Below are 72,089 nucleotides of genomic sequence, written 5' to 3' on the forward strand. Positions count from 1 at the left end.
TCCGACACTGTCATATTACCCTGGACCAATTGAGCAAATTCCATTTTCTTTAAATGTTGGATGTGTTTAGGGAGATACTCCGCATGGAAGGCCGCTAGGAACTGCTCCCAAGTAACTGGTACAGGCAGGGTGGCCCGCTTGAGCTCCCACCAGCGTACTGCTTCCCCTACCAGCATGTAGGAGGCAATGGCAGCCCTCTGCTCAGGAACTACTCCCAAGGTCTCAAAAGCTCTCTCAGTCTTTGCCAGTCAGTATTGGGCCTCTTCGAACGAGGATCCCCCTGAAAAAGTAGAAGGTTTCAGTCTCCTGTACCTCTCTATGAAGCCGGGGTCGATCAAGGAGGGAGCGGGGTCCCGAGGTGGAGGGACTAGGGCCGGCTGAGGGTGGACTGGGGGACCCTGTGGTAGCGCCTGCTGATGTGGTGGGGGCACTGGAATGTGCTGTGGCGGCACCTGTTGGTACTGTGGCTGTGGTACCGGATCGTACCGCGGCTGTGGTGCCGGGTGGTATCGTGGAGGAACAGGCTCCTACCGGGGTGGCTCGAGATCAGCCTGCTGTAGCGGGGGCTCGACCTGTGCTAGCGGAGGAGGTCCCGGTAACTCCCTTCTCTCCTCTTGCCTTCGCTGGGCAGCTGCGAGAGCCTCCACCATCTCGAATAGTCTATCTAAATCCTCCCGAATTGAATTATCTAGGGCCGCTCGGTTTAGTGGGGGCCTTCCTCTCCTCATTCCTGTGTACCTGCATTCACAAGGAATGATTGAGTAACAATATATCGGTGAGTATTTCTCTAAGGCACATTAGTGTAAGGGATGGGTCCGAGGAAATACGGCTCTGATACCAACTGTAACAGCCCCGAAAATTTAAAATGGAATTTATATTCAAAAATATCAAATGCGGAAGCGAGGTCAAAATTTGAATAACATCCCTTACACTAAAACCGAAACGTGCTCACAAAATATAAAAGATTAAACTACCAAAAGGAGAAACTTGAAAGTAAAAACTACGAATGTGACTATGGAGTCTTTAGGCGCCCCCTTCGTCCTCCTCCTGCGGAATCAGCTCGGGAACGATGTCCTCTTGATCTGAAATGCTTAAATAAGGAATGAGCTACACTAGCCCAGTAAAGACATCACGATATCTCACCGTCACGGAGGTAAAGGTGGGTAGAAAACACAAAAAGACCAATGGAGCATAATTTACAACAAATCCTTTTATCGATAAATAAACCTTTACCATTTACTTACCTCGGTGAAATTCATAAAACAATATACGAAAGCAATAACATCATCATCATCATGGAAACATATATATGAATTGTATAACATAATACCTATCACACTTTTCGTAATTCAATCGTTACACAACATATTTTCCTAATTCGCCAGCCCACTAGTATCCATGGGGATCCATAGGGGTCCCGCTACCCATTAATCCTTAACACTTGAAATCAAATTCCAGGGCCGTCCCCATACCCCGTCCGGTATGGGCGCCAAACCATAGACCTCATTACCCTGTCCGGTATGAGGGTGAAACGGGCCGTCCCCATACCCCGTCCAGTATGGGCGCCAAAACACATAAGATCTCCATACCCCGTCCGGTATGGGAGACCACAATCCCGGTAGGGTTCCCTACGGACCCGGTCCGTCCACCATCTCCCAGGATATCTAGTCAGGCTAACCACATTATACCATTATCCATTTACATAATTGTTCATTCTCTTTTTCCTCAGTCAACATCATTAATCCACATACAAGCAAGCAAACAGTAATTTATGCTAAACAGACAACATACAGCATCAATATCCCGGTCATTTAATCCATAATCAATAAAACAGTAAAACATGCACACGAAACTATAAAATGAAAACATCGAACCTCATGCTACATTTAAAACTGTAAAACAGGCCAAATAACAGTTAACCGACAAATACACTAGACTTGGGCTCCATTAGCGACCTTAAGCAATTTCACACATTCGTTGATTCCTGAAATACCGTTTTATCATTTATTGAACTTTAAAACCGTGATAGGAAATAAGGTGAGGGGTCCTTACTCGTTTCGGGGTCCGAACACGGCTTCACAGTGCGCTTGCAAGCTGTCCCAAATTTTTCCTGAATTTTCCTCGGAGAACTAAAACGCACTACTGGTACCTGCACGTGTTCCAAAAAAATCCCAAATTCGGCCCAAGGCCCCTTTCGGCCCTAATCGCAACTCCGGCACGGCGGCTCCACCGTGCTTCGGCGACAGCGCCGCCGCTGGTGGCGCCGATTCGCCTCGGGTTGGCTTTTTTCGGCCGAATTCGGCCACACTCGCATCGGTCCCTGCGAGAAAACAACCCTAGGGCCCTCGGAGGGCCAAAAAATCACGGAAAAATGGAGCTTACCGGCGGCGGCGCTCTCGGGTGCAGCAGTGCTCTCGGGTGCGGCAGCTCTCCGGCGAGGTTCGTGTTTTGGTGATTCGGCTCCGGTCAACCTGTAGAGAAAAGAGTGGTGATCACGGTGATATAAAAATTGCATCAAACGGAGGCCGGGAAGGGCCTTATCGGAGGCAAAAACTGAGAAGGGCGCGGCGGCGCCGCTGGGCTTCGGCCGTGCATTCCAGCCGTTTGGCCAGGATTTTGGCTCCGATTTGGCCACAGGAGGAATCAGCGTGGAAAAACGAGTCGGGGGTACGAAATTTACCTCGATCGGCGGTCGAAAGTTCCTCCGGTGCGGCGGCGGGTGGCGGCGGCCGGCTTCTGGTTCGTCTTCTCCGGCGAGCGGCAGGCGGCTAGGGTTTGTGGTCTGGTGTGGGGGTTCTATTTATAACCCCTTGCCTTTTGATCTCAGCCGTCCATTTTGTTTTAATTTGGGCCGTCCTTTTTTGATTGAATCTGGACTGTCCGTGCGTTTAAATCTGGACCGTCCGATCGCACGCTTGATCTGGGCCGTCCGATCGCGCCCACGTGGATTGCCAACGTGGCCCTTTTTGGAACGACGTGGTTTTGCTACGTGGCAGGTCCTGGTTGGCCGGGACTGCTGACCGGGCCTGCTGACGTGGCTGCCGACGTGGCTTTTTTTTTTTTTTTTCTCCTCCTCGGTCCGGGCGCTACACAGGATATCTAGTTAGGCTGTCGACATCATCCATTTGTCAATTCACATACCTTTTTCTATTTTTCTCGGTCTCAATTATCCAATCAAACATAAACACGTAAACCAGTAATGAACACCAAACAAGACAACAACGGGTTTCCAATAATTTAAACCATAATAAACGAAACCGTGATTCATGCATAGGAAACCATAAAATAAATACATCAGATACCATACTACCTTTTAAACTGTAAAATAGATCAAACAACAACTGACTGAAAAATACATCAGATTCGGGATCCATGAGCAACCTTAATTAATTAAACACAACTCATGAAATACCGTTTTATCATTTATTGAGCTTTAATACCGTGATAGAAAATAGGGTGAGAAATCCTTACTAGTTTTGGGGTCTGAAATCGGGTTCTCACTGCGCCTACGGGCTGTCCCTAAATTCCCAGAATTTTTTCTAGGAAACTGAAACACACTTCCGGTACCTGCACGTATCCTAAAAAACCCCAAATCAGACCCAGGGCCCTTTTCGGCCAATATTGAAATTCCAGCACGGCGGCTCCGCCGTGCTCCGGCGACGGCACCGCCACCGCAACGGCGCTCTGCCTCGGGTTGGCCGTTTTCGCCCGTTTTTTGCCAAACTTGCTTTGGTTCCTGCGATAAAACAACCCTAGGGCCCTCGATGAGCCAAAAAATCACGAAAAACTGAGACTTACCAACGACGGAGCTCTCGGGTGCGGCGGCTTCTCCGGTGTGAGTCGTGATTTGATGTTTTGCTCTGGTCAACCTGTAGAGAAAATGACAGTGATCACAATGGTGTAAAAATTGTATCGAACGAGAACCGGGAAGGGCTCATCGGAAGCAAAAATTGAGAGAAGCCAGGCGGCACCGCTGGACTTCGGTAGTGTTTTCTAGTTGATTGGCTAGTGGTTGGCTCCAATTTGGCCATAGGCAAATTCAACATTGAAAAACGAGCCAAGGAGAGAAAATTTACCTCGTTTGACAGTCGAAAAATCCTCCGGTGCAGCGGTAGATGGCAGCGGCCGACTCCTCCGGTGACTGGTTCTTCTTCTTTGGCGAGGGTACTGGCGACTTGGGTTTGGGGTTGGGTGTGGGTGAGGTTATTTATAACCTTCCCCTTTTATTCTCAACCGTCCATCATGATTTAATCTGGGTCGTCCAATCGCGATTAAAATAGAAATAAATCTGCGTCGTCCATCGCGATGCGATCTGGACCGTCCGTGCGTGATTCAATCTTGGCCGACCGCACACGTGAGATCTGGGCCGTTCGTGCGCGTGAGATCTGGGCCATCTGCACACGTGAGATTTGGACCGTTCGATCGCATGCACGCGGATCACCCTCGTGGCTCCGTCCCGCGTGGCCTTCCGCGTCAGCGTCCTTGTCACGCGGCATGTTCTGGTTGGCCGGGGCTGCTGACTGGACTGTTGACGTGGCACGATTTTTTTAAATTATTTTTTGACCCCCGATTTTCGATTTTCTTTTCAAAAACACTCACAGAATCTAAATTTTCACGCCTTTTTTTCAAAATTAATTTCAATTAAATCCCAAAAATAATTTTATCCTATTTATTATTATTATTATTTTTATTTCTATTAAATTAAATTAAATTAAATTAAAAGCTTATAAATTAAATATTAAAATAGAATAAAATTAAACAAAAATTCTAATAGAAATTAAAATAAATTAAATAATAAAAATACAAATTTTGGGTGTTACAACTCTCCCCCCTTAAAGAAATTTGGTCCCTAAAATTTACCTCTTACTCTTGGTCAAACAAATGGGGATACTGGGCTCTAAAATCTGATTCTAGCTCCCAGGTAGCTTCCCTTGGCGAGTGGTTCTGCCACACTACCTTTACAAATGATATTTTTCGGTTGCGGAGTGTTCTGCTCTTTCGGTCCGTGATACCGACTGGGACTTCCTCATAAGATAAGTTCCCTTGGAGTGGGAGCGGTTCATGAGCCAAGACATGAGAGGGGTCCGGGTTGTACTTACGTAGCATGGATACATGGAACACATTGTGAACCTTGGAGAGCTCTGGAGGCAGTGCTAGTATGTAGGCAACAGTACCAATCCTGTCTAAGATTTCAAAAGGTCCAATAAATCGGGGGTTCAGTTTTTTCCTCATACCGAACCTACTAATTCCCTTGAAAGGAGTGACCTTAAGGAACACCTGGTCGTCTTTCTCAAACGCTAGATCTCTCCTTCGGGTGTCCGCATAACTCTTCTGCCTGCTCTGAGCCGTCTGAATGTTCTTTCTGATTTTAACTATTTTAGATGTGGTCTCCTCTACCAACTCCGGGCTAAACAATCTTCTATCGCCCACTTCTTCCCAATAAATCAGTGATCTGCATGGGCGCCCATATAACGCCTCATATGGAGCCATGCCGATGCTTGCTTGGTAGCTGTTGTTGTAGGCTAACTCTATAAGGGGTAGATGGTCGTCCCAATGGCCCCTAGAGTCAAGGACACATGCTCGGAACATATCCTCAAGTGTACGAATTTTCCTTTCTGATTGTCCATCAGTCTGAGGATGGAAGGCAGTACTGAGAGACAACTTTGTTCCCATGGCTTGCTGAAAGCTACTCCAAAATCGAGAAGTGAACCTAAGGTCCCTGTCGGATGCCACTGTCACTGGAACTCCGTGCAATCTGACTATTTCCCCAATATACATTCTTGCCAACTTGTCCAAGGGGTCGGTCATCCTGATGGCTAAGAAGTGGGAAGATTTGGTAAGCTGATCAACGATTACCCAGATGGCGTCATGTCCTAGACGTGCCTTGGGTAATCCCATTACGAAGTCCATAGTGATGTGTTCCCACTTCCACTCCAGAATCGGTAAAGGCTGAAGTAGCCCACCTAGGCGCTAATGCTCTGCCTTGACCTGTTGACATACCAAGCATATAGATACAAAGTCGGCTATGTCTCTCTTCATCCCATTCCACCAAAACCGGGGTCACATGCTTTAGTACATTTTGGTGCTTGTGAGATGCATGACAAACTTTGAGCTATGGGACTCTGTCATGATGTCTCTCTTTAACTCACTGTCGTCTGGGACACACACCCTATCTTGGAAACGGAGTAACCCATCGGCAGAGATTCAGAATTCTGAGCTCACTCCCTGTTCTGCATCCTTCTTGCGGGCTACCAGAGCGGGGTCGACTGACTGGGCTTCCCTTATTCTCTAGATTAACTCAGGCTGGACTCTCAGGTGGCCCAAACATGTGACTCTCCTCAAGTCCTGAAGTCGAACCTGTTGCGTGGCCCCAATTTGCCTGCATTCTGAAACCATCAAATGGACTAAGATACCTGCACTTTTCCTTATGAGAGCGTCGGCTACTACATTGCCCTTACCCGGATGGTATAAGATATCACAATCATAGTCTTTAAAGCGTTCCATCCACCTTCTCTGACGCATGTTGAGATCCTTCTGAGTGAATATGTATTTCAAACTCTTATGATCGGTATAGATCCGAAAGGTCTCTCCATATAAGTAGTAGCGCCAGGTTTTCAAGGCGTGTATGATTGCGGTAAGCTCCAAGTCATGGGTGGGATAATTCTTCTCATGATTCTTTAACTGTCTGGACCCATATGCTATGACCTTCCCATGCTGCATCAGGACACAACCCAGGCCTAGATAGGAGGTATCACTATAAACTGTATATCCCCCCGATCCACTCGGTAAAGCCAGTACGGGTGCAGTAGTCAGCCGCTTCTTTAATTCTGAAAAACTTCTTTCGCATTCCTCATTCCACTCAAACTTGGCATTCTTCTTTGTGAGTCGGGTTAGAGGAGCTGCTAAGCTGGAGAATCCTTCAACGAACCTGGGGTATTAACCTGCCATCCTAGGAAGCTCCGGATTTCCTTAACTGATGTCAACTTCTCCCAGCCAAGTATCGTTTTAACCTTTTTGGAATTCACTAATACTCATTCCTTCGATATGATGTGTCCTAGAAAGGTGGTCTGCTCAAGCCAGAATCCACACTTACTCAACTTTGCATATAACTTCTTTTTTTTGAGGACCTGCAAAACTTGGGCAAGATGGTGAGCATGTTCTTCTCTGCTTTTTGAGTAGACTAAGATATCATCGATGAACACGATAACAAATTGATCCAAGAACTCTCTGAAGACCTTGTTCATCAGATCCATAAAGATTGTTGAGGCGTTGGTTAGCCCAAATGGCATGACCAGGAACTCATAGTGTCCGTACCTGGTTCGAAAGGCCGTCTTGAGGATGTCTTCTGTTCTTATCTTCACCTTATGGTAACTTGATCGCAGGTCTATTTTAGAGAAGACCTGTGCACCTTGCAGCTGATCGAAGATGTCATCAATCCTGGGAAGGGGATATTTGTTCTTAATTGTAACCTTATTCAATCCTCTGTAATCAATACATAGTCTCAATGTTCTATCTCCCTTCCTGGAAAAAGTGACTCCGGCACCCCAAGGAGACACATTGTGTCTAATAAAACCATTGTCTTGCAATTCAGTGATCTGTTTGCTCAGCTTTTCCATCTCAATACGGCTTATGCGGTAAGGAGCAACCGAAATGGGCTGAGTGCCTGACTGTAGGTCTATAATGAACTTGACTTCCTTATCCACTGGCAGTCTGGGTAGTTCGTCTGGAAACACATCTGGAAAGTCTCAGACTACTGGAATCTCTTGGATACAAATTTCCTTCTTGGGCTTGCCTAGTTAGAGAAAACAGCAAAATTAAGGTACTAGAAAATTAAGAAAACTTGCCATCAAGGAATAAGTACTAAATAATTTTATTAATTTGTAAATGGCTCCCCATTTGGAGGATTAAATACAACATTCTTATTAAAGTAATCTATGGTGACGTGATACGCCGCTAGCCAATCCATTCCTAAGATTACATCAAAATCCCCTATGTCTAACCCTATCAGGTCTACACTTAGTTTTCTATTTGCTATCTCTACGGCACAAGCCCTGTAGACAACTTCCCCTAATAGTATTTTACCCCCAGCAGTAGACACAAACAATATTGAATCAAGTTTATCAGGTGATACATTAAGTTTGGATGCAAAAATATATGAAATAAATGAATGCGATGCACCAGTGTCAAATAAAATATGAGCAATATGGTCACAGATAGTGTACATACCTTGTACCACGTCCGGGTCGGCTTCAGCATCCTACTGGGTGAGGTTGTAAATCTTGCCCTGAAAAAGAGGTCTTCCTTGGTTCTAGTTCCTCAGGCACTCTCTCGCATAGTGCTGGGCACTACCACATATGCGACAGGTGTTGTTGAGGTGGTAGCATGGTCGGTCCCCGTGATCCCTGCCACAGTGCTGGCAAATCTTTCCACGTGCTGCCCTTGGAGCCTGAGGAGGGGCCTGGATCACTGGTCTGGGCCTCTTATTTGGTTGGACCGGTGTAGTAGGTGTTGGTCTGCAGGGTGGAGCTGAGGGTCGATGACTCCCTGCTGACTGAGGACAGGTATTAAAACTCCTCTACATAATCTACGCCTTTGCTAGAATGGCTGAGTATGTCTTGAGCTCCAGTACCAATAAGTGTTGCTTGATCTCTGGGCGGAGGCCCCACTAAAATCTCCTAGCCTTCCTGCCCTCATCCATCAATGTCTCCAGGGAGTATCGGCCCAGCTCTAGGAACTTACTAGCATATTCCGATACCGTCATGTTTTCCTGGACCAGCTGAACAAACTCCATCTCCTTTAGGTGTCGGATGTGCTCAGGGAGATACTCCGCATGGAAGGCCGCTAAGAATTGCTCCCAAGTGGCTGGTGTAGGCAGGGTGGTCTACTTGAGCTCCCACCAGCGACTTGCTTCCCCTACCAGCATGTAGGAAGTAAGGGCAGCTCTCTACTCAGGAACCACTCCCAAGGTCTTGAAAGCTCTCTCAGTCTCTGCCAACCAGTACTGGGCATCTTCGAAAGAGGATCCCCCTGCAAAAGTGGAAGGGTTCAGTCTCCTGTACCACTCTATGTAGCCTGGGTCGATCAAGGAAGGAGATGGGTCCCGTGGAAGAGGGACTAGGCCCGGCTGGGGATAGACTGGGGGGCCATGTGGGGGCACCTGATGATATAGTGGGGGCACCGGATTGTACTGTGGCGGTGCCGGGCAGTACGGTGGTTGGGGCACCAGTTCACACTGCGGCAGTGGTGCCGGGTGTTACTGTGGTGGAGCAGGCTCGTGCTGGGGTGGCTCGGGATCTGCTTGCTGTAGCGGTGGCTCAACCTGTGGTAGTGGGGGAGGTTCGGGTAACTCCCTTCTCTCTTCTTGACCTTACTGGGCGGCCATGATCTTTTCCAGCATCTCAAATATTCTGTCCATATCTTCCCGAAGCGAATCATTCCGGGATGCTCGGTTTAGTGGGGGTCTTCCTCTCCTCATTTCTCTGCACATGCATTTCACAAAGAAGAGTTGAGTAATGATTTATCGGTGGGTATTTCTCTAAGCGTTATTGTGTAAGGGGTGAGTCCAAGGAACGCAGCTCTGATACCAACTGTAACAGCCCCAGAAATTTAAAAGAAAATGTATGTATTAAAAATTTTAAGTACGAAAGCGAAATAAAAATTCTGATTAACATCCCTTACACAATAACCAAAAACGTATTTAACGTGTGAAAGAATAAACTAAGTAAGGTAAATACTAGTAATGAATGCTATAAATAAAACTATGAAATCCTTAGGCGTCTACTCGCCGTCTTCCTGCGGGACGGGCTCGGGAACCAAATCTTCTTGATCTGAAATGGTTAAATAAGGAATGAGCTACACTAGCCCAGTAAAGACATCACACTATCTCACTGTCGCAGAAGTAAAGGTTGGTAGAAAATAAAAACAACCAATGGAGCATAATTCATGATAAATTCATTTATCAATAATAAAACCCTTTACTGTCCACTTACCTCGGTGAGTTTCATGAAAACAACATAAGAAAATAATAACATTATAATATCATGAAATCATACATGCTTTATAACATAACATATATCATACCTTTGCATTTCAATCATCAGACAACAGATTTTCCTTTTTTATCAGCCTACTAGTATCCATGGGGATCTATAGGGGTCATCGCTACACGTGAACCATTCACATTGATAACTTGATTCAGAGCCGTCCCCATACCCTGTCCGGTATGGGAGCCAAAAACTATAAACCTCAATACTCTGTCCGGTATGAGGGTGAAACGGGCCGTCCCCATACCCCGTCCAGTATGGGCGCCAAAACACATAAGGTCTCCATACCCCATCCGATATGAGAGACCACATTCTCGGTAGGGTTCCCTACTGACCCGGTCCGTCCACCATCTCCCAAGATATCTAGTTAGGCTGTCGACATCATCCATTTATCAATTCACATACTTTTTTCTATTTTTCTCGGTCTCAATTATCCAATCAAATATAAACACGTAAACTAATAATGAACACCAAACAAGACAACAACGGGTTCCCAAAAATTCAAACCATAATAAACAAAATCGTGATTCATGCATACGAAACCATAAAATAAATACATCAGATACCATGCTGCATTTTAAACTGTAAAATAGATCAAACAATAATTGACCGAAAAATACATCAGATTCGGGCTCCATTAGCAACCTTAATTAATTAAACACAACTCATGAAATACCGTTTTATCATTTATTGAGCTTTAATACCGTGATAGAAAAAAGGGTGAGAAATCCTTACTTGTTTAGGGGTCTGAAATTGGGTTCTCACTGCGCCTACAAGCTGTCCCTAAAATCCCTGAATTTTTCCTGGGAAACTGAAACACACTTCCGGTACCTGCACGTGTCCTAAAAAATCCCAAATTAGACCCAGGGCCCTTTTAAGCCAGTATCAGAATTTCGGCACGATGGCTCCGCCGTGCTTCGACGACGGCACTGCCGCCCGCGGCGGCGATCCGCCTCGGGTTGGCCATTTTCGGCCATTTTCAGCCGAATTCGGCCAAACTTGCATTGGTTCCTGCGATAAAACAACCCTAGGGCCCTCAGTTGGACAAAAAATCACGAAAAACCAAGACTTACCGGCGGCGGAGCTCTTGGGTGCGGCGGCTTCTCCGGTGCAAGTCGCGATTTGATGTTATGCTCCAGTCAACCCGTAGAGAAAATGACGGTGATCACAGTGGTGTAAAAATTGCATCGAACGGGAACCGGGAAGGGCCTCATCAGAGGCAAAACTCGAGGGAAGCCGCGGCAGTGCCGCTGGACTTCGGCGTTGTTTTACGGCCGATTGGCCGGTGGTTTGGCTCCAATTTGACCATAGGCAGATTTAGCATCGAAAAACGAGCCAAGGGGAGAAAATTTACCTCGTTTGGCGATCGAAAAATCCTCCGGTGCGGTGGCAGGTGGCGGCGGCCGACTCCTTCGGTGACTGGTTCTTCTTCTCCAGTGAGGGAACTGGCGGCTAGGAATTAGGGTTGGGTGTGGGTGAGGTTATTTATGACATTCCCCTTTTAATCTCAGCCGTCCATCACGATTTAATCTGGACCGTCTGATCGCGATTAAAATGGGAATAAATCTGGACCGTCCATTGTGATGCGATTTGGGCCGTTCGTGCGTAATTTAATCTGGGCCGTCCGCACGCGTGAGATCTAGGTCGTCCGTGCGTAGGAGATCTGGGCCGTCCGCACGTGTGAGATCTGGACCGTTCGATCGCATGCACGCAGATCACCCACGTGGCTCCATCCCGCGTGGCCTCCCGCATCAGTGTTCTTGCCACGCGGCGTGTTCTGGTTGGGCGGGGCTCCTGACTGGGCTGCTGACGTGGCACAACTTTTCTAAATTGCGTTTTGACCTCCGGTTTTCGATTTTCTTTTCAAAAACACCTCCATAATCCAAATTTTCACTCCTTTTTTCCAAAATCAATTTCAATTAAATCCCAAAAATAATTTTACCCTATTTTATTATTATTATTATTTTTATTTCTATTAAATTAAATTAAATTAAATTAAAACCTTATAAATTAAATATTAAAATAGAATAAAATTAAACAAAAATTCTCATAAAAATTAAAATAAATTGAATAATAAAAATACAAATTTTGGGTGTTACAAAATATGTAAACTTTGCTTTAATTTTTTTATATTAAATAATCAAAGGTTTAAGAATTAAATATGAATAAAATCAAATACATCATTATTTTTTTTTTTTAAAGTAAGATTTATAAGATAAAGTAAGGTGAATAAGAGATCCTTTATTCTACCATACTCATTCATTAAAACAAGTATTTAGTATGGATACGATAAGATAATATTAATCATGAAAAGAAGTGAATAAACACGAGGGTATTGCATTGCAAATGTAGCACCCGGACCGAGGAGGGGAAAAAAAAAAAAAAAAAAAAAACCACGTCGGCAGCCACGTCAGCAGGCCCGGTCAGCAGTCCCGGCCAACCGGGACCTGCCACGTGGCAAAACTACGTCATTCCAAAAAGGGCCACGTTGGCGATCCGCGTGGGCGCGATCGGACGGCCCAGATCAAACGTGCGATCGGACGGCCCAGATTTAAACGCACGGACGGCCCAGATTTAATAAAAAACGGACGGCCAGATTAAAACAAAATGGACGGCTGAGATCAAAAGGCAAGGGGTTATAAATAGAACCCCCACACCAGACCACAAACCCTAGCCGCCTGCCACTCGCCGGAGAAGACGAACCAGAAGCCGGCCGCTGCCACCCGCCGCCGCACCGGAGGAACTTCCGACCGCCGATCGAGGTTGACCGGAGCCAAATCACCAAAACACGAACCTTGCCGGAGAGCCGCCGCACCCGAGAGCGCCGCCGCCGGTAAGCTCCGTTTTTCCGTGATTTTTTGGCCCCCCGAGGGCCCTAGGGTTGTTTTCTCGCAGGGACCGATGCGAGTGTGGCCGAATTCGACCGGAAACGGCCGAAAACAGCCAACCCGAGGCGAATCGCCGCCGCCAGTGGCGGCGCCGTCGCCGGAGCACGGCGGAGCCGCCGTGCCGGAGTTGCGATTAAGGCCGAAAGGGGCCCTAGGCCTAATTTGGGATTTTTTTGGAATATGTGCAGGTACTAGTAGTGCGTTTCAGTTCTCCGAGGAAAATTCAGGGAAAATTAGGGACAGCCTGCAAGCGCACTGTGAAGCTGTGTTCGGACCCCGAAACGAGTAAGAACCCCTCACCTTATTTCCTATCACGGTTTTAAAGTTCAATAAATGATAAAACAATATTTCATGAATCAACGAATGTGTGAAATTGCTTAGGGTCGCTAATGGAGCCCGAGTCTAGTGTGTTTGTCGGTTAATTGTTATTTGGCCTGTTTTACAGTTTTAAACGTAGCATGAGGTTCGATGTTTTCATTTTATAGTTTCGTGTGCATGTTTTACTGTTTTATTGATTATGGATTAAATGACCGGGATATTGATGCTGTATGTTGTCTGCTTAGCATAAATTATCATTTTGCTTGCTTGTATGTGGATTAATGATGCTGACTAAGGAAAAAGAGAATGAACAATTATGTAAATGGATAATGGTATAATGTGGTCAGCCTGACTAGATATCCTAGGAGATGGTGGACGGACCGGGTCCGTAGGGAACCCTACCGGGAACGTGATCTCTCATACCGGACGGGGTATGGAGACCTTATGTGTTTTGGCGCCCATACCGGACGGGGTATGGGGACGTCTCGTTTCACCCTCATACTGGACGGGGTATTGAGGTTCATGGTTTTGGCACCCATACCGGACAGGGTATGGAGACGGCCCTGGAATCAGGTTATAAATGTTAATAGTTCACGTGTAGAGGGGACCCCCTATGGATCCCCAAGGATATAGTAGGCTGGTAAAAGAGGAAATCTGTTTCCTGATGATTGAAATGTAAAGGTGTTATATATGTTGTGTTATAAAGTGTATATGATTTTATGATATTGTAAGGTTATTATTTTCATATGTTGTTTTCATGGATCTCGCTGAGGTAAGTGGATAGTAAAGGATTTCATTATTGATAAAAGAATTTGTTATAAATTATGCTCCATTGGTCATTTTGTTTTATACCCACATTTACTCCCGTGGCGGTGAGATAGTGTGATGTCTTTACTAGGCTGGTGTAGATCATTCCTTATTTAACCATTTCAGATTAGGAAGATGTTGTTCCTGAGCCCGTTCCACAGGAAGACGGCGAAGGGGAGGCCTAAAGACTTTATAATTATATTTATAGTTTTTATTTCGAGTATCTCTCTTAGTTAGTTTGTTCCTTCATGTTTTGAGTACGTTTTGGTTATTGTGTAAGGGATGTTAATCAAAATTTTTTATTACGTTTCCGCATTTGACATTTTTAATACATATGTTTCATTTAAATTTTCGCGGCCGTTACAATTACAGTTTACGAAGAAGAGAAATATATGAAGAAATAAACCTAGAGATCAACAAAAATCTCAATCATGCATAAAAAATACAAAGCAAAAAAATGAGTGAAAGGAAAAGAGCAGTACAAAGTAGAATGAGGAAAAGTAAGACGTGTGTTTATCACTAAAGTATCTTAAGCTCGAGTACACTGATTGATTAGGGAATGAACAAGAAAAATAAAAATCCTACAGTAGACCAATGAGAATATATGCAAAGTAACACAATTTGTATCCAAGAAAATCTTAAGTATAACAGGAGGCAAATTGAACCAACTTTTTGAATTATAAAAACAATGTATGGCCGAGAAATAACGAAGTATAACAACTGACACCAATTAATTGCCTTATATTGAGAAGGTTGAGGGAGCAACTCCTCATGGGAATTAAGTGAGAGCTCCGAATCTAGGGGAAGATCGTGGCCAAGAAGCATGTATCTTCAAGTAACTGTAATGTATAATTACTTAAATTTGATGCATTTGAACAACTTCTCAAACCTGTGAAAATGTTTTGTACCATTTAAATCCTTTAATTTGAACTAAATTATAAAAAGGTTCTTGACCAATTAGATCTCGGTTGTGGATGGATCATGACCATTATGTTAGATTATAATATGTATATAATACGTCGTAAAAATTATAATATAATTTATTTGTGCTTAAAAATTATATTATAAATTAAAAAAATAAATATAAAATATATGTGACAGTAAATTTTTTAATTAAAATTATAAATATTTTATGCATATCTACACCGAAATTAATTTTTAATATTCAATTTTTTAATTAACTAAAAGAACGCACGGATAAAATAAATAATATATATGTTAAAAATTTTTCACACAAAAATTAACCATGAGGCTGATTTTTTTCGAACTTACCTCTCTTATCTTTTCAAACCCTATTCATATATATCGGTCTCATGAGTGGAGGAGTTCTTTTTAGACTCTCCATGTAGACGTAAAAATTTATTTGTACTCATCCATTTTTTTTATTTTTCTTTTATTTTTAAAACACAAATATTTACATATATATTAATCTCATATATATATATATATATATGTTTTTCTTTTTTAATTATTATTATTTAATAAAATAATTTTATAAATCAATTTAATTTTAAATTAAATTTTTTAATAATCTCAATTATTATAATTGTTACTAATATTATATTATTTCACTAATAATATAATAATCTAAATATATAAATATTAATTTTTTATTTTAAAAATAAAAAAATTTAATTATATTCTCGACATTAATAAAAATATAATAATATTCTATTTAGACAAAAATAAATTTATTTATTTAATTAAATTAAATTTTCAAATAACTAAAATAATTAATTTATTTAGTAGAAGTCAAAACATTTGTTAGTGTACGATCTCATAGGTTCAATACTAAATCGGTAGTAAATTGGTCAAACTAATTTATTAATTAAGGTTGGCGTCTAACAACACTTCTCAATGACCGTATAACATGAAATGTACAATTACTCTCAAAAATCTGTTAAAGAAATATTACAACTATGTAATATTACTCCAGGTTAACACTAGGATATGGTTTAACTGTTAAATCTCAATAGGTAACCAATTATATTTCATATTAATTATAATTGGCTAATAAATTGCCTAAAAAATTCTTTTCTTACTTTATTCAACTGTTTTGTCCAAAGTCTTAATTTAGTTATTATAATAAATAACAATATAGAATTTAAACTTATTATCAAAATTAACATATTCCTTCTTGATCAATCATTAATTTTACAAGTATTTAATCACACGTAATATTTTTTCGACTACAGTTTTATGACTATAGGTGTACAAAATCAAAATATAATAAATGACTTCTCAATTACATGATGATCTTAGATTTAAGAAAATTCTTATATATCATCAAAATAAGAGAATATTCTATTGACAGTTTAAGATAATATTAATCATTAGAAATTCTCAACTGAGTCGGTTCAATGATCATATCTTCATATGCATCATCTATATATGTAATTTAGTTAATGAGATATTCATCTTGATGTAAAACATATAAATTTAATTAAGAATTTTATTACATAAATTAAATGATAAGATAATAAATATGATAATAAAATACTAGTATCATATATTAAAATAAATTATCAAATAATAATGTATTCAATATATTACACGAATAATTAGATCGTGGGTATAACACTTATATCCCCAGTACATTATACCATTAATGAACAAATAATAATCTTATTTTGATTGACGAAAAATTAAAACTGAAGTAAAAAATTATAATACCTAATTTTAATTGGCTTAATTTTTATTTTTATTTTTAAATTTGAAAGTATTATTATTATTATTACTACTATTATTATTATTGTTTGTGTTGTTATTATGAGAGTTAATAAATAAATAAATGAGAGAAAATATTTATAAAAAAAAAAAAAAGGAAAGAAGAAAAAACAAGAAAAGAAAAGAAGAAAAATAAATGAGATTTTTTTGAGAAAAAGGATAAAAAAAAAAGAGAAGATTAAAAAAAAAAAAACGAAAAGAAGGGGGCCCAACACATTCTATTAAAGTCCAAACCTATTCTTATCCTTCAAACCCAAAGACCCAGCATAGTTGCCCATTTTAATGGTGGATCAAGCACGCGGACGTTAAGCTGCAAAGTAGGGTGATCACACCTTGAAGAAACCTCCAAGAGAGTTCGCCTGAGAAGTTAGATGGAAATAGTATGAATTGGCTACTCACATTCTCACTAAAATTTTTTTAACAACTTGAGTAGTGTTAAAATAAACTAATTCGATTTAGAGGTTATACAATCAGGTTAATTTAATTTTATTCTATCCCTTAAATTTAGCAATTATATGATTACAGAATAACTTTTTTCTTTTTTTTATTTGGAGCAAATCAGTCTCTTATTTCTAAGTTTCCGAAAAACCAGATTGCTCAAAACCAGTAGCCACCAGAACAACTGAAAATTAGGCATAAACACTATAAGAATGACATAACAGAAGCTCGAACCCACAATTGGCAAGAGGTAAGGAAATACAATATGTGTGTACGTGTGTATATGTATATGTATGCATATATATGTACACAGCACGAAACCTCCATTAAGCCGCATCACAGCAAGAACGAACGAAAACCTAAAAAGCTCGGAACCAAAATCTGATACTCTGACAAACAACAAGTTGAGAAGTGATCCATGACTGATGAGAACCCATAATTATTTTTTAGTAAATTCACACATTTGTTTGCACTAAATTTATTTTATTTTCATTCAATTATTAAATCTTAATTAATGTACAATTTAATTAATTTCACCCATATCTCACTTTCTCCATAATTACGAATTTGTGTTCCTATTTATTAAGTGAGGAATCAGAAAAAGTACCCATCCATCCATGGATATATACTCACATCACAAGTGATGGGATTTGCAGATACAAAAATGAGGAAGAACATATACTCAGAAGCCTAATGCATTCACATCTGTAGTTGAGATTTAGAAGCGAATTTAAAACTGCTTGGTAGAAATTTACAAGTTCTCAACAGGAAAACCAATAACAGGACTTATCTCTGATGCCAAAGATCGCAGCTCATTGACTTCTGCATTAGTTAGTCTCCACCCAAGAGCACCAGCAAATTCCTTAGCCTGTTCAGCATTTTTGGCTCCTGGAATTGGCACAACATTATCTTGGGCTATTAACCAGTTTAGTACTACCTGCATAGAGGAAGATAACATTTTAAATACTGTCGACAATATGCAGTTTAGATTTATTTTGTCAATGCCGTAATATAGTTATTAGATTTATGATATGATAAAATCTGCTTAGTACATATTATTGCAGTTATAGAATAATTTGCTTGTCAATGTTAACTACCCTAGCTGATGAAAAATACTGCACAAAGACCTGCTCTTATTAGGGATTCAAATAAATTTTTGGAATGGAATCACTTTCCATTACTTCAATACAGACCCGGTGAGCAGTCTTCTCGCACACAGAAAAAGAGATCAACTGCCTAAAGAGAGAGTAATCATATCCGTAACGCCCAAGAAAAGTTTATGCCTTTCAATTTACAAGGAAAAGAAAAATGGATATATAATGGAACTAATTGATGCTCATATATCTTAGTCCAGTACAACACTAGTGTATTGCCAGTACATGACTTGTGCCTGACTACATGAAAATGTCTTCATAGAGCACAATGTCAGGGAAAAAGTGTCAATAAATGGAGTAGAGTATCAAGAATCCATGACAAGTGAGTTTAGCAATACTTTCTTCCATAACTGATTTGGTATTTACCTTCCTGAATCTAAGAGAGACTACTTCAGGAACTAATTTTGACTGAAACTTGAAACATGGTAGTGTAAGGAGAAAGATACCTGTGTGGCGGTTCTTTTGTAGTTCTCTCCTATTTTCTTTATCCTACGCAGAAGAGGTTGGAGCTGCATAGAGAAAGGTACTTGAGCCACCAAATGAGGTTGAACGTATTCAGTTTCTCACTCTCTAAAGGCTTTACCTTTGTTAGAAACTCAGGAGTGTAAATCTTGCCACGTGGGCCAGTTGGTGGATTTTCTGGCATATACTTTCCTGTAAGGGCACCTGCAAAGAAAAGAATATCGTGTTGCAAAATTTGAGAATATTCACAGAACTAAAATAAAAAACAACCATAGAAGCTAGTAAAAGAAAATGCTGAAAAACTAATAATGGCTAAATCACTACAACTATAAAGCAATTTTATTATTGAAGGATTAATAGTTTAGAATCAATGTTATTCCTAATTTGATCCTATTATTCATATCTTATTTTCTATTGAAATTTCTAACTAAATGGAATCTCACATTAAAAAAGATGTGAGTTATATCTTATAGTTTGATCAAGGATTCAGAAGACTGAACTTTTAAATTAAAATAGAACTTACCGGGGACAATGCAGGCTGGATCATCTATAACACCCCAAATTATTAATGTTTTTATTAATATTATTTTATTTTATTTTTTTTTAATTTTTAGATGAATATAATGATTTATTATGTAATAATATATGGTTTTAATTTAGTTTAATTTAATTAAATAGAAATAAAAATAATAATAATAATAAAAATGGATAAAATTATTTTTGAGATTTAATTGAAAACAATTTTGGGAAAAATGAGTGAAAATTTAGATTCTGGGGGTGTTTTTGAAAAAAAAAATCGAAAACCGAGGGTCAAAACGCAATTTAGAAAACTTGTGCCACGTCAGGAGCCCGATCAGCAACCCCGGCCAACCAGGACACGCCGCGTGGCAGAGACGCTGACGCGGGAGGCCAAGCGGAAGGGAGCCACGTGGGCGATCCATGTTCGCGCGATCCGGCTGAGATCCTTTCCCGCGCGCACGGACACTCCAGATCAAAAGGGCGTACAAACGGTCCAAATTGCACGCGTACGGACGTCTCAGATTGAATCGCGTACGGACAGCTCAGATTGCATCGCGATGAACGGCTCAGATTCATTTCCTATTTAATCGCGATCGGATAGACCAGATTAAATCGCGATGGACGACTCAGATTAAAAACGGAAGGTTATAAATAATCTCATCCACACCCAAGCCCTAACCCTAGCCGCCAGAGCCCTCGCCGGAGAAGATAGCCCAACCACCGGAAAACTGATTGCCGCCACCCGCCGCCGCACCGGAGCACTTTCCGTCCGCCAAACGAGGTAAAAATTCTCCCCTTGGCTCAGAATTCGATTTTAAACCCACCTGTGGCCAAATCGAAGCCAAAACACCGGCCAATTGGCCGGAAAATGCCGCCGAAGCCCAGCAGCGCTGCCGCGGGTTTTCTCGATTTTTGCCTCCGATGAGGCCCTTCCCGATTCCCGTTCGATGTAATTTTTCCACCATTGTGACCACCGTTCCTTCCTCTACAGGTTGACCGGAGCAAAACTCCAAATCGCGACTCTACCTGGAGGAGCCGCCGCACCGGAGAGCCCCGCCGCCGGTAAGTTTCGATTTTCGGTGTTTTTTTTGGCTCACTGAGGGCCCTAGGGGTATTTTCTCACAGGAACCAATGCAAATTGGGCCGAATATGGCCGAAAACGGCCAACCCGATGCAGATCGTCGCCACTTGCAGCAGTGCCGTGCCGGAATTCTGAAATTGGCCGAATAGGCCTTGGGTCTGATTTTTGAGTTATTTGGGACATGTGTAGGTACCGTAAGCGCGTTTCAGTTCCCGAGAAAAAATTTCAGAGAACGCAGGGATCGCCCATAGGCGCAGTGAAAATCCTGTTTTCGGTTTCGAATCAAGTAAGGACCCCTCACCCTATTTCCTATGATGGGATTAAAATTTAATAAATGATAAAACTGTATTTTATGAATTAAATAGATATACATAATTATTACGGTTGCTAATGGAGCCCCGAATCGGACATATTCCTCTGTTAGTTCCTGTTTGATTTATTTTACAGTTTAAATGTAGTATAGTATCTGAATTATTTATTTTATGGTTTTGAATGCATGAATCACTATTTACTTCATTACGGCTTGATTTTGTGAACCCGATGATATGCTTGCCTTATTGGATGCTCATTATTTGTTTAAGTATTCATAATTATGTGAAAAACAGAAAACTAAGGAAAAATAAAAAATGTATATGAATTGATAAATGGATAAGTTAACAGTCTCACTAGATATCCTAGGAGATGGTGGGCGGACCGGGTCCATAGGGAACCCTACCGGGAACATTGTCTCATACCGGGTGGGGTATGAAGACTTTAAATGTTTTGGCACTCATACCGGACGGGATATGTGGACGGCCCGCTTCACCCTCATACAGGACGAGGTATTGAGGTTTATTATTTTGGCACCCATACCGGACGGGATATAGGGACGGCCCTGAAATCAAGTTGTTAAAGTTAATGGTTCACGTGTACCGGGGACCCATATGTGGATCCTCATGTATACTGGTAGGCTGATAAAAGAGGGAAATTGTTGTTTGATGAAAATTATTGTTTGATGATTGAAATATAAAAGTATGACATGTGCTATGTTACAGAGTATGTATGAATTCATGATATCTTTGATGTTATTGTTTCTATGGGTCATTTTTATAAATCTCACTGAGCTAAGTGGACAGTAAAGGGTTTTATTATTGATTAATGAATTTGTTAAAAATTGTGCTCCATTGGTCGTTTTTGTTTTTTTACCAACCTTTACTTCTCTGACAGTGATATAGTGTGACGTCTTTACTGAGCTAGTATAACTAATTTCTTACTTAACTATTTCAGATCAGGAGGACTTGGTTCCCAAGTCTATTCCGCAGGAAGACAGCGAGTAGATGTCTAAATATTTTATAGTTTTCCTTATAATATTTCATTTTTAGTATTTCCTTTAGTTAACTTATTCTTTCATATTGTTAGTACGTTTCGATTATTGTATAAGGGATATTAATCAAAACTTTTATTTCGCTTCCGCACTCAAAATTTTTATATACATTTCCTTTTAAAATTTTCAGGATCGTTACATCATCTATCAAGCAAAGGTGCATAATTCATAGTTTTAAGTCATTAGATTCAGGTTACAAAATCTTACATAAATCAATTTATTCACATACTTCCTTCTAATTATAGATCACCTTTGTTCAAGTACACATTTAAAAGTCATCCAAATAGGGAATAGGCAGAAGATCCAGTCAGTTTTCTATTTGTCACTTCCAATGTCAACAAAAAAAGATTAATCTATATTTATGTACACAAACATGCGCAAAATCAATTACGTTGAGACAAAATTTTACTATGAATACTTGGAGAGGACACGAAATTAACGTACAATAACTATAAGAATCTGTTTTTTAGAAAATTTGGGGAAAGAACATAGCAGAAAAAGCTTTCCAGAACATACCCTACAATACAGCAAAGCTAGCACACATGCTGAGAAAGACATCTGGTTTCTAAGCATAAAATTTGAAGCTTCCTTTCATCTTTTTGATAACTCTGGTTCTAAGTATATGGAAACCCAACACTTCGTTGCCTAAGGATTTCATTTTTGAGAATGAACTTGGTTTAAAGATAGAGGATAAGGTATATTGTAAAACCGTTATGTTTCTCACATTCTATTTCAGTTGATCCTGGGATTAGTTGCAATTGAATAAAAGAGATCTACAGGACTGAAAAGACATAAAATCATAAGCCATCACCTTGAGCAATCGGAGAATATGCTATCAAAGTAATTCCAAGCTCATCACAGGCAGCCTTGACACCGTTTTGCTCTGGTGCCCTGTATATGAGACTATAATTCACTTGGTTTGAAGCTAGAGGTATTCCTCTCTTCTTAAGCTTTTCAAAAGCATTACGAAGTCTCTTCTCTGAAAAGAACCATCTACATATGATGAATTTCTAAATGCAATTTCATAACTGAAAACGAATAAACACAGCATGTTAATATCATTGAAGCTAGTATACTAACCACACAAAGAAAAATGACAACGTATTATCCAGAATTAGGAAATACAGAAAACTCAATCGGCATGAACCAAAGATAACAAGCAGCTAAATTTAGAGATTACCATTGTAGTTTGAAACACCAATAGCCTTCACAAGGCCCTGCTCAACCGCATCTCCAAGACCATCAAGATATCCTGAAACAACAACCTATTCATTAACTCAGCTTCTCCTAAATCTCATCCGGAACGAGTTTATCAACACTCCAGTTCTACTAACTATAGACTCAGTTGTTCAAAGAAGCAATGATGTTAGTCATGAAAACCTTCATTTCCCCACACTCCAGGCCTGAAAGTCAAATCAAACAAGTTGATTAGGAACCAAGAGGTCTAAAACTAATTAAGCATAAACATGAGCCCTATGAAGCACAGACCAATGAAGTTGATAAAGTTCCACTGTAGATAGACCAAGCCGAGAGAGAGAATCCTTAAGGGCAGCAAGGACACTCTGACGTCCTAGTCTCCATGGCAATGCCGCAAACTTTGTTGCTACAGCAACTTCCACTTCCGGATTCTTTTCTTTTCTTTTCTTAATAAATCTTCAATGGTCATATATTAGATTGAAGACTATTAACATGAGAAAAGAATTAATAAAACTAAATTTTAGGTTCAGTAAGTCAGATAGGGAAACTGCAAACCAAAATGCTTACAGAATGTACCTTCCTAAAAGAGTTTCAGAATTTATAGCACCCAAAGAGAGCTGCAAGAACAGTTGCCAACAATTTCAAGGAAATTCAGAAGCAAAGAAGAATAAATAAATAAATAAAGAGCTGTTGCTCTCTCACCTTAGAGCCATAAACTTCAGCGGTATCAAAAAATGTTATTCCACTATCAATGCTGGTATCAAAAGCAGCCTCAGCAGCCTTCATTTTCTTATCTGCCAAATAACCGCAAAACATGGTTGAGCAAATTCTTAAAGTCCAGAATTATCAAGAAATAAATCAGTCTTCTCTTTTCAAAAAAAAAAAAAATATCATTTGCTTCGCTTCCTCCATATTAGACCACCAATAGACTTAGAAGAACAAATTAAGAGAAGCCAGAACGAAGAAAATTTGAATAACTGCAGCAGTCAAAGCAGTAACCCAAGCTGATTGATGTTCAATTTCTATTCTAAATCCCAAAGGAATCGTGATAATTGAAACATCAAAGGAGTAATTCAAGAACTGATGAATGTATCACCAAAAGGGAAATAACTGGTAGGTTACCATCCCATTCGAAGTTATTCCAGTAACTGGTGTCCCCCCATGACCAAGCTCCAATTCCAAGTCTGCTCACCTTGAGATCAGAACCGCCTAATTTCACTTTCTCTTCCTCGGCTCTCAAAGCAGCAAAATCTCCGGAAGCAACTGCTCTTACTCTCAGATTCCGTCTTTGGAATTCAGTGAAGACAGATAAGCAGGCATAGCTCATATTCATCGCCATTTTCGCTTCTTTTTTCTCGTTTCCTTTTCAGTTGTCCGAGATGCAGATTGTAAAGAGTATTGCAACTCAAAAACAGAGACTGTGAATGGGAGAAGTTAAAGCAGGAAGATTTCTGAGGTTGAAGCAGAAGGGAAGAAGGGAAACTGTATGGTGAGGGTGAGTAAGGACTTAAAACGAACATGAACACATAGGATAGCAGCCAGCTGGTAGATGGTAGGTGTAAACTGAAAAATCTAAAATAATAAAAATATTAGGAATTAGTGGATGTAATGTTTTGTTTTGCCAGATTTTTCTTCGTATTTGTTTTTTTCAAAAACTAAAAAATTTAATATTAAAATAAAATCAGAAATTAAAAATAGATGATTTTCAAAAGTTAAATAATTAATTTTTTATTAAATATATATATATACTAATTTTATATTTTATTGATTCATTCATTCAATATTTTAAATTAAAAATAATATTAATCTTTATTAATAATTTCAACTTATTATGAACTATTTAAATAATTATAATTTTAAAATTGATTGATAATAATTTAAAATTAATAATTACATTGAAAAAATTAATTAGAGAAATTTAAATAAGTATTTTAAAATAATGTAAATTGCTAGAAAATTTTTTAATATTATTTAAATAATAATATTTTAATGTTGTAAAACTGTTTATTATTTTAATGTTCTTTATTAATTTTATAAAATAATTTTATCTTATGAAATACTTTAACATCACTCTCACTCTTACTTTACAGTAATTTTTGGAAATTTATTTCCTTAATTGCCAATAACCTTTTGGAAATTTTTTTCCTTAATTGCCAATAACCTCCTTTCTTTCTTGAAATAATTTATATATATATATATATGTGTAACGACCCCGAAAATTCTAAAGAAAATAAATTATAAAATTAGTACAGAAGCGAAGTAAATAATTAAAGTTTACAATCGTTACACAATGACTTAAAGTACTAAGTAGGGATATAGAAATGACCCTTTTGAAAGAAATACGAAAAATTAAAGAAATAACCAAAAAATAAATACAATTGGCATCCTACTCGCAACTCTCTTGTAGATCGAGCTCTGGATTCTGGTTCTTTTAATTTGAAATGGTTAACAAAAGAATGAGCTACATTAGCCCAATAAAAATATCACGCTACTCACCGACATAGAAATGAAGGTTGGTAGAAATAATAAAAATAATTAATAAAGCTCTTAATTTAGCAAAATTATTTGTCATAAATAAAATCATTTATCGTCTACTTACCGTAACGAGATTTACAAAACAACATATAGAGATAATAACATAACACATCTCATGATTTTATATACAATTGGTTGGAACAACAATGTCCTCTTTTATCAACCTACTGGTATCCATGGGGGTTCATAGGGATGTCTCCACAACGCGTGAACCCTTTCCTTTAACATTTTTAATTAACGGGCCGTCCCCGTCCCCATACTCCGTCCGGTATGAGGGTGAAACAGGCCGTCCCCATACCCCATCCGATATGAGTGCCAAATTACCAAGCCTCGATATCCCGTCCTGTATGAGGCAACGTTCACGGTAGGGTTCCATATTCACCTGGTTCTTCCACCATCTCCTAGAGTATCCAGTAAGGCTGTCGTTTCATCACTCACATAATCACACAGTTTTTCGTTTATCTTTAATCTTTAGTTTCCCAATTCAACCGTAATCACATAAAACAAACAATACATGCATTCAAAACTATAAAATCGATCAATCAAATACTATCATGCATTCAAACTATAAAATCAATTAACATAATCAACAGTAAATAATTTCGAATTCTGCCTCCATTAGTACCTCGTAATTAATTAAAGATATTTCCTAAATTGCATAAAATACTTTATTATTGTTAATTTCACTTCAATTCCATAACAGAGAATAGGACGAGGGATTCTTACTTAAATTGATGTCCGAAATGCTAAACTTATTGACCACGGCTACTGACAGTCCCCGGAATCCCTGAATTTTTCTTTAGGGATTAAAACGCGCTACAAGTACCTAAAAATATCCCAAAAAATCCAAAATCAATATCAGGACCCCTTTTTGGCCAATTTTGGAATTCTGGCATGGCAAATCCGCCGTGCTCCGACGACAACAACGGCGGTTTACCTCGAGTTGGCTGTTTTTGGCCGTTTTTGGTCGAATTCGGCCGGTTTTACATCAATTCCTGTGAGAAAACACATTAAGGGGACTAGGTTGACAAAAAAAAAATGAAAAATCGAAACTCACCAGCGGTGAGGTTCTCCGGTGCGGCAGCTCCACCGGCTCACCTTTGCGGTTGGGTGTTTTGCTCCGGTCAACCTATAGAGAAAGAAACGGTGATTACAATGGTGAAAGAATTACGCATAACAAAAATCGAGAAGGGCCTCATCGGAGGCAGTTTTTGTAATTTTCTACAGTAGTGCCACCAGACTTTGCCTTTCTAGTCAATCCGCTGGTTTTTTTGCTCTAATTTGCCTATGGGAGTGTTTAAAATTGAATTCTATGCAAAGAGAGAAATTTTTACCTCTTTTGGCGGTCGGAAGTGGCTCCGGCACGGCGATGGGTGGGGGTGGCTTCCCTTCCTAGCGGCTGGGTCTTCTTCTCCAACGAGGGTGTCTAGCGACTAGGGTTAGAGTTTGGTGTGAAGAGGGTTTTTTATATTCGTCCCCTTTTAATCTGAGCCGTCCATCGTATTTGATCTGGACCGTTCGATCGCGATCAAATAAGAAGTGAATCTGACCGTTGATCGCGTTTAAATCTAACCGTCCGATCGTGTCTGGGGAGAGAACGCATCTAGGCCGTCCGTACGCGCGAGAGCGAATCTGGACCGTCCAATTGTGGGCACGCAGATCGCCCACGTGACACCACATCAACATCCCTTCCCACGCGGTGCGTTCTGGTTCGTTAGAGCTGTTGATTGGGCATCATATTTGGCACAACTTTTTTAAACTGCATTTTGACCATCAGTTTCTGATTTTTCTTTTAAAAATACTCCCAGAACCCAAAATTTCACCCATTTTTTCCAAAATTATTTTCAATTTCATCCTTCACCTATTTTCCTTCATTTTTACATTAAATTAAAATTAAAAAATCAAAAAATTATATTTATAAATTAATTTTAAATTACATTAAAATTAATTTGGGTATTACGACTCTCCCCCCTAAAAGAAATTTGGTCCCTCAAATTTATCTCTCTCTCACTCAATCAAACAGTTAGGGATATTGGACTCTGAAGTCTGATTCTAGCTCCCATGTGGCCTCGTCCGATGTGTGATTTTGGCATAGAACTTTAACAAATGAAATTTTTCAATTGCGGAGTACTTTGCTCTTTCGATCCACGATGCCGACCAGTACTTCCTCGTAAAACAAATCCTCTTAGAGGGGAAGAGGCTCGTGGGCCAAGACGTAAAAGGGGTCCGGGTTGTTCTTGCGTAGCGTGGACACATGAAACACATTATGGACCTTGAAAGTTCTGGAGATAGTGTCAGTCTGTAGGCAATTGTGCCAATTCTGTCTAAAATTTTGAATGACCCAATAAACCGGGGATTTAGCTTCCTTCTCTTGCCAAACCTACAGATTCTCTTGAAAGGAGTGACCTTAAAGAACACCCGATCGCCTTTCTCAAATTTCAAATCTCTCCTCTGGGTGTCCGTATAACTTTTCTACCTACTCTGAGCCGTCTAAATGTTCTTCCTGATCTTAATTATTTTGGTTGTAGTCTCCTCTACGAGATCTGGGTCGAACAGTTTTCTATCATCCACTTATTCTCAACCTATCGATAATCTGCATGGGCGGCTACAAAACACCTCGTATGAAGCCATGCCAATATTTGTTTAGTAACTGTTGTTGTAAGCGAACTCTATCAGGGGTAGATGGTCATCCCAATGGCCCCCGAAGTAAAAAACATAAGCTCGGAGAATATTCTCGAGTGTGCGGATCTTCTTTTCTAACTGTCCATCGGTCTAAGGGTGGAATGCAGTACTAAAGGACAGTTTCATTCCCATTATTTGTTGAAAACTAGACCAAAATCGAGAAGTAAATTTGGGGTCCCTGTCGGACACTACTGTCACTAGCACTCCATGTAATATGACTATCTCCCGAATATATATTCTTGTTAACTTGTCTAAGAGGTCGGTCATCCTTATGGCCAAGAAGTGGGAATACTTGGTAAGCTGGTCAACAATTATCCAGATGGTATCATGTCCTGAGCGCGTCCTAGGCAATCTTGTCACAAAATCTAATGTGATATGTTCCCACTTCCACTCCAAAATTGGTAATGGCTAAAGTAGCCCACCTGGGCATTGATGCTCTCCCTTGACCTGCTGACATACCAAACACTTAGAAAGAAAGTCAGTCACATCTCTTTTCATCCTGTTCCACCAAAATCGGGGTCGCATACTTTGATACATCTTGGTGCTTCCAGGATGCATGACAAATTTTGAGCTATGGGCCTCTGTCATGATATACCTTTTTAATTCACTATCACTTGGAACACACACCATGTCCTGAAATCTAAGCAACCCATTGGTAAAGACTCGAAAGTCTGAATTAACTCGCTGTTCTGCATCTTTCTTAAGGGCTACTAAGGTAGAATTGGTGGACTGAGCTTCTTTTATTCTTTGGATCAACTTAGATTGAACAGTCAAGTGGGCCAAACACGTGACTCTCTTCAGATCCTGAAGTCGTACCTGTTGTGTGGCCCCTAACCCTGCATTTTGAAATCATCAAGTGAGCTAATATGCCTATATTTTTTTTGCTGAGTGCATCGGCTACCATGTTGCCTTTACCCGGGTGATATAAAATGTTGCAATCATAGTCCTTTAGGAGTTTTATCCACATTCTTTGACGCATATTGAGATCTTTTTGAGTGAATATGTGTTTCAATCTCTTATGATCAGTATAGATCTGAAAGGTCTCCCCATACAAGTAATTGCGTCAAGTCTTCAAGGTGTGGATAATTGCAGCAAGTTCTAAGTCATGGGTGGGGTAGTTTTTTCATGACTCTTCAACTGCCTTAACCCATAGCCTATGACCTTCTCATGCTGTATCAAAACACAACGCAACCCTAGGTATGAGGCATCACTATAAACTGTATATCCACCCAATCTGCTCGGCAAGGCTAACATAGGTGCGGTAGTCAACTGTTTTTTTAGTTTTGAAAAACTTCTTTCACAGTTCTCATTCCACTCAAACTTGATGTTCTTCTTTGTGAACCGAGTCAGGGGAGCGGGGAGCAACTAGGCTAGAAAACCCTTCCACAAAACTGCAATAATAACCTGTCATCCCTAGAAAGCTACGGATCTTTTTAACCGAGTCAATTTTTTCCAGTCGAGCACTGCTTCAACTTTTTTGGGGTTCACTGATACTCTATCCATTGATATGATGTGCCCTAAAAAGGTAGTTTGCTCAACCTAGAACCCACACTTACTCAACTTTGCATATAGTTTATTCTCTCTCAGAACCTAGAAAACCTGAGTCAGATGGTGAACGTGTTCCTCTCGGCTTTTTGAATAGATCAAGATATCATCGATGAACACATTGACGAACTGATTCAGAAATTTTTGGAAAACTTTGTTCATCAAGTCCATGAAGATGGGTGGTGCATTATTTAATCCAAATGACATGACTAGGAACTTATAGTATTCGTACCTGGTTCGAAAGACTGTTTTGGGAATGTCCCATGCCTTGATCTTTATTTAATGGTAACTTGAACGTAAGTCTATCTTGGAGAAGACCTAAGCACCCTGCAACTGATCAAAAAAGTCATCAATCCTGGGGAGGGGGTACTTGTTCTTGATCGTGACCCTGTTTAGAACTCTGTAATCAATACATAACTTCAACGTCCCATCTCCCTTTCTTGCAAATATGACTCCGGCACCCCAAGGAACACACTATGTCAGATGAATCCACTGTCATGCAATTCAGTGATCTGTTTCCTCAATTCTTCTATCTCAACACGACTTATGCGGTAAGGAGCAATTGAAATAGGCTGAGTACCTAATTGAAGGTCTATAGTGAATTTGACTTCTCTTTCCACTGGCATTCTAGGTAGTTCATCTAGAAACACATCTAAAAAGTCTCGGACTATCAGAATCTCTTGAATACAAATTTTTTTCTTGGGTTTACCTAGTTAGAGAAAACAGTCGGGTTAAAGTACTTGATAATAAGAGAATTTGCCGTAAGGGAAACAAATGTTAAAGAATTTTATTAATTTGTATATAACTCCTCATTAAGAGGGCTGAATACAACCTTCTTGCGAAAATAATCTACAGTGGTGTGATACGTCGCTAGCCAGTTCATTTCTAAAATTATATCAAAATTTCCCGTGTCAATTTCTATTAGGTCCACACTCAATTTTCTATCTATTATATCTATGACACAAGCTCTATATATGACCTCCTCCAATAGTGTCCGACTCCCAAGAGTAGACACAAACAACACATAATCAAGTTTTTTAAGTAATATATTTAATTTTGATGCAAAAACATATGAAAAAAATGAATGCGATGCACCTGCATCAATCAAAATATGAGTAAGATGGTTACAGATAGTATATGTACCATGTACCACATCTGGGTTAGTTTTTGCATCCTACTAAGTGAGGTTGTAAGCCCTACCCTAGATAGAAGGTCTAGTCTGGTTCTGGTTCCTCGGGCACTCCCTTGCATAGTGTTGAGCTCTACCACATATGCAGCAGGTGTTGTTGAGGCAATAGCAAGGTTGGTCCCCATCATCCTTGCCACAGTACTGACAGGTCCTACCACGTCTTGTTACTGGAACCTGAGGGGGAGCCTGAATCATCGGTTTCAGTCTCTTGTTTTGTTGAACAGGTGCAGTAGGTGTTGGTCTGCGGTGTGGAACCAAAGGCTTGAGGTTCCCTACTGCTAGAGGAAAAATACGGAGGTTCCTCTCTACTAATTGTGCCTTGGCCAGAACAATTGAGTAAGTACTGAGTTCGAACATGTACAACTGATGTCTGATCTCAGGATGGAGACCCCATTTGAACCTTCTCGCCTTTCTTCCTTCATCTATCATGCTCTCGGGGAATAAATGCCCAACTCTAAGAACTTCCGAGCATATTCTGATGCTGTCATATCACCTTGGACCAGATATACAAACTTCATTTCCTTCATATATCAGAGATGCTCTGAAGATACTCTGTATTGAAGGCTGCCAAAAATTGTTCCTAAGAGACTAGAACGGGCAGGGTGGCTTGCTTAAGTTGCCACCAGTGACCTGTCTCTCCCACCAGCATGTAGGTGGCGAATATGACCCTCTGTTCGGGAGTCACCCCAAGAGTCGTAAATGCATTTTCTGTCTCAACTAACAGTACTCTGCCTCTTCAAGGGAAGATCCCATTGTAAAAGTAGATGGGTTCAGTCTTTTATATCTCTCAATATAGCCTAGGTCCATTATGGGAGGAACTAGGTCCCGTGAAAGAGGGACTAGACTGTGCTGAGAATGGACTGGATGGCCTTGCGGTAGTACTAGATGATACGATGGGGCACCAGATTGTACTGTGGTGGTGCCAGGTGATGCAGTTGGGGCACCAGGCCATAATGTGGTGGTGCCGGGTGATACTGTGGCTGGGGCACCAGATCATAATATCGTGGTGTCGGGTGGTACTGTGGAGGAGCAAGGTCATATCGAGGTGGCTTGGGATCCTCTCGCTGTAGGGGTGGCTCAACCTGTGACAGCAGGAGAGGGTCAGATAGCTCCCTCATTTCCTTCTGGGCCTGCTGAGTAGCAATGAGTCTCTCCAGCATCTCAAATAACCAGTCAACATCCTCTCGAAGTGAACCCTCCCGGGCTGCTCGGTTTAGTGGGATCTTCCTCTCCTCATCTATCTGTACTTGCATTTCACAAGGAATGTTTGAGTGGTAATTCATTATTTTTGGTGTTTTCTAAGGACTTTGTGTAAGGAATGGTTCCGAGTGTAAGGAATGGTTTCGAGGAACTCGACTATGATACCAACTGTAACGACTTGGAAAATTCTAAATGAAATAAATTATAAATTTAGTGCAGAGTGAAGTAAATAGTTAGAGTTTACATTCCTTACACAATGACTTAAAGTACCAAGTAGGGCTACGGGAATGACCATTTTGAGAGAAATACGAGAAATTAAAGAAATAACCAGAAAATAAATAAAATTGGCATCCTACTTGCAACCCTCTTGTGGATCAGACTCTGGATCCTGGTCCTCTTGATCTGAAATGGTTAATAAAAGAATGAGTTACAAGCCCAGCAAGAATATCACGTTACTCACCAACACAGAAATGAAGGTTGGTAGAAATAGTAAAAACAACTAATGGAGCTCTTAATTTAGTAAAATCGTTTATCATAAATAAAATCATTTACCATCTACTTACCGTAATGAAATTTACAAAACAACTTATAGAGACAATAACATAACACATCTCATGATTTCATGTACAATTAGTTGGAACAATAATTTCCTATTTTATCAGCTTACTAGTATCTATGGGAGTTCATAGAGATGTCCCCATAACACGTGAACACTTTCCTTTAATATTTTCAATTAACAGGTTGTCCCGCATGGCATCGCGTCAGCGTCTCTTATCACGCGGCGCATTCTGGCTCGTCAAGACTGATGACTAGGCATCCTACATAGCACAACTTTTTTCAATTACATCTTGACCCTCAGTTTTTTATTTTTCTTTCAAAAATACCCCCATAACCCAAATTTTCACTCTTTTTTTCTAAAATTATTTTCAATTTCATCATTCACCTATTTTTCTTCATTTTTACATTAAATTAAAATTTTAAAATTATATTTATAAATTAATTTTAAATTACATTAAAATTAATTTGGGTATTACAATATGTATATCTATAAGTAATCCCAAAAATTACTACATGTTATTTTCCCATTTTCTCAAATAATTTTTAAATATAAAAACTAAAATTAATATGATAATATGCATATATAATAATTAATTTAAATTTTTAAAAATTTAAAATATAATTTAATTTTAAGTTAGTCACAAATTATTTAACATTATTTTAAATATAAATAATACTTATTCATTTTGTAACGGCCTCGGAAATTTAAATGAAATGTATGTATTAAAAATCTCAAATGCGGAAACATAATAAAAATTTAATTAACATCACTTACACAATAACCAAAACGTACTCAAAACATGAAAGAACAAACAAACTAAAAGAGATACTCGAAATAAGAACTATCAATATAACTATGAAGTCTTTAGGCGTCCCCTTCGCCGTCTTCCTGCGGAACGGGCTCGGGAACAATGTCTTCCTGATCTGAAATGGTTAAATAAGGAATGAGCTACACCAGCCCAGTAAAGACATCACACTATCTCACCACCACGGAAGTAAAGGTGGGTAGAAAACAAAAATGACCAATTGAGCATAATTTTTAACAAACTCGTTTATTAACATAAAAACCTTTACTGTCCACTTACCTCGGTGAGATCTATGAAAACAACATATGAAAGTAATAACATTATCACCATAATGAAATCATATAGACTTTATAACATAACACTTACCACGCCTTTGCATTTCAATCGTTAAACAATATATTTTCCTCTTTTACCAGCCTACTAGTATCCATGGGGATCCATAGGGGATCCCTGCTACCCGTGAACCATTAACATTAATAACCTTATTCCAGGGCCGTCCCCGTACCCCGTCTAGTATGGGCACCAAAACCATGAACCCCAATACCCCGTCCGGTATGAGGGTGAAACGGGCCGTCTCCATACCCCGTCCGGTATGGGCGCCAAAACACATAAGGTCATACCCCGTCCAGTATGAGAGACCACGTTCCCGGTAGGGTTCACTACAGACCCGATCCGTCCACCATCTCCCAGGATATCTAATCAGGTTGTCCACATTCTCAATCATCCAATCATACACAACATGTAAACCAGTAATTAAAACCAAACAAGACAACACAGTATTGGGTTTACCATAATACAAACCATAATAAAAGAAACCATGATTCATGGATACGAGACCATAACATAATTACATCAAATATCATGCTGCATTTAATATTGAAAATTAGATCAAACAATAACAGACCAACACTGTATCGACTCGGGCTCTATTGGCAACCTTAATCAATTTTACATCTATAAAGTCACAAAGTACAGTTTAATTATTTATTTAGCTTTAATACCGTGATAAGAAATAGAGTGAGGGGTCCTTACTTATTTCGGGGTCTGAAATTGACTCTACAGTGCGCCTACGGGCTGTCCCTAATTTTCTTAAATTTTTTTCAAAAAACTGAAACGCACTACTGGTACCTGCACGTGTCCCAAAAAATTCCAAATCAGACCTAGGGCCCCTTTCGACCAATATCGAAATTCCGGCACGGCGACTCCGCCGTGCAGGTGGCGATCCGCCTCGGGTTGACCGTTTTCGACCGAATTCGGCCAAACTTGCATCGGTCCCTGCGATAAAACAACCTTAGGGCTCTCGATGGGCCAAAAAATCACGAAAAATTGAGACTTACCGATGGCGGTGCTCTCGGGTGCGGCGGCTCCTTCGGCGTGAATTGCGTTTTGATGTTTGGCTCCGATCAACCTGTAGAGAAAAGAACGGTGATCACAGTGGTATAAAATTTGCATCGAACGGAGGCCAGCAAGGGCTTTATTGGAGGCAAAAACAGAGGGGAGTCGCGGCGGCGCCGCCGGACTTCGACTGGGTTTTTCGGCCGTTTGGCCGGTGGTTTGGCTCCAGTTTGGCCATAGACGGACTCAGCATCGAAAAACGAGCCAGGAGAGAAAATTTACCTCGAGTGGCGGTCGAAAACCTCTCTGGTGCAGCGACGAGTGGCGACAGCCGGCTCCTCCGGCGTCTGGTTCTTCTTCTTCGGCAAGGCACTAGCGGCTAGGGTTTTGTGGTCAGGTGTGGGTGAGGTTATTTATACCATTTGCCTTTTAATCTCAACCGTCCATTAAGATTAAATTTGGACCGTCCGATCGCGATTTAATTGGGATTAAATCTGGATCGTCCATCGTGATGCAATCTGGGCTGTCCGTGCCTGATTGAATCTGGGCCGTCCGTACGCGTGAATCTGGGTCGTCCGTGCACATGTTTGATCTGGGTCGTCCGTGCGCGCGGGAACGGATCTGGGCCGTCCGATCATGCGCACGCGGATCGCCCACGTAGCCCGTCCCGTGTCAACGTTTCCTTGCCACGCGGTGTGTCCTGGTTGGCTATGGCTGCTGACCGGGCTGCTGACGTGGCACAACTTTTTTAAATTGCGTTTTGACTCCTGGTTTTCTGATTTTCTTTTCAAAAACACTCTCAAAATCCAAATTTTCACCCATTTTTTCCAAAATCAATTTCAATTAAATCCAAATAATATTTTTACCCAATTTTATCATTATTATTATTTTTATTTTCATTAAATTAAATTAAATTAAATTAAATTAAATAAAAATCTAAAAAAATTCAAATACAAAAAAAAGAAAAAGAAAAATAATAAGAATAAAATTTAAAATACTTGGGTGTTACTCATTTAAATTGTACAAATATAATAATGCAATTTAATTTTCAGTTGAACTATAAATTATATACTAAATAAATTTTTAAAATATAAAGGTCAAATTAATGGGGTAATTTATATAGTAATTATTATTTAAATTTTCTTAAATATAAAATAAAATTTAACTTTTAAGGAATCAATCACAATTATCTAATTTCTTCTAATGAAATAATTATTATTACCTAATTTCTTTAAAGAAAAGTTTTAAACATAAATTTTGTAAAAATTCGGAACTTAAAAGGGAATAAAGCAATAAATTAAGTGCAGAAACAAAATAATAGAGTTTAGGGTTTACATTCTTTACACAATAATTTAGAATGTCCAATAGGTTACGGAGAATAACCCTTCTAAAAGAACAAAAAAAAAAATCAATGAAATAAATAAAGGACAACATGTTGAGTATTCTAACACGACTTTCACTAGCTTTTGAAGAGAGTTCGAGTAGTGAACTATTCACAACCCTCTTGTTGATCGAGATCTAGGTCTTGATCCTCTTGATCTGGAATAGTTAATGAAAGGGTTAACTATACTAACCCAGTAAGAATATCATACTACTCAACGATACAGAAACTAAAGATTGGTAGAAATCATAAAAACAACCAATTGAGCTCTTGATTTAAGTAAATTCATTCTTCATAAGGAAAAGCCATTAATTGCATATATTTAATGTTGTGAGATTTTCAAAATCGACCTATAAAGATATAATAATTCAAATAACATTCCAATCTCATTTTCAAGTGAGCAATAGCAATAATTTTCCATTTTTATTTATCTATTGATATCCCTGAGGGCTCATAGGGATGTCTCACTACGCGTGAACCAATATCCAACATTATTAACTAACCAGCCATCCTCATACCCCATCCGGTAGGAGTGTCAAAAATATAATTTTTCAATACCCCGTCCAGTATGAGGGTAAATCGGATCATCCCCAAACCCCATCCGGTATGAGCGCCAAAAATATCATTCCTCGATACCCCGTCTAGTATGAGGCAACGTTCACAGTAAGGTTCCCTATATACCCAATCCATCCACCATCTCTTAAGATATCCAGTAAGGTTATCATTCATTAACTCACGTGACCAAACAATTTTTCGTTTGTATATAAATTTTTAATTTCACAAATCAACCGTAAATCACGCAAGATAAGCAATATATATATATCAAGAAAACACAACTAAATTGTTTAACCATTTCAGAATATCATCATGTATTTAAAATTGTAAATTCAACAATAAGTTACACATAACAACAAATAAATGACTAACCGATTTCGGCTCTATTACTAACTTGTAATTATTCTCAAAATTTTTTAAATTACACAAAATATCATATTACCGATTATTAAGCTTTAATTCCATAATAGAGAATAAGGTGAGAGATTCTTATTCGAATAGATGTTCAAAACACTCAACTTTTTACTGCGCCTATTGGTGGTCCCCGAGCTTCCTGAATTTTCATGCGGAGATTAAAACATGCTTCACGTACCTAAAAATACCCCTAAAAACTAAAAATCAGTGTTAAAAAACATTTTTTGGCCAATTTTGAAATTCCGACACGGCGATACCGCCGTGCTCTGGCGACGGCACCGCTGCCTGCGACGGTAGTTTGCCTTGGCTTGGTTGTTTTTGGCTAGTTTTAGCAAGTTTTCGCCAGTTTTATACCCATCCATGCGAGAAAACATGTTAGGTAGCATCGGTTGGCCCAAAAAAGTCAAAAAACGAAAACCTATTAGTGGCAGAATTTTTTGGTATGGCAGCTCTGCTGACTCACCTTCGCGGTTGGGCGTTTTTCTTTGGTCAACCTGTAGAAAATAGAACGGTGAACAAAATAGTGAAAAAATCGAACGAAACAGAAAATGGGAAGGGGCTCATCGGAGGAGGTTTCGAGTTTTGCCCGCGATTTTCGGCTCATCCGCCAATCTTTTTTCACTAATTTGGCCATGGGGATGCTCGGAATCAAATTCCAAATAGATAAGAGAATTTTTATCTATTTTGGCGGTCATAGGTGGCTCCGGTGCGGCAGCGGGCAGCGGCTGGCTCCCTTTTTCAGTGATTGGTTCTTCTTTTTCAGCGGGAGGCTGGCGGCTAGAGTTTGGGTTCAGTGTAATGTGAGATATTTGTACCTGTCTCACGTTAATGTTGACCATTCATCGCGTTTGATCTTGACCGTCCAATTGCGTTTAAAGAAGAAATGAATATGAACCGTTCATCACAATTTGATTTCAACCTTCTAATTGTGTTTAAAGAGAGAACGAATCTGGACTATTCATTACATTTAATCATGACCGTCCGATCATACCTGAAGAAGAAACGGATCCGGACCGTCCACACGCGCATGAACGCTTCCGAACCGTCCAATTGTGGGGGACGCAGATCGCCAGTGCGGCCTCCCGTGTGGCACCAAGTTAGCGTGCCTTGTCACGCGACACGCTTCTGTTCGTCTGGGCTGCTGACTGGGCAGTCTTATGTGGCGCAATTTTTCTTAATTGCGTTCTAACTCTCAGTTCCTGATTTTTCTTTCAAAAATATCATCCGAACTCAAATTTTTACCTTTTTTTTTCTCAAAATTATTTTCAATTTTGTTCTTAACCTGTTTTTTTTTTCTATAAGTCACATTGAATTAAATTTTATAAATTTGAAAATTAAATTTTTTATACATTTTTTAATTTTAAAATGAATCTCAGACCAAATTTTGGATTCGGATATTACAAATTTATTAATGCTCGCGTGATTTTTCATAAAATATCAAAGTGATTATTTTGGATATGATTTAGAGAATTATGTAATCTTGGATGATTAGTATAAAATGTCAGCCTAAGTTTTTATTTTTTAAATATGGTTTATAAATGTAAAATTTTATGTTAATCAATTAAAATAAAATAATTTATACTCGAACTTCATAGTTTTGACATATATTGTCATATTAATAAATTTAATATAATGTTCTTAATTTATCTTCATTATTATTGTTATTTAACAAATATATTTCTTTTGTAGGCAATGATTTTATAATTTAATTGTGTTAATAAAATTCAAAATATAACATATTTATCGGATTTTGATCGAAAGTACATTTGAGAAATTAAATTTTTTTCTTATTTTCTCTTTTTCTTTCAATTAAGCTTCATAAAAATCAACTAAATACACAAGGATATATATTTTATACTACATTGGCAATATATATTTTCCTTATTCTTTGGATTGCCATTATGCACATATTTTCCTTACTTTTCTTCATAATTTTTTTACTTTTGGTGGATACGTGATTCTTAAGAGAATTATTATTAGGATCATTTTCATAACATTTATTTCAATTTCAAAATCGTCCAAATCTATAATTATCGTCACAATTATACTAACAGTTATAACATTTTTTTCAGGGAATATGATATAATTAATTAAACAAGATTCGTAGTTTTTTATTAATAATTTATTGTTTTGTTCAACCACAAAAAAGATATAAAATTGATTTATAATATTTTTTAAAATATTTATCTCAAAATTGATGCTATAGGAGCATATTCAATGCATAAAAAATAAAGAATATTTTCTCTAGTATATCTTTTCAATATTATTTTTTTAAAAAAAGATTTTACTTGATGAGTCATATAAAATACTGCAAATTATATTTACTTACAGTTTTGAAATCTTGAAATCTTAAATGCATCCAGTCATAATGTCTTTTTAAAAGAATTACTATTTTTTTATCATCAATAACATTCTTTTAAATTTTTTCGGAACCCAAATGAATCTTTCACAGTAAGATATTTAATTTTCAATCATTCATGAAGATGGTGAGGAAGGAAAATTATTTCTTTCATACAATTTTGTATTAATGTACCTAAGCGCTATTTTTGGAATGCGTGCCACCTCAACAAGCAACGTGGCAGCGAACCAACTAGAGAATGTCGTGTGCCAACTGAACAACATGCATAGTTAACCATAGAGGCACCCAGTAAGCTAATCGAATGGTCCTACGTATTTGGGGTTGATCTAACAATGAAATTACAGAGAAATAGATCCGATAGTGTGCAAGCATGTAAAGGAAAATGACGGCAAACCAATGGCTCATGGGTCATGTGATAGCTCGAAAATATTTTCGAGTTAATTTTTTATGTTTGATATATTTAATTTAGCTTTTATGTGTTTGAAAATATATAATAAGATTAAGTACATAATTTAAAATCAAATGAAAAAATGATGGATAAGGATGAAGGAGCTAGAATAAGCATGAAGATGCATGAAAAAATGTGAGAACCTTTTAGATGAAGTGTTATAATAAAAAGTGTTAACTTTTAGGCGAAGTGACATAATGAAAAATGACAACTTTTAGATGAAGTGACATATAAAAAGTGATAACTTTTTAAATAAAGTAGCGTGTAAAAAGTAATAATCTTTTAAATAAAGCGGCATGTGAAAAATAGTAACTTTTTAGATGAAGCGACATGATGAAATATGACAAATTTTAGATGTAATTGTATGATAGAATGGTGGCAACCTTTTTCTCGTGGTGTAACGACTCACGTTCTCTAGATAGTAAGGAGCTATAAACTTGATAAATTTGGCACAACATTATGCTAATCTCTATAAATTAACATTATATCTCTCGTACGGAGTCACAATTCATGAAGCTCACAACAATATTTCGAAATTACATCATAATAATATATTCAAATCTACTTTACAATAAACATCCAAGGTAGTTAAAAGATTCTTCGAAATCTTCTTTTAATCTTGAATTCACTCCTGACCTGAACTAATCTGCACTGAGGATGTAAATTGGGGTAGACTTCACGAATTCAGTAAGAATAAAATAGTATTCAAAACAGAGATATAAAATGCACATTCATATAGGTTTAATAAAACAAATGTAAATTTTATATTTATAAAAATCCAATTTGTAAGACAATCATACTCATAATCATTATCGCGAAGTATAACAAAAAAAAAACAATCAAGAACCACATCCTTTTCATTACCCATTCCAACATATTTATATTTAGGTACCGTACATATCATTTTCATTCATAAATATCACCATATCGTATTGGATTCATATTTAGATAATTTTATTTCATTCACAAATACCATCAACCACACCAGATACATATCCAGATCATTTTCATTTCCATTACATATTTTCATTTCCATCACCGGTATCATTGAGGCCCCATAGGAATCTCCACTACACGTGGATGTAAAAAATATTTCTTTTATAATTCAGTGACCGTCCCTATACCCCGTCCGATAATAGGTGCCACAATTATAAATCGTCTCAATACCCTGTCCGGTAATGAGCATCACAATTATAAACCATCTCAATACACTGTCCGATATGAGCATAATTAAACTAATTTTTAACACTGTTCGGTATGGAACTTCTCAACCCCGTACGACTGAAGACACATCCACAGTAAGGTTCACCCTATGTACTAAGTCCGTACACTCTCTCCCATGATACCCGGTAAGCTTTTTTCTCTTCAAAAATTATCTCTATTTTATATCTCAACTTTAAAATCTCAAACATCAATTACAAAGATACATATTCTCACATTTCTATATTTACTGACTTGTTCGCATATCCATTGTATATGTAATTTATATGTATGTAGCACACTTCATATCATATATACATACACGCACAACCATATATATCTTAACTATCCCTATATATATTTTGCATGTAATCATGTCTACCATTAAAACCTTACAAATTTACACCCTCACCCATACAACAACTTTAATCACTTACCGATACATACAATGTATTATATATGCTCACACATACACATCACCTATCCACATATTTTTACTTGTGTATACACAAATTTAATATATTCATATGTTTACACTCATTATCAGCACACACTAAAAACTTATATACACCTATACACATCTAAACACTCGTACATATGCATACTAAGACACCTATGCACTTCACTCTCTTTCATATATGCACATATGTCTATATAATAGTGTCCATATATATATGTATAGATATATATATATATATTTACTTGTGCTTACACAATTAAATTATATATGTACAAACACTTCCACACGATTTTCATTACATATAAGTCAACACACACACACACACATAAATGCATATGCACCTAATTTATGCATATTTCATCTTGCACACATCCATTCATCTTACCTATATACCGTATATATTTAACATATATAACACATATCCATACAAAATCATATACTGCTCATTCAAAATAATTACTCACATAATCATATGTATATGTATATCAAGACATATGGATTGTAAACATATATTCCCACGCATTATCTCCTATATATGTATCTATTGGCACACGAACATTCATTCAAACACACTCAGCTATGTATTTATATAGCTTCAACATTATTTTTAATTACACAACCACAATCGTAGGAAGTCATTCACACACTTTCACATATATATGATAATTTGTAAGAAAACACATTCTAAAATTATTCACTAAACTTGGGTCCATCATTTTAAAATCAATAAATTATTTTATAAAAAATATGAAATTTTCAAATGAAAACTGACTCAATTCTTACCAAAATCTTCAACGAAAGAAGAAATCGAAAAGCTTTCGAACAACTTTGATTCCATACACTCGGCTCCCTTTTCAGTTTTCTATTCCCAACTGTCCTAAAAATTTCATACATATGATTAAGGATTTAATTTAAAGTAATAATTGAATATAAGGTAGAAGAAAATTTACCGAATCAATGTCAAAATTCGGGTTTTATACCCAAAAAAGTGCAGTTTCAGTCTCTCTCTCTAGTTCCCTGATGTTTAGCCTTGCACGGATCTTTAAACGGATCCTAAATGTTGCATCGTGGTATGCCTCATGCAGATCAAGTCAACCTAGCATGCATTTTACTTTTTCTTCTTCAGTAATGCGTGTCGCACGCTGTGTACCCAGCACCGAGCGCTGCACGTCATGTGCTCAGCCCCGCGCGCCACGCACCATTCTTCCTTTCTTCCTTTTTCCTTCCTTCTTCTTCTTCTATTTATTATTCTTCTTATTATTATTATTTATTATTATTGTTATTCTTTTTCTTCTTCTTCTTCGCGTGCCCGACATCTTCTTTTCCAGCTACGCGCGCCATGCTTTCTTCTTTCTCTTTCTTCTCCTCCTCTTCCTCCTCCTCCTCCTTCTTCTTCTTCACCACCCTTATCCCCCTTTCTACTAGGGTTTTTTTTTTCTTTTTTTTTTATTTTTTTTCTGGCCTAGGCCTGGGCTCCCTCCTCTCCCTTAGGCCTAGTTACCATACGTGGCTTTCCACTCCTATAAATAAAGGATGGGAGAAGGGAGAAAAGATATTCCAGATGAGAGAAAAATAGTGAGAGACATAGATGTGAGAAAAGAAGGAGTATGAAGTGTGTGATTTTTTAGAATATTATAAGGTTTTAAATAAAAATTATAGAAAAATTATGCTAAATTCATGAGAGTAAAGGATGAGGAAAAGAAAATGAGGAAGGCTCACGATCAAAAGAATGTTATAAACCATTAGAAAGATAAATATGTTTTTAAATTTTGAAGTTCAGTTTTTTTTTTTTAATTTTTGGGATTAGTTTTTGAGTATTGTGTTGGATAATTTTGAGTCAAAAAAGTGACCAAAAATCATCTTGAAACTCTGCCCGATTTTTTAGAGAAAAATGTCATAAATAAAACTAGAACTCTGTCAGAATAAAGTTTGTGGCTGCTAAGGATCTAAGATAAGTGGATATTATGGATTCATTAGCCTACGTGGTTTTGTAATATTTTATGTATTTTTAGTATAATAATGTGAAGGTGTTCAAATTGTCTTTCGTATTTACTAAGTAAGTATTTGTTAATGTTTAGTTCGATATAAATGTTATTTCGCTTTTTGTTTTTGAAATATGATTTTGATATGTGTACATCACTCATTATTAAAGGAAGTTGTTTCGAAAGCACCTGTATTATATTAAGCTTTAATGTGGCCGTACATAACCATTCCATGTTCGAGTATATTGGAAAAGTGATAAATGTGTACCCATACATAACCGTTATGTGTTTAGGTGTATGAAAAAATAGTCTAATCTATGTGCCCTAACTATTCTGTGTTCGAGGGGTAGCAGTGTTTCAAGGTACTCATGTATGTCATTTAGTTTTGGAGTATATGGGGAACTAGTGATAAGTATGTGTGCCTACGTATAATGTACGGTAATTTATTAATCCTCCATAATAGTGATGAAATATATAATGAAATAATTGTGAATCTATTTTTTAATTTGTGTATTCGTCTTCTTATTCGTGTATCTATTTTGGAAAGATTATATGATATATGTTTTGTTATGTGTAAAGAAACTATATACTGAATGTATTATACTGTGATTTCATAATATCCCTTATTAGGATATTTTATCTTACCCTCCATGTCATACTCCAAATACTGAAGATACCGCTGCAGAGTGAGTGGTTATACAGAGAATTTTTGAAGCTAGACTCTAAGATTAAGGTTATTGTTTCGTACTTTTGTTTAGTAATATAATTAAGAAAATTTAGAGTCTCGTATATATATTTACATTTTACATTTAAGAGATATAATATTTTTATGACTCTGTTATGATTAATAAAGTTAAGTTATTTTACTTAACTCGAGTCTATATAATTTAAGTAAATATATTTTGGTCATTATCTTATAAGACGAAGTATGGTCTGTGACAGAATTATCTTACAGTGACTCTTTCAGATATTGTATATCTTATTAGTATTGTTAACTAGTTTATGTCTACATCTACAGTCAAACATTGAGATGTTTTGAAACAGATTTTGTACTACTTAAAAGGTACTCCAAGACTTAGCATATTATTTAACAATCATGAACACAATCACATTGAATGTTTTGCGGATGTTGATTGGGCTGGATTTAAGATTGATTGTCAGTCCATTATAAGTTATTGTATTTTTGTTGGTGGAAACCTAGTATCATGGAGAAGTAAGAAGTAGACCATTGTGTCCCAATCCAGCGAAGAGTCCGAATACAAAGCTATGAATTAGTTTACATGTGAAGTCTTATAGATGTAACACCTTCTAGCTAAAGTGGGCTTGAATCCTATATTACCTGCAAAACTCTAGTGTAATAATCAAATTGCCCTTTATATTGCCTCTAATCCAGTGTACCATGAAAGAACCAAATATATTAAGGTTGATTGTCACTTCATCTATGAGAAGATTCAGATAAACTTGATCTCTACTAGTTATGTGAAGATAGGAGAATAACTAGGTGATATATTTACAAAGACTTTAAAAAGAACTCGAACAAAGTATCTTCGTAACAAGTTGGATATGATTAATATTTATACTTTAACTTGAGAGAGAGTGTTATAAGATTATAAAATATATTATAAAATATTCTCATATAATCATTAGTTGATTTTTCATATATATTAGCATAATTATAGGCGACAAATTAATATGGTGATTTATGTTGTTATTATATATAGATCCCTTTTTTGTGTATATATATCCCTAACTTATTGGACTAAAAGACAATAAATTTTTTACTTATTTTTTCTGTTAGTTTACAATTATTATTATGATCATTATGACCATTAATTTGCATTTTATTTATTTATTCATTATTTTTTAAAATTATTTTAGGTTTTATTCAACAATTATTTTGCCTAATTTCTATTTCACTCCCTAATTCTTCTACATTAAACATTCTACCTTAATCTCTTCATTTCTATATGTAGTTCATAGAAAACACTAATAAATCATCAAACTATGCGTTCACACAATTATATCATGCAAATGGACATTAGAAATACAAAATTAATCCCAAAATAGATCTTATTTGGATCTTTCTTAGCAGTTGTGGCCGCCTGAAAAAGTCCAAATTTGGTTTTTGAAACCAATTCATCAGCCCTCCTTCAATTACTTATAACTTTCCCTTTATATGATAAAAATCGCTAAAATTTAATGTTATAAAGGCTTTGGGTTACCAATTAATTATAGTTGTCAAATTTGAATCATTTAGGAATTAAATCAAGCTCAAAAAACATCCCCAAAGTTGGGAAAAAACCTGCATAGAAAAAATCCTTCTCGAGTTAGTGAAAAACCTAAGAATTGCATGCAATTTTTTATGCATGCAAAGTTTGATTTTTTTTTATTTTTTATGGTTACATATGCATTCTACGATATGCAAGCTATATCTAAAATATTTAGTTGAATTTAAAAGCTAAGAAAAGCTATAAAAAATTATCCCCAAAACCTCAAATTTGATCGCGTACTGTGGGTAATTGGATCATCAGAAAACCCAACTAGTTTTTGTGGTTTTCAGCTTCAAGCAGCCGTGAAACGTCTTTTCCTTCATAGTAGGCTCCTTTCTGGTACGTTCCTCCTTCTTTTCCTCTCTTTTCTATCTTCTCTCCCCTACGAATGGTGGCTTCCTCCCTTTCTTCTACCTCTCTCTTCCCTCTCATCTTTTTCTTTTTCTTCTTCTCAGATGGACATGACAATCAAGGGAAGGGGATTAGCTTTAAATATTCTCCCTCAAAAATGTGTGGATGCATGATTGTGCATACATGGTAGCGTAAGAGGTGTCAAACTTGGCCTCAATAATGGCAATTTTGTAAATTCCTCTCGCACTTGTCTCAGCTGTTAAGTCACATTTTTTACAGACCTAGACCATCTGCTCATGTATTCGAATATGGAACGGCATATGTGAGTATCTTGAAACACTATTACCCTCTGAACACCGAACAATTAGAGCACGCTGATCAAATTATTTTCTCATAAACCTGAATACGAATAAGTTATGTATAGTTACACACTTATCACTTCGCCAATACACCTGAACATGAAACGGTTATGTACGGTGCAATCCTCAGGTCCGAAATTTGGTACGGGATCAACTTTCATATTATAAAATAAATTAAAAACATTAATTTAATTTTATTTTATTAAATTATTTGAGAAAAATAGGTTAGGAATGTAATTGAACGCAATTTTGAAAAAAAATAGGTGAAAATTTGAGTTCGGATGGAGTTTTTGAAAGAAAAACTAAAAAAAAAAGTTGTCAAAATACAAAAAGAGTAAATTTGGTCACGTGGGATGGAATCAGCAACCTTGATGAACCAAAGCATACCGCGTGGCAAAATACGCTGACATCGGTGCCACGCAGGCAATCCGTGTGCCCAACAATCCGACAGCCCAAATTCGATCCCGCACGCATGAACAGCTCAGATGCATTTCTTCCTTATGTACGATCGGACGAATGAGATCAATTGTGATGAATGACCCAGATTCCCCTACGCAATCGGCCAAAATAGGCAACGATTGGACGACTCTCCTCGCTCTACATCGATACGAATAGATGGTACAAATCAACGCAGGATGAGTATATAAATATCACATCATAAGAGAACCCTGGCCCTAGCCGTCTTGCCCTCGTCGGAGAAGAAGGACCAACTGCTGAAGAAGGAGACCAGCCCCCGACTGTCGTCGCATTAAAGCCACCGCCGACTGCCAAAAACGTAAAATTCTCTCCAACTCACTCGAAAATCAATTTTGAATCTCCCTATGGCCATATCGGAGCAAAAGGGATGACGAGTGAGTCAAAAACCACAGACAAAGCCTGGCAAAGATGCTGCGGCCGAAACCTTAAAACCGTCCGATAAGCCCCTTCTCGTTTCACAAAATTTTTTTACCATTGTGTTCACCGTCTTTTTCTGTGCAGGTTAGCTAAAGAAGAAACTCCAGTCATGAAGGAGAACCGGTAGAGTGGCTGCACCCGGAGACCCACTATCGATATGTTCGATTTTTGTGATTTTCTAGCCAATCAAGGCCTCCTAACGTATTTTTCTATAGAGATACGTGTAAAACTAGTCACAATTAGCCAAAACCAGTTAGGCTGAGGCAATCTGCCGCCGTGAGGTGGCGGAGCCGGCGCCCGTGCTAGACTCCTAAAATTGGTCAGGGAAGGATTTTTTACACTAATTTTAGATTTTTGGGGTATTTTTAGTTGCGTGATAAATATTTTAGATTTTCACATAAAAATTCAAGAAATTTGGATCCCGTTAGGAGACAGTGCAGTATCTCAAAACACCGATCCGGTTAAAGATCCCTCACCTTATTCTCGGTTACGGCAAATTGAAGATAATCAATAATTGTGTATTTTGTGAAAAATTAAAAAAATCTTAAAAATATTACAGGTCACTAGTGGAGCCAGAACTAGTTAGTACACATTTGTCCTGAATCCTTATTTATTTTCCTATGTTGTCTATATTTGCTTACTATTATACTGTGCATAATTGAATTGATGTTTTTATGGTCTTTTTGGCTATTTGGTTATTTGATTCTTTTTGCATTATTTATCTGGTATCTGGTTATTGGTTATTTGGCTATACTAAACTATATCGTTTGTTTAAGTGTCATTTGAATTAATTTGTGAATATGAAATGAGTTACTGGCATGCTTTAGTAGTTGCTTGGATGATAAAAGTCTAAATAAATGAAAGCTTACTGGGCATCCTAGGAAATGGTAGACGGACCTAGTAAATAGGGAACCCTACTGTGGACATTACCTTAGTCAGACAAGACTGAGAAGTCCCATACCATAAGGGTTTTGGGAGATATGGTTCACCCTCATACCAAACGGGGTATCGAAGCGATTGTTTTTTGGCGCTCATTATCAGACGAGGTATGGGGACGGCCAGGTTGATTGTCAATCTTGATACTAGGTCCACGAGTAGAAGGATATCCCTATGGATCCCTAGGGATCCCAGTAAGTAGGTTGAAAAGGAAATATTGTTGATCCTATGCATGAAATTGAAATGTCATTTGGTTAATTCTCTTCATAGGTTAATTTAAAAAAAAAACGTAACAGTAAGTATCGAATAAAATTTTTTAAAGTTAAATGCATTTATTTAAAGCAAGAGCTCCATTAGTTGTTTTCTGATGTTTACTAACCTTCAGTTTTACGTATCAGTTATTAGTATGATATTCTTACAAGACTAGTGTAGCTCACTCTTTCATTAACTATTTCATATTAAGAAAAGCAAGATCCAGATCCTAATCAGCAAGAAGGTTGTAAGTAGTCCACCTCTCGGACTCCCTTCAAGTACTAGTGAAGGTTGTTTTAGGATACTTATTTATTGGTTTTCTTTAATTATAGTTTATCTTTTATGAATCACGTAGAAGAGATATTCTCGTAGCCTTATTAGACAATTCAATTTATTGTGTAAGAAATGTAGACCTTAACATTATTATTTGCTTTTGCATTTAAATTATAAATTCATTTCCTTTAAAGTTTCGGACCTTTACATATGGCCACATTAAGGCTTAGCATAATGCATGTGCTTTCGGAATAACTTCTTTTTATAATGAATGATGCACACATATCAAAACTACATTTCAAAAATAAAAAAAGGAAATAACACTTACATTAAAATAAAACTTTAACAAATACTTATTTAGTAAATAAGAAAGAAAATTTGAACACTTTCACATTTTTATATTAAAAATACGTAAAATATTTTAAAACTACGTAGGTTAATGAATGCATAATATCTACTTACCTTAGGTCCTTAGCAGTCATAATCTTAATTTCGATAAAGTTTGCATTTATTTATGACTTTTTGCTCTAAAAAATTTGGTAGAGTCCCAGAATAATTTTAGTCACTTTTTTGACTCAAAATATCTAATACAATACTCAAAAACTAAAACCCCAAAAATCAAAGAGAAATGAAATTTTAAACCTTAGAAAAAGTTTACCTTTTTAGCAGTTTATAACTTCTTTTTAACCGTGAGTCTTCTTCCTCTTCTCTTCCTCTTTCTTTGTCATTACAAATTTAGCAAATTTTTTTCTCAAAGTTTTTATCTACAAACCTCACAATACTCTCAAAAATTATACACTTCCTACTTTTTCTTCTCTCTTCACCTCTATGCTTCTCATTATTTTTCTCTCATCCAGAATGTCTCTTCCTCCATTCTCTCATCCCCTATTTATAGGAGTGGAGAGCCATAAGAGAAAGGTTGCCACCATTCCACTATGCTATTTCATCTAAAATTTGTCATCTTTCATCATATCATTTCATCTAAAAGATTACCACATTTCACATGCTACTTTATCTAAAAGGTTATTACTTTTCACATATCACTTCCTTTAAAAAGTTACCACTTTTCACATGCTACTTCATCTAAAAGTTGTCATTTTTCGTTATATCACTTCATTTAAAAATTATCACTTTTCACATACCACTTCATCTAAAAGGTTTCCACCTTTTTTCATGTCTCTTCATGCTTATTTTATCTCATTTATCCTTATCCATTATTTTTTCATTTGACTTCAACTATATCCTTAATTTTATTATATATTTTTAAGCATATAAAAAGGCTAAATTAAATATATTAAATATGAAAAATAAACTCAGGAAAATTTTTGAGCTATCACAAATTCAGTCTCTCAATTGATCGTTTGAACTTTTTCATATCATTAAGGAGATCACTATCATCTTTCATAAGATATACATTTGGTGCCATCAATGTGTTGCATGGCTTAGCTCCTAACTTTTCAGTTTCTGTAAATAGATCAAGTACATACTTCCTCTTATAAAAGAAAATATAAGTTTGGCCACTGGAGCAAATGTATCAGAATAATCCACCTCATAAGTCTAAATATAGTCTTTTGTAACAAGTTTGGCTTCAAGTCTTGCCACGGAGACATCTGAATTTACTTTGACTGAAAATACCCATTTGCACTCTACGGACCTTTTGTATTTGGGTAAATTCACCAAATGTCAAATATGATTGTCATTGAGAGAATTTATCTCCTCAAGTATTATATTATACCAACCAGGGTGATTGAAAGCCTCCTTAATTATTTTGGGTATGAAAATTGGATCAATAAAAATAATAAAAGAGCTAGACAAAGGAGACAGATGATCATATAAAATAAAATTAGTAATGGGATAAATAAATTTAAGAATAGTGCACTGAAGTTTACCTTTACAAAAACTAATGGGAAGATTAAACTCATATGGGTCAGGATCAGATGATGAGGGAGAGGGTGTAGGACATGTATCATTAGGTTGTTGTCTCTTAAAATAAATATGAATAATTGACGATGGTACTTAAACTATAGGTAACACCAACACCATCATCAGCTTGTTCAACTAGAGCTGAAGGCACATCATCTAGAAAAATATCATTATTTATTTGTTCAGTAGAGGCACTTGGTGTGAATCTATAGATGATCCACTCATAGACCTCCCCCCTGACTTATAAAATTAGACAATAAGGAGAAAAAAAAGTGTATTCTTCAAAAAGGCCACATCAATTGATAGCAGAAATTTATCGAGATGAGGAGAGTAATATTGGTATCCTTTCTCAATGCGAGAATATCCTAAAAAGACACACTTCAAGGTCTTTGGGTCTAATTTTGTAACAGCAAGTCGCACATCTAGAATATAACATGTGCTACCAAATACTATAGGTTGCACCAAAAATAAAGATTTATTTTCTGTAAGATACATCTCAATTGAATATTATACATGGCAGGCAATTAATCAAAAAACAAGCTGTGAAAATAGCATCAGCCTAGAATTGTTTAGGGATTTGCATTTCGAACAAAATTGCTCGAGTGTCTCAAGTAAATGTTTGTTCTTTCTTTTAATGACTCTATTTTAAGAGGATGTATCAACACACGAGGATTGGTGAAGAATCCTATATTGAGTCATATAGTTTTGAAATGAGTATGATATATATCCTTTGGTATTATTATTTCTCAATACATGCACATAAATATTGAATTGTATCTTAACTTCAGCACAAAAAACACGAAAGTGATAAAACACTTCAAAACGATTATTCGTAAAATATATCCAAGTCTTTCGAGAAAAATCATCCATAAAAGTAACAAAATGTTTAAATTATGTTTCAAACAAAATAAGACAAAGGTCTCAAACATCATAATAAATTAACTCAAAAGCATATCGGCTCATCTATTAACTCTTTGACCTAATGAATTATAATGATGTTTCATAAATTAACATAACTTGCAATCTAATGAAGATACATCATGAAACTGAGAACATAACTTTTTTAACATAATAAAAGAAAGATATTCTAATTGACAATGTGCTTTAAATGGAGCAACGATACTAGACTATGCAATTGATTGAGGCACCTAAGTATAAAAAATGTAGATACTATTTGATACATGTCTTTTACCAATAATTTGCTTCGTCATAAGTTCTTGAAGAAGACAATAATCCAAAAAGAACATGATACAATAATTAAGATCTTTAGTAAGCTTACTCACAAAAATCATATCGAAAGCAAATTTATGTAGATTTAATATAGATGACAGAGTAATAAATAAAGTTAGTTTTATAGTCTCAAAACCCACAATGTTATAAGTTGACTTATCACCAATTGTTATAGAAAAAGGTGATTTGTGTGGTTAAAAAATAAAAAAGATATTAGGATTACTTGTTATATGATCTGTAACACCAGAATCAATCACCCATCTGTTTGATAAGGAGATAAAATATTTTTTCTCTGATTTAGTAAGAGTAAAAAATTTCTTCCAAGATTCATGAAACTAAAAGAATTTAGTATACTCATTAGCTGAAATCATAATAGTTCTCTTACAAAATGAGCTAATAGTAGCGGCAATAATATTAACAGCATGTGTTCTTTGATTATGATTCTATAATTTTTTACAGTATCGCTTTATATATTATAGTTCATGGCAATAGTAGCAGATAATATAATATCACCATTCATTTAATCCAAGAATTAAACTGTCCGATAAGAAAACATCTAAAGCAACTAGAAACCCAGCAACCAGAAATACATTGAAGCAGACAAAAAGTAAATGATGAAATTACCACTGTAGAAATAGACAACCACTCACAAGGAAACACCATTACGTCCAAAAAAGTCATCACCACATGCTAGAACAAAAACCACTGCGCTTGGAAAACTCCATGCACTCCCATACTTACTGCTACTAGAATCTCACGCGCTGCTGCTGAAACCACCACGCACTGCCGGTGGAACCGTTGCAAGCAGCCGCGATTTGACTGAAAATCACCACAGATCCGTGGTGTACTCAGATCTGTGGTGTGTTAAGATCCGTAACGGATCTTGTGAAATCGCGCGATAAATGCTATTGATCTGGCTTCACAACATGTTGTCGTCTCGCCTCTCCTCTTCGTGCAAATCTGGTGGGGTCTAGGACAGATTGCTTTCGTCGCTTCGTCTTTTCCCAATCGCGTGATCCGTCTGCTCCAAGTTGGATCTATATATGATAGCAACATAAATCACCATACTAATTTGTTGCCTATAATTACAATAATATATAAGAAAACAACTATTCATTACATGAGAAATTCTGTGATGTATTCTATAATCTTGTAACAATCATAAACAATAAGATAAATTATGATAAATAAATAATCATAGATAATAATAAAGTAAATAACAACAATATTGATACTAACAAATATAATCACACGGAATTACATAGAGCAAATTAATATTATCTAATATAAATACAAAGAATAAAAATAAAATATGAATTAAAAAGGAGTTAGTTAAAAATAAAAAGGGAGAGTGATGAATAGAACATTAAATTGTGAAAGAAACTAGATAAAGTACCAATATTAACTAGAATAAGAAGAAAAAAAAAATACAAAGATTTGAAAGAAACGACGACTTAAACACAATCTGTAAAGGCCTGGAACTTAAAAGATAATAAAGTCATAAATTAAATACGGAAGTAAAATAATAGAGCTTAAGGTTTATATTCCTTACAAAATAATTTAGAATACCCAATAGGGTTACGAAAATGTTCTTTCTAAAAGAACAGACAAAAATCAAAGAAATAAACAAAAGGTAAATAACTGAGCATTCTAGGACGACCTTCACTAACTTCTAAAGGAATTTTGAGTAGTGAACTTATTCACAACCTTCTTGTTGATCGGGATCTGGGTCTTGATCATCTTGATCTGAAATAGTTAATAAAATGGTGAGCTACACTAGTCCAATAAGAATATCACACTACTCACCGATACAGAAATTGAAAGTTGGTAAAAATCATAAAAACAACCAATGGAGCTCTTGATTTAAGTAAATTCATTTATCATAAAGAAAACTATTTATTTCATATATTTAACCTTGCGAGATTTCCAAAATCGACCTGTAGAGACAATAACCCAAATAACATTCCAATATCATATTTAAATGAGTAAGAACAATAACTTTCTCTTTTTATTTTGCCTATTGGTATCCCTGAAGACCCATAGGGATGTCCCACTATACGTAAACCAATATCCAACATTATCAACAAACCGATCGTCTCCATACCCCGTCTAATATGAGCGTCAAAAATATCATCCCCCAGTACCTCTTCCGGTATGAGAGTGAATCAAACCGTCCCCATACCTCGTCCGGTATGAGCGCCAAAAATATCAATCCTCGATACCCTATCTGATATGAAACAATGTTTACGGTAAGATTTCCTATGTATCTGGTCCGTCTACCATCTTTCAGGATATCTAGTAAGGCTGTCATTCATTAATTCACATGATCAAATAATTTTTCATTTGCATATTAATTTCTAATTTCACAAATCAACCGTAAATCACGCAAGACAAATAATATATATACCAAGGAAGCATAACTAAATCATTCAACCATTCTAATATATCATCATGTATTTAAAGCTTTAAATTCAACAATTAATTACAAGACAACATATAAATGATTAACCGATTTTGACTCCATCGGTAATCTGTAATTATTCTCAAAGTTTTTTAATTTACACAAAATATCATATTATCGATTATTAAGCTTCAATTTCATAACAGAGAATAAGATGAAGGATTCTTACCCAAATTAATATCCGAAATACTAAACTTTCTACTGTACCTACTAGTCGTCTCTGAGTTTCCTAAATTTTTCTGTGGAGATTAAAACACGCTTCACATACCTAAAAATACTTCAAAAAAATCCAAAATCGGTGTTAAAAATATTTTTTAGAAAATTTTGAAATTCTGGCATGGTGGCACCGCCATTCTCCGGCGATGGCAGTTTGCCTTAGCCTAGCCATTTTCGGTAAGTTTTGACCAGTTTTGACCGGTTTTATATCCATCCCTATAAGAAAACACATTATGGAGCCTCGGTTGGCCAAACAAAGTCAAAAAATTGAAACCTACCAGTAGCAGAATTTTCTGGTGCAGTGGCTCCGCCGGCTCACCTTCGCAGCTGGGTGTTTTTCTTCAGTCAACCTATAAAAAATAGAACGATGAACACAATGGTAGAAAAATCGTACGAAACAGAAAACGGAAAGGGGCTTATCGGAACAGGTTTTAGATTTTGCCCGCGGCAGTGGTGTTGGGTATTTCCCATAGTTTTCGGCTCACCCACCATTCCTTTTGCTCTGATTTGGCCATATAGGTGCTCGAAATTAAATTCCAAGCGGATAGGAGAATTTTTACCTTTTTTGGCGGTCGAAGGTGGCTCCAGCGTGGCGGAGGGCGGCAGTCAACTCCCTTCTCTAGCGACTGGTTCTTCTTCTCCGACGGAAGGCTGATGGCTAGGGTTTGGGTTCGGTGTGATGCGAAATATTTATACCTGTCTTGCGTTAATCTAGATCGTTCATCGCGTTTAATCTCGATGGTCCGATTGCGTTTAAAGAAGAAATGAATCTGAACTATTCATCACGATTTAATCTCGACCATCCGATCGTATTTAAAGAGGGAATGAATCTGGACCATTTATCGCGTTTAATCGCGACCGCCCAATCGCGCCTGAGGAGGGAACGGATCTGGACCGTCCACATGCACAGGAACGCTTCCAAACAGTCTGATCGCAAGGCACGCGGATCACCAACGTAGCCTCCTACGTGGCACTGAATCAGTGAACCTTGCCACGCGGTGCGCTCCAATTCGTCGAGACTGCTGACTGGGCGGTCCTACATGGCAAAATTTTCTTTAATTATATTTTGATCTCTAGTTTCCTCTTTTTCTTTCAAAAACATCCTTTGGACCCAATTTTCACCTCTTTTTTCCAAAATTATTTTCAATTTCTTCCTCAACATATTTTTTTCCATAATTTCACATTAAATCGAATTTTATTAATTTCAAAATTAGATTTTTATATATTTTTTAATTTTAAAATTAATCCCGAGCTAAATTTCGAGTCCGGGTATTACACAATCTATTTAAGATTAGTATAACTAAAATTCAGCGAGTGGTGAACCCTATTCCTGGGTGGATGAAAGCTCTTATAGATATGGTCAGGATACATGTTCTGTTTTGGGTCACCTGGTGACGAACTGTTGTGACCAATTCGCATGATTTGTTTGTGTGTCTGCCCTTGTGATCATCGAAATCTTGATCTCATAATGGTACTAATTGGATAATAAATACATTCGTTCAATTTATAAAAAAATTAAAATTTAAAAAAAAAAAACCTAATTAAAATAATTGTGTTGAGGTATGGTAGTCTATTGATGGGGTATGGTAGTCTTAATTGTGTCTGAAATTGTGATGAAATAATTGTATGTGATAAATAAGTCATAAGAAAAAAAATTAAAGAGGAAATGAATTAGGAGAATTTTGTGGGATGAATTGAAATTAAGAGGATTTCAAGGGATAAATTAAAATTAGGGGGATTTTGAGGGATAAATTGAACTTATGGGGATTTTGAGGGATAAATTGAAATTAAAGAGATTTTGAGGGATAAATTGAAATTACGGGGATTTGCGGGATAATTAGAAAGGGGGATAGTGAGGGAAAAAGACTAGTTGAAATTAGGGAGATAATGAGGGATAATTTAGAAACTTGAATATCTCTGCATGTAACACCCCAACCCTTTCTTTTTATTTTATTTTTTTATTATTGAAATTATTTATGAATATAATTATTATTTATGTAATAATGTATTGAATTTAATTTAGTTAAATTTATTTTAATAATAATAATAAGGGGTAAAAATTATTTAGGGATTTAACTGAAAAGACTTTTGGGAAAAAGGGGTGAACATTTGGGTTCTGTGGGTATTTTTGAAAGAAAAATAAAAAACTGGGGGTAAAAATGTAATTTAGAAAAATTGTGCCACGTTAGCTGCCCGATCAGCAACCCCGGCCAACCAAGACACGCCAGGTGGCAGAGACACTAACGCGAGAGGCCATGCGGAAGGGAACCACGTGGGCGATCCGTGTGTGCGCGATCGAACGGCTGAGATTCGTTCCTGTGTGAACGGACGACCCAGATCAAAAATACGCACAGACGGCCCAAATTGCATCGCGCACTGACAACCCAGATTGAATCACGCACGGACGGTCCAGATTGAATCGCGATGAACAGCCCATATTCATTTCTTATTTAATCGCGATCGGACGGTCCAGATTAAATGCGATGGACGGCTCATATCAAAAGCGGATGGTTATAAATAACCTTATCCGCACCCAAACGCAAACCCTAGCCGCAAGAGCCCCTCGCAGGAGAAGACAGCCCAACTGCCGGGGAGCCGACCGCCGCCACTTGCCGCTACCGGAGCAATTTTCGGGTGCCAAACGAGGTAAAAATTCTACTATTTGCTCAGAATTCGATTTTAAACCCACTTATGGACAAATTGGAGAGAAAGCACCGACCAATTGGCCAGAAAACGCCGCTGAAGCCCAACGGCGCTGCCGCGGGGTGTCTCAATTTTTGCCTCCGATGAGGCCCTTTCCGATTCTCGTTCGACGTGATTTTTTCATCTTTTGATCATCGTTTCCTCCTCTACAGGTTGACCAGAGCAAAACACCCAACCGCGACGTGAGTTGGAGGAGCTGCTGCACCGGAGAGCCCCACCGCCAGTAAGTTTTGATTTTCTGTATTTTTTTGGCCCACCGATGGCCCTAAGTGTGTTTTCTCACAAGAACCGATACAAGTTTGGCTGAATTCGATCGAAAATAGCTAAAAACAGCCAACCCGATGTGAATCGCCGCCACTCGCGGCGACACCGACACCGAAGCACGGTGGAGCCGCCGTGCCAGAATTCTGAAATTGGTCGAGTAGGTCCTGGGTCTGATTTTTGGGTTATTTGGGACATGTGTAGATACCGTAAGTGTCTTTCAATTTCTGGAAAATAAATTCAGGGAACCTAGGAACTGCCCGTAGGCGCAGTGAAAATTTAGTTTTTGGCATCAGATCAGGTAAGGACCCCTCACCCGATCTCCTATCATAGAATCGAAGTTTGAATAAATGATAATAATGTATTTTATACAATTAAATAGATATGCGTAATTAATTACAATTGCTAATGGAGCTCGAACCATACATATTTCTCTGTCAATTTCTGTTTAATTTATTTTACAGTTTAAATACATTGTGGTATCTGGTTTATTTATTTTATAGTTTTGAATGCATGAATCACTGCTTACTTCACTATTTTTTTTATTTTGGGAATCTAAGATATGCTTGCTTTGTTGGATGCGCGTTACTTGTTTATGTATTCATGTTTGAGTTGGTAATGGGGACTAAGGAAAAATAGGAAAGGGGTGTGATTATTGATAAATGAATTTGTTTAAATCTACTACTCCATTAGTTGTTTTAATTTTCTACCAACCTTTACTTCTGTGACGGTGATTAATGTGATATCCTTACTGGTCTAATGTAACTCATTCCTTATTTAACCATTTCAGATTAGGAGGACATAGTTCCCGAGCCCGATCCACAAGAAGACGGCGAGTAGATACTAAATACTTTATAGTTTCCTTTATTTTTCTTAATTCTTGTATTTCTTTTAGAGAACTTATTCTGTGATATTGTTTAGTACTTTTAAGTTATTGTGTAAGAGATATTAACTTTAATCTTTTATTTTGCTTCCGCACTCAGATTATTATATATATTTCCTTTTGAATTTCTGGGGTGGTTACAGTTGGTATAAGAGCCGCGTTCCTCTGACTCATCCCTTACACAATGATACTTAGAGAAACATCAAACCAATGAATCATTACTCAACCATTCCTTGTAAAATACAGGTACGGAGAGATGAGAAGAGGAAGACCCCCACTAAACCGAGCAGCCCAGGATGGTTCGCTTTGGGAAGACGTTGACAAGATATTTGAGATGCCGGAGAGACTCATTGCAGCCCAGCAGGGCTGAGAAGAGAGAATGGAGCTACCTGACCCTCCCCCGCTGCCACAGGTTGAGCCACCACTGCAGCGAGAGGATCTCGAGCCATCCCAGTACGAGCCTGCTCCTCCACAGTACCACCGATGCCACTACTGCAGTACAATCCAGTGCCCCAGCCACAGTACTGCCTGACACTGCCACAGTATAATCCAGTGCCCCCACCATATCAGCCAGTACCACCACAGGGCCCCCCAGTCTATCCTCAGCCTGGCCCCAGTCCCTCTTCCGCGGGACCCAGCTCCTTCCATGATTGACCCAGGCTACGTAGAGAGGTACAGAAGACTGAACTCATCTATTTTTGCAAGGAAATTATTTTTTGAAGATGTCCAGTACTGGTTGGCGAAGACGGAGAAGGCCTTCAAGACCCTAGGAGTGACTCCCGAGCAGAGGGTCACCCTTGCTATCTACATGCTGGTGGGAGAAGCAGACCGTTGGTGGGAACTCAAGCAGACCACCCTGTCTGTTCCAGTTACTTGGGAACAGTTCTTAGCAGCCTTTCATGCAAAGTACCTCCCAGAGCACATCCGACATCTGAAGGAGATGGAGTTTGTCCAGTTGGTCTAGGGGAACATGACAGTGTCAGAATATACTCGTAAGTTCCTGGAGTTGGGCTGATACTCCCCTGAGATGTTGATGGATGAGGGCAGGAAGGCTAGGAGGTTCCAGTGGGGCCTCCACCCAGAGATTAAGCAGCATTTGTTTGTACTGGAGCTCAAGACATATTTGGTCGTTCTGGCCAAGGCACAGTTAGTGGAGAGGAGCCTCCACACCCTCCCTCAGTCAGCAGGGAACCACAGACCCTCGACTCCACCCCGCAAACCAGCACCTACTGCACCTGTCCAACAGAACAAGAGGCCTAGACAAGTGATCCAGGCTCCCCCTCAGGCTCTAGTGGCAGGATGTGGTAAGATCTGTCAGCATTGCGGCAGGGATCACGGGGACCGACCATGCTACCGCCTCAACAACACCTGTCACATATGTGGTAGTGCCCAATACTATGCGAGAGAGTGCCCAAGGAACCAGAATCAGGAAAGACCTCCTATCCAGGGCAGAACTTACAATCTCACCCAACAAGATGCCAATGTCGACCCGGACGTGGTATAAGGTATGTACACTATCTGTAACCATCTTGCTCGTATTTTGTTTGATACTGGTGCATCTCATTCATTTGTTTCACCTATTTTTGCATCCAAATTTAATGTATTACCTGATAAATTTGATTCAATGTTATTTATGTCTACTGCTGGGAGTGCAACACTATTGGGAGAAGTTGTCTACAGGGCTTGTGCTGTAGAGATAACAAATAGAAAACTGAGTGTAGACCTAATAGAATTAGACACGGGAAATTTTGATGTAATTTTAGGGATGGATTGGCTAGCGGCGTATCACACCACCGTAGATTACTTTAGCAAGAAAGTTGTATTTAATCCTCGTAATGAGGAGCCATTTACAAATTAATAACATCATTTAGTATTTATTCCTTGATGGCAAGTTTTCTTATTTATCGAGTACCTTAACTTTACTATTTTCTCTAAGTAGACAAACCCAAGAAAGAGAATTGTATTCAAGAGATTCCGATAGTCCGAGACTTCCCAGATGTGTTTCTGGATGAACTACCTGGACTGCCAGTAGACAGAGAAGTCGAGTTCACCATAGATCTACAGCCAGGCACCCAGCCTATTTCAGTTGCTCTTTACCGCATGAGCCGCATTGAGATGGAGGAGCTGAGGAAACAGATCACTGAATTACAAGACAGTGGTTTTATCAAACATAGTATTTTCTCTTAGGGTGCTAGAGTCACTTTTTCCAGGAAGGGAGATGGAATGTTGAGACTATGTATTGATTATAAATGATTGAATAGGATCACAATCAAGAACAAGTATCCCCTTCCCAGAATTGATGACCTCTTCGATCAGTTGCAGGGTGCGTAGGTCTTCTCCACAATAGACATGTGATCAGGCTATCATTAAATGAAAATAAGGACATAAGACATCCCCAATACGGCCTTTCGAACCAAATACAGACACTATGAGTTCCTGGTCATGCCATTTGGGCTAACTAATGCCCCAGCCATCTTCATGGATCTGATGAATAGGGTCTTCAGATAATTCTTAGATCAATTTGTTATCGTGTTCATCGATGACATCCTGGTCTACTCAAAAAGCAGAGAGGAACATGTTCACCATCTAGCCCAGGTTTTGCAGGTTCTCAAAAGAAAGAAGTTGTATGCAAAGTTGAGTAAGTGTATATTTTGGCTTGAGCAGACCACCTTCCTGGGGCACATCATATCAAGGGATAGAGTATCAGTGAATCCTGAAAAGGTTGAAGCGGTGCTCGGCTGTGAGAAATTGACATCAGTTAAAGAAATCTGTAGCTTCTTAGGAATGGCAGGTTATTACAGCAGGTTTGTTGAAGGATTTTCTACTCTAGCGGCTCCTCTAACCCGACTCACAAAGAAGAATGCCAAGTTTGAGTGGAATGGGGACTGTGAAAGAAGTTTTTCAGAACTAAAGAAGCAACTGAGTACTGCACCTGTACTGGCCTTACCGAGTGAATCGGGGGGATATACAGTTTACAGTGATGCCTCTTATTTAGGTCTGGGTTGTGTGCTAATGCAGTATGGGAAGGTCATAGCCTATGGGTCCAGACAGTTAAAGAGTCATGAAAAAAATTATCCCACCCATGACTTAGAGCTTGCCGCAATCATACACGCCTTGAAGACTTAGTGCCATTATTTATATGGAGAAACCTTTCATATCTATACCGATCACAAAAGTTTAAAACACATATTCACTCAGAAGGATCTCAACATGCGTCAAAGAAGGGAGATAGAACTTCTTAAGGACTATGATTGTGATATCTTGTACCATCCGAGTAAGGGCAACGTGGTAGCCGATGCACTCAACAGAAAAAGTGCAGGTATCTTATCACATTTGATGGTCTCAGAATGCAGGCAAATTGGGGCTATACAACAACTTCGACTTCAGGACTTGAGGAGAGTCACATGTTTGGGCCATTTGACTGTCCTGCTTGAGTTAATCCAGAGAATAAGGGAAACTCAGTCAGCTGATCATGCCCTAGTAGCCCTCAAGAACAATGCAGAACAGGGAGTTAGCTCAGAATTCTGAGTCTCTATCGATGGGTTACTCCGATTTCAGGACAGGGTGTGTGTTCCAAGTGACAGTGAGTTAAGGAGAGACATCATGACAGAGGCCCATAGGTCAAAGTTTGCCATGCATCCCGGAAGCACAAAAATATACCAAAGCATGTGACCCTAGTTTTGATGGAATGGGATGAAAAGGGACATAACTGACTTTGTGTCTAAATGCTTGGTATGTCAGCAGGTCAAGGCAGAGCATCAGCACCTGGGCGAGTTACTTCAGCCTTTACCGATCCCAGAGTGGAAGTGGGAACATATCACCATGGACTTCGTGACAGGGTGACCAAAGGTACGCTTAGGACATGACGTCATCTGGGTAATTATTGATCGGTTTATCAAGTCTTCTCACTTCTTAGCCATCAGGATGACCGATCCCTTGGACAAGTTGGTAAGAATGTATATCCGAAAAATAGTCATATTACATGGAGTCCTAGTGACAGTGGTGTCCGACAGGGACCGTAGGTTCACTTCTCGATTTTAGAGTAGTTTTCAGTAAGTCATGGGAACGAAGCTGTCCCTCAGTACTGCCTTCCACCCTCAGACTGATGGACAATCAGAAAGGACAATCCGTATACTTGAGGATATGCTTCGAGCTTGTGTCTTTGACTCTAAGGGCCATTGAAACGACCATCTACCCCTGATAGAGTTCTACAACAACAGCTACCAAGTGAGCATTAGCATGGCTCCGTATGAGGCGTTATATGGGCGCCCATGCAGATCACCGATTTATTGGAAAGAAGTGGGCGATAGAAAATTGTTCGACCCGGAGCTGGTAGAGGAAACTACATCCAAAATAGTTAAGATCAGGAGGAACATTCAGACGGCTCAGAGCAGGCAGAAGAGTTATGCAGACACTTGGAGGAGCGATTTAGCGTTTGAGAAAGGTGACCGGGTGTTCCTTAAGGTCACTCATTTTAAGGGAATTAGTAGGTTCGGCAGGAAGGGAAAACTGAACTCCTGATTTATTGGACCATTTGAAGTCTTAGACAGGATTAGTACCGCCGCCTACATACTAGCACTACCTCCAGAGCTTTCCAAGGTCCACAATGTATTTCATGTGTCCATGCTATACAAGTATAACCCGGACCCCTCTCATGTCTTGGCTCACGAGTCTCTCCCACTCCATGAGAACTTATCCTACGAGGAAGTACTCGTCGGCATTATGGATTGAAAGAGTAGATTACTCCACAACCGAAAAATATCATTTGTAAAGGTCGTATGGCAGAACCACACACCAAGGGAGGCTACATGGGAGCTAGAATCAGACTTTAGAGCCCAATACCCCCAGTTATTCGATCCAGAGTAAGGCAAATTTGAGGGACCAAATTTCTTTAAGGGGGGAGAATTATAACACCCCAACCCTTTCTTTTTATTTTATTTTTTATTATTGAAATTATTATATGAATATAATTATTATTTATGTAATAATGTATTGAATTTAATTTAGTTTATTTTATTTTAATGGAAATAGTAATAATAAAAAGGGTAAAAATTATTTAGGAATTTAATTGAAAATAATTTTGGGAAAAAAGGGTGAAAATTTGGGTTCTGGGGGTATTTTTGAAAGAAAAATCGAAAACCAGAGGTCAAAACGCAATTTAAAAAAATTGTGCCCGATCAGCAGCCCCGGCCAACCAGGACGCGCCAGGTGGTAGAGACGCTAACGCGGGAGGCCACGCGAAAGGGAGCCACATAGGCGATCCGCGTGGGTGCGATCGAACGTCTGAGATCCGTTCTCGCACGCACGGATAGCCCAAATTGAATTGCGCACGGACGGTCCAGATTAAATCGCGATGAACGACCCAAATTTATTTCCTATTTAATCGTGATCGGATGGTTCAGATTAAATGCAATGGACGGCTAAGATCAAAAGCAGATGGTTATAAATAATCTCATCCGCACCCAAACCCTAACCGTAGCCGCCAGAGCCCCTCACCGGAGAAGATAGCCCAGCCGCCGGGGAGCTGACTGCCGCCACTTGCCACAGTACCGGAGCAATTTTCCACCGGAAAACGAGGTAAAAATTCTACCCTTTGCTCAGAAGTCGATTTTAAACTCACCTATGGCCAAATCGGAGTGAAAGCACTGGCCAATTTGCCGAAAAACGTCGCCGAAGCCAAGCACCGCCGCCGCAGGGTGTTTTGATTTTTGCCTCCGATGACGTCCTTCCTGATTGTCGTTCGACGTGATTTTTCCACCTTTGTGATCACAGTTTCCTCCTCTACAAGTTGACTGGAGCAAAACACTCAAGCCGTCACACCAGAGAGCCCCACCACTGGTAAGTTTCAGTTTTCTATTTTTTTCGGCCCACCGAGGGCCCTAAGTGTGTTTTCTCACAAGAACCGATGCAAGTTTGACTGAATTCGGTCGAAAATAGCCAAAAATAGCAAACCCGAGGCGGATCGCCTCCACTCGAGGCGGCGCCGTCGCCGTGCCGGAATTCCGAAATTGGTCGAGTAGGCCCTAGGTCTGATTTTTAGGTTATTTGGGATATGTGTAGGTACCGTAAGCACGTTTCAATTCCTGAAAAAAAAAATCAGAAAACCCAGGGACCGCCCATAAGTGCAGTGAAAATCTAGTTTTTAGCGTCAGATCAAGTAAGAACCCCTCACCCTATCTTCTATCATGGAATCGAAGTTTGAATAAATAATAATAATGTATTTTGTACAAATTAAATAGATATGCGTAATTAATTACGGTTGCTAATGGAGCCCGAACCAGACATATTTCTCTGTCAATTCCTGTTTAATTTATTTTACAGTTTAAATGCATTATGGTATTTAGTTTATTTATTCTATAGTTTTGAATGCATGAATCACTGCTTATTTCACTACTGTTTGATTTTGGGAATCTAAGATATGCTTGTTTTGTTGGATGCACGTTACTTGTTTATGTATTCATGTTTGAGTTGGTAATGGGGACTAAGGAAAAATAGGAAAGGGGTGTGATTTAATAAATAGATAAGATGACAGCCTCACTAGATATCTTGAAAGATGGTGGACGGACCGGGTTCATAAGAAACCCTACCGTGAATGTTATCTCATACCGGACGGGGTATGGGGACGACCCGCTTCACCCTCATACCGGACGGGGTATTGAGGTTTATTGTTTTGGCGCTCATACCGGACGGTGTATGGAGACGACTCTGGAATTAAGTTTGCTAAGGGAAATGGTTCACGTGTAGCGGGGACCCCTATGGATCCCCATGGATACTAGTAGGCTAATAAAAATGGACAATTGTTGTTTAATGATTTGAATATAAAAGTATGATATGTGCTATGTTACAGATTATATATGAATTCATGATATTTATAATGTTATTGTTTCTATAAGTTATTTTTTTATAAATCTCACTGCGGTAAGTGGACGGTAAATGGTTTGATTATTGATAAATGAATTTGTTTAAATCTACTACTCCATTGGTTGTTTTAATTTTCTACCAACATTTACTTCTGTGACGGTGATTAGTGTGATGTCCTTACTGGGCTAATGTAGCTCATTCCTTATTTAACCATTTCAGATCAAGAGGACCTGGTTCCCGAACCCGATCCACAAGAAGACGGCGAGTAGATGCTAGATACCTTATAGTTTTCTTTATTTTTCTTAATTCTCGTATTTCTTTTAAAGAACTTATTTTGTGATATTATTTAGTACTTTTAAGTTATTGTGTAAGGGATATTAACCTTAATCTTTTATTTCGCTTCCGCACTCAGATTATTATATATATTTCTTTTTGAATTTTCGGTGTCGTTACACTGCATTTATAGCTTTCAAATAAAAAGGGAAAGAAAAATTTTATATCTCTAATTGACTGATTGTCTGTATGTTGCAAACTTATGGCGTAACTTATTTATTATACTTACTGAACACGTGAAAAACTCATTCTATTAAATTTTACCATTTTTCACATTAAAAGGATTTGGTTTTGAATCAAAAAGATCCAATACCTGAACTGAATTAGGATGAAACTAAGCAAGTACCCATGATGAAATTTGATATTCTGTAATCGAACAGATATATATTTTATTTTGACTTTATCTTACAAACTTCATGTATTGTAAATAGTGTTATAATATGGTCAATGGATAAATAGTGTATGTTTTAAACTGTATAAATATTTTACTTATTATTTTCCACTGGATAGTTAGTAATTGACAACTAAAATCCCCTTAAGGGATACCAGGAGCATCACATAAAAAAATAATACAAAGATAACAATTTAATTAAAATGAAAGTATATATATAATCTAATTTAAGATAATACAAAAATTTAATTAGAAAATTATTATTTTATAAAAATATTAGAAATTATAAAAATAACTAGTTGAGCGAAAGTTTATTTGAATAGGAAAAGTGAAACCGTAAGTCAGAAAATGTTTAGAACCAAATCCTATTGATAACGTATTATAACAATTTAAGCAAAAAGATGAAATTACAAACTAAATACGTCTTTCAAACCCTTTTTTGTAGAAATCTAAAATACTATTAATTAATATGGAAATTAAATTAAAGAGAATTTAAAAATTAAATTAAATTATTTTAATGGATATCCATAAATCATGTCATAATTAGCTACTTTAATAATAACTACAAATTAATGTTTCTAAAATTAGCTTTTAGAATTAAACTAATACATGCATGAAATTAATTATTTGTAAAATTAATTTAGTACATGTATGCATTAATTGCTTCTAAAATTAATTTCTAAAATAATTTTAATACATGAATATAATTAATTAAAAAATGCGCATAAATTAATTATCATGGGTAAATTTAATTATCTATACTAACCCAATGCCCATGCCCTTAGGGCCAAAGGTAATTTAATAGGTGAATATAATTAATTATTTTTAAAGTTAATAAAATATATGCATATATATATATTAATTATTTTCAATATCAATTCAATAAATGTATATGTTTATAAATCTAAATTAAAATGTTAAATATGATGGCGTTTACCACATTAAGCCACATCATCAAAGAATATTAGTTACACGTGGTTAATATTTAACATACATTAACGGTTTCTAAATTTAGTTTTAAATTAAACTAATACATGTATGTAATTGACTATTTCTGAACTTAATTTAATACATTATCTAATTAATTATTTCTTAAATTAACTTCTAAAATTATTCTAATACATGAATGTAATTAATTTTTTAAAAAATTAATTACGTACGTTGTAACACCCTGTTTTTTTTTCTTTAACGGCGCAATCTAAGACAATCCCATGACCCAATACGCAAGTCTCATGCCAAATTAATCACACACAAAGAAAACTTGTCTACACTTCATTATTCAAACCTAGTGTAAACTTACAATCTTAAATATACATCACATGATAAGACAATCTCATACACCTCCAGCAGACATTATCCATATTAACATAAACTTTTACACACTACAATTCGCCCACAAAGAAAATCCTTGCCCTGTGGCGTTAAAGACTAGCCTCAAAAACCAGCAACTCAGATCCCGGCTCCATCCCTACTTTATCTGTTAATGATAAAAAGTAAGTTCACGTAACTCAATACGATAAAAAAAATCAAGTTGCAGGTATAATATGTAATAACAATAAATTCAGTGTGCCTATATGCATTTTATCTACACAACCTAAGTCCTGCCTTAACACCATCCTAACACTACACTAACCCAACTTGTCCCGGTAAGTTAGTTATATTGCATATCAAACGTAACCGCCTTCCGAAGTCACACCATGAGCACACATGTTCTCAATCATCACCAACATCGGCGACCAATACTCAATTTTCTACCTCTCGACCCTTAATAGGCCACACACACACACAGATACCATTCTCTCACGTCACCAACATCGGTGACCCAACCCCTTGCCCGTCGGAGTCTCCCAACCATCACCACTATAGGCAATCAACCTACTCTTTCTAGATAGTGACACCAATATCGATGTCCCCCCCAAAGCTACCACTCAAGGACCACACCATCCCGTACTTGCTTCACCATGTTATCTTGAGACTCCCCTATTCCTTTACCCGGTATACTGACCCTACATAAATCTCCCCGTATGACACACACTAACATTTCACACATACGCCGGCGATGTTCCCTCGCCAACCCTTAAATTTACAATAGCTATACCAACCAATATCCCACCCCCATACTCACACCACACAACTACCAACACACCCCTACTCCCACACCTTAAACCACGCCTTACAGGCCCCTCCTTTACTTTCCCAATTTCTAGTATCTACACTCTCCTGCCCTTCTATACTACCTCTCCCTATAGTCATATTGCGCCTCTTCCCTCACCTGAATCTCTTCATACACACCGAACTCCTCTTCCACAGCCCACTCTATCACACAGTCATGAACTCTCCTCTCCCTCACGGACCTCACACCCTGCTTCCCTTCTTTTTCTACCTCCCAAGGCCTATTTGAAACATCTCAACTCACACAGTCACCATCACCAACACTCATCCCTCTCACGGAACACTCACCGAATGCATTCTTCCTTCTCTCTCCTCTCGCGGCTTCCTCCGCACACCCCACTCGCACACACACAAACTCTCCCCATCATCCCGGATCTCACGCACTCACCAACCTCCTCGCTCACTCTCTCTTCCCATGACCTTCCTTCCTTCGCATACCCTGTTCGTACACACACAAACTCTCCTCATCATCCCGGATCTCACACACTCACCAACCCCCTCGTTCACTCTCTCTTCCCGCGACCTTCACTATGTGTTTACACTCAATTTACACAAAACATCCACCCTCTCCCACAGACCTCTCCTACTCTCCAACGTCTTCATCCTCTCTCTTCCCTCGACCTCTTCCGTGAACATCTCCACTGTTAAACCTGCAATCCACACCGCCTACCTCTACATCTCAGTTCAGTCACTCTACATACTAACTAAAACCTGGATTTCTCAACCTACAACCAACATTTCGAAATCACACCGCACCTATACAAGAACTCAAAAAATTTTACCATACATCCTATCTCCATCTTATGTCCTCCCGTAGCTCGCACTGTTCCGGTCCTCCTTCCTGTTCACTCATTTTCCTCGTTCCTCTCCAATCCAGCTCCTCTCCTTCTCTCTCTCTCTGAAACCTTCTCTTCCCGCCCCCGATCTCTCTCTTCTCTGTTTCCTTTCTTTTCCTCTCTTTTCTTTTTTTTCTTTCTTTTCTTTCTTTTTCTTTTTTTTCTCTTTCCCTTCTTCTATTTATACCCCACCAGTCTTTCATCCTGCCCGTCCATCTCACCTCATCCCAATCGTCCATTTCTCCCTTCTCCAAATGATGTCGTTCCTTCCTCTACTTCTCCAAAGGACGTCGTTTCCCTCAAACGACGTCGTTTTCCACCCCCTCTCCTCCAAACGACGTCGTTTCCTCCTCCTCTTCACCAAACTACGACGTTTCACCCCTGAGATTCCCACCCTACCTATACATCCATACATACATACAAATTTTCTTTTTTTTTTTCTTTCTTTCCGGTTATTACATACGTACATATAAATTAATTGTTTCCAGTGTTAATTTAATACATTATATTTGTCTATAAAATTATATTAATTACACCTCATTAGATATTAATATAAATTAATTAATTCGAAAATTAGTTTTTAAAATTAAATTAATACATGCATGTAATTTATTCTTTTCAAAATTAATTTAGAATTAACTTAATTCATGTATACAAATAAATTGTTTCTAAAGTTAATTTCTAAACGTAGTTTATACCTGAATCTAATTAATACTGTCTAAAATTAATTAAATACATGCATATAGATTAAATATTTCCAAAATTAATTCAGTGCATGTGTATGTGTATAAAATTAAATTAATTTATAATTATGTTGATCCATGCAGTAAATTAACTATTTTCAAAATCAATCTAATAAATACATGCAGATTTATAAAGTTAAGTTAATAATCTCTGTATTTAATTAATTTAATAATTTATTGATTTGTGTTTTTGGTCCTTTTAAAATCAATGCAAACATTATTATGCATTTTTGTTGTGATTTAATCTCGGTAAGTATTTCATGGATTTGTGGCAGATATATACTGAAGGGAAATAGTTAAAAAAAAAAAAAATTGTTATATTCGTGCAGGTCCATGTACATACAAACACCTTGGTTAATTATTTATGCACCAATTTTAAAATGATTAACATATAGATAATTAAATTAATTAACATATACGTTGTATATTAGATATTTAATTAAGATATGTTTAATAATGATTGTAATAAACTCTTCAATTAATAATATTTTAATTATATAGGAGAATGCGTATTTAACATCATTAATCTGTATATTGTATGCAATATATTTATATTATAGTCAATAATATTTTAATTTACAAAATATTCTCTCTTTTTTTTTTTTTACATAAATACGTGTATTGGGATTTATTATTGTTGATATATACATTTAATGTAATATTTTTGTTATACTATATTATGATTAATATTATTTTAATTTATACAAAATAAAAAACTATAAGAATTAAATAGATTATTAGCCTAAATTATTTATACATATATAACTTTTGTTGATTTTTACTCTTTTTTATATAATATATTTTCAGAAATTCAAGAAAAAAAGAGAGATACTAAATACAATTACATTAACCATATATTTCAACAAACATGAAAAAAAAATCACTCATAGTGTGTGTTGTAAAACTAGTGTGTGTACATATGTATATATATATATATATATGTAAATATGTATATATTCATATACGTTAAATCAAGATACACGTCAAATATAATGGAGGAACTCTCTCCATCCTACTCAAGCAAAACATATATACAGTAATCACCTTTTTTTTTTTTTGGTTGGATGAGCACTATATCCATTTAAATTTGATCTTCAAAGAGAACAGATTACATGGTGCTTATAAATATCTCCAAATGCAAAGAAATTTAAGAGGTAGAAGTAGAAGGTGCAGCTGGTAGTGTGAAGAGAGAAGAAATTATAGGTTCAATGGATGGAGAATTGGGAGAGGAGGGAGGGAAATTAAGGTATAATTAACAAAAAATTATATTAATTAGCAGATACTCCAAACCTAGTTTTTCTATAAACTTGATCTTCACAAATGGTCACTTCAATACCTATTTAGAGCATTAAATAGATGGAATTCAAAGAATGTCGCTCTTAATTCATGCAATGGTACAAACTGCCAATCTGCATGAGATTGAAGTAGTGAACTAAAATTACATTAGAAGGAACCTAATGCTTTTCACACTCACTATGAATTGCTTCTGCCAGTGCTTCTGCATTGACCATCCCAACCAGAACATCAGAAGGTACTCTCCTACAGCCGATTTTGAATCGATACCTAAACTCCCTAAGGATTTACATCATAACCATCCTTCAAAGTTGGTGCATATAATTAGGTAATAATTAGCACATGAGACTAAATTCTTCTGTGCTCTGTATCGAGGCACCCTATTCCAAACCAGCCTAGGGAGCCACTTCTCCAGTAAATAGCAAATTGACATAAAAATCCAAAGCCTTACGCCTAGCTTTGACATAGAGGGACTCCAGGGTCAAAGCTTGTAACAACGAGAACCCTCAGTTCATTTCAAGTTGGAAGCTATCTTCTTCTCTTATCTGATATCATGTAAAGAGCATTTTCAGCTCCTCAATTCGTGCTGTCCGAACTTCTTGATCAGTTAAGGCACCAGCAATCATCTGCTGCTTACGTGCTTGCACTGCCTCCATTCTTTCCTCAACTGTTCCCTGCAATCCAAGATTATTCTTATCGAGACCCTAAATATGTTTCCAGGTTGAAAAACAGATAAAAGTTTAATAAAAATGTTCAAGCATTAACAGAGCAGGACCTCGAGTTCATTTTTATAACTGAAAAT

General features: G+C 37.6%; 2 protein-coding genes across 5 annotated transcripts in view; both read right to left on the reverse strand.

Annotated features, from left to right (window-relative positions):
* Positions 1-17,777: 17,777 nt before the first annotated feature.
* Positions 17,778-24,556, reverse strand: LOC110815598 (putative oxidoreductase At1g06690, chloroplastic). Of its 3 annotated transcripts, none has more exons than XM_022043436.2 (10): positions 24,120-24,556; positions 23,700-23,791; positions 23,565-23,614; positions 23,289-23,453; positions 23,181-23,203; positions 22,981-23,052; positions 22,612-22,779; positions 18,959-19,041; positions 18,822-18,884; positions 17,778-18,158 (listed from the first exon to the last, which is right to left on the reverse strand). In XM_022043436.2, the coding sequence occupies exons 1-10, from the start codon at positions 24,334-24,336 to the stop codon at positions 17,973-17,975; spliced, it is 1,119 nt and encodes a 372-aa protein (XP_021899128.1). In that variant the 5' UTR covers positions 24,337-24,556; the 3' UTR covers positions 17,778-17,972. The 3 variants fall into 3 exon arrangements, with proteins under 3 accessions (XP_021899128.1, XP_021899129.1, XP_088069461.1); XM_022043437.2 differs by having other exon boundaries at positions 23,574-23,614; positions 24,120-24,555; XM_088213335.1 differs by having other exon boundaries at positions 24,190-24,330.
* A 46,679-nt stretch (positions 24,557-71,235) lies between these two features.
* The window catches only part of RAD5 (DNA/RNA helicase protein), a 12,914-nt gene continuing 12,060 nt past the window's right edge, over positions 71,236-72,089 (reverse strand). For both annotated transcript variants that reach the window (XM_088213337.1, XM_088213336.1), the window contains one exon: positions 71,236-71,961. In XM_088213337.1, coding sequence (XP_088069463.1) covers positions 71,839-71,961 — 123 coding nt within the window. In that variant the 3' untranslated portion in view covers positions 71,236-71,838. The remainder of the gene's footprint in view (positions 71,962-72,089) is intronic.

The sequence above is a fragment of the Carica papaya genome, chromosome 2, assembly GCF_054855325.1.
Source record: "Carica papaya isolate Zhongbai chromosome 2, ASM5485532v1, whole genome shotgun sequence".
Taxonomy (NCBI): Eukaryota; Viridiplantae; Streptophyta; class Magnoliopsida; order Brassicales; family Caricaceae; genus Carica; species Carica papaya.

Excerpts from the sequence above, each read along its gene's own strand:
- LOC110815598 (XM_022043436.2), bottom strand. The coding sequence starts at position 24,336 with ATGGCGATGAATATGAGCTATGCCTGCTTATCTGTCTTCACTGAATTC. Across the intron at positions 23,454-23,564 it reads CTTTTAGGAAGGTACATTCT|ATTTATTAAGAAAAGAAAAG; the intron begins GTAAGCATTTTG and ends TGACCATTGAAG. Across the intron at positions 18,159-18,821 it reads ACAAAAGAACCGCCACACAG|GTAGTACTAAACTGGTTAAT; the intron begins GTATCTTTCTCC and ends TCCTCTATGCAG.